Raw genomic sequence first — 72,089 nt, forward strand, 5'->3', positions numbered from 1 at the left:
TAAACATCTTTTTTTTGTGACTATGTTGAAACGTCGGTAATAAACGCAGAACCGTAGGGTTCCATCTTTCTTTGCTACTAGAACAACAGGCGACGCCCACGGGCTCGTCGACGGCTGTATCGCGTCGTCCTGGAGCATTTCTTGAACTTGGCGGCGAATGGCATCACGCTCCTTTGAAGAGATCCGGTACGGCGGCTGACATAACGGCCGCTGGTTGGCGTCGACTATAATTCGGTGCTTAGTGAGCGGTGTCTGCCTAACCTTAGAGGTCGAGGCGAAGCAGTCACAGAAAGACTGGATAACGCTTTCGAGGCAGCGTTTCTGATTAGACGAGAGGTTCGGGTTCACGTAAGTTTTTATGGGAGTGGTCGGTGCCTCCACTGATGCCGAGGCTTCGGACAAAGCGTGTTGTCCCGCGAATTCGCCGAGTTCTTCGAAATACGCAATAACTGTTCTGCCAGGCAAACACTGAGGTTCACAGCCAAAATTGGTTACCAAGAGCTCAGTTCGGCCACTGTTCAGCTCGACAATTCCGCGAGCAACACAGACTTGCCGACCAAGGAGCAGCGACATGTTGGTTTCAGCGATGCCACGAGTACCAGTGATGTCGCAATCTACGGTAACAAACATGATAGCTCTTGACGGGATAAATACATCGTCGTCGTCAAAGACGCATAACTTAGTCCCGCGTGGCTCAGGATCACCGTCAACAGGGGGTTGAGTGGAAAATGACACGACCAGCTCCTGAAGGTTGATGACAGCACAGTATTCCCGAAGGAAATCCAAACCAAGTATCAGGTCTTTGGAGCACTCCGGTAGCACGGCAAAGCAACCAGGGAAAGTAGCACCGCGGATCTGGATTCGTGACGTGCAGACGCCAATTGGCGTCACCACATGACCGCCGGCGGTGCGGGTCTGTGGTCCAGACCAAGGGGTCAGCACCTTTCTGAGGGCCGTAGCTCGCCGACTGCTCATTACAGAAAAGTCAGCGCCGGTGTCCACAAGTGCGGTCACATCGCGATTATCAGCGATTACTGGGATTTCGGCAGACACCAGTCGGTCGCAGCACGTCGCTGTCGTTGAGGTCGTCGGGTCAGGATCGTAGCCACGAATCGTCGGGTGGAGGCTCTTGACTTGATCGAATAGCGGCGCCCTACCCCCGGAGGACGCCGTCTTCAGTTTTCTCGATGTGGGGACGCGCCTCTGAACTGGCTAGAAAAAGACGGGCGGCTTGGCGAAGAAAACTGCCTTGGGGATGGCGAACGGGACAGGCGTCGCCGCGAGGTCGTTGGCTGCACGTTATCGGACAGATACTGCTCGATGTTCCGCGGCCGTTCTCCGTAGCGTGGTCGAGGTGCGTCAGGTGAAAACCCCCTTAAGCCCACTCTGCGGTAGGGGCAGTGGCGGAGGATGTGGCCGGGCTCCCCACAGTGGTAGCAGAGCCGCCTATTGTTTGGCGTACGCCAAACGCGCGCTTTGCTCATGGTGGACAAGGGCTCTTGTGGTACGACGGGTGCAGCTGCAGTTGGGTACCGCAGTGAAGGCACAGGAGTGACGAGAGAAAATGCTTGACTCACTGGCCCAGGACGACTTTGTAGTGCTTGACTGTACGTCATCACATAAGGCGCTGGCTGCGGAGCTGGCGGCGACTGAACAGCTCGCCGGACTTCATCTTGGACCACGTCCGGTATGGCAGCGACGCTTGCCTGTGGAGCTTCGAAGCGAAGTTTCTGGAGTTCTTCGCGCACCAGGCTCCTCAAAAGCTCTCGAATCTCCTCAGTGGGTAACGACGTGGGCGTGCAGTGGTGAGCGGCTGCTACACTAGCCTGACGGCCGTAGTGCGCGCTCCGTTCATGCAGAGAACGCTCCATGCTTGTTGCCTCCTTGGAAAAGTCGGCCACCGTTCTTGGCGGGTCACGTACCAGTCCGGCAATCAATTGCTCTTTGACGCCGCGCATTAGGTGGCGTACCTTCTTGTCCTCGGGCATAGCAGGGTCTGTGCGATTGAAGAGTCGCATCATGTCCTCGATGAACATGGCGATGCTCTCGTTCGGCTGCTGCGACCTCGATTGCAAGGCGATTTCAGCCTTCTCCTTTCGTTCGCTGGTGTTGAACGTGGCTAAGAGCTCTCGGCGAAAGATCTCCCAGTTAGTGAAGGAAGCTTCGTGGTTCTCATACCATGTCTTGGCCGAGTCCTGTAGTGCGAAGTACACGTTCTGCAATTTGCGCTCGCCGTCCCACTCGTTGAAGCCCGCCACACGGTCAAAGCTGGCCAACCAGTCTTCGACGTCCTCAAAGATCTCACCGTGGAATGATGGGGGCGACCGAGGTGTGTGAAGGACAAACGGCGGGGCATTCCCGGAATGCTGACTTGTCTGGCTAGCCGTAGCGGATGTCATGGCCCTTGCTGGTCTTGCTAGTTGGCCGAACTCTGGTTGTAGGCCTCGCAGGCGGCGGCTCGCCTTGTGGACTATTGTTGTAGCCACGCGTTGAGAACTGACGTCAAGAGTGTCCTCGAGGTCAGCGTACATGGATCGTTACCCGGCTCCTCCACCAAAATGTCACCGATAAACGGTCAAAGCACTCAAAGCCAGGTTTAATTAGACGTGCTACGCGTCCAAGACAGCAGGGAGCTCGTGCGAGGAAGACGAAAACCTCTAGCCCCTCGAGAGCGCAAGGCATTGCAAGTCCCATCTAAAACAGTTCGGCCGCGACATGGCGGCACTGGATTGATTGGGACTGTGGCAATATCGTGCTACAAGTCTCAGTGCGAGATGTGCTGTTTTCTAGTTGCTGCCACAGATGACGCTATGATCTCATGGTGGTAGCAGACCCCACAAAATCTCGAAACGTGATGAGTAAGAGCTAACGTTCTTAAAAACGCGTTTGAATGACATCGTAGTCGAAATCAAGACGAAGAAACGGTCTTGTACAGGGCACGTAATGCGAAGGCGAGATAACCGCTGGCCCTTAAGGGTAACGGAGTGAATTCCAAGGAAAGGAAGGAGTAGGAGGGGGTGGCTGAAAGTTAGGTAGGCGGATGAGATGAAGAAGTTTGCGAGGACATGGTAGCCGCCGCTTGCACGCTTGCACAAGGCAGGATTGGTTTGGTTTACAGGTTTATAGGGGTTTAACCTCCCAAAGCGACTCAGGCTATGAGGAAGGCCGTAGTGAAGGGCGCCGGAAATTTCGACCACCTGGGGTTCTTTAACGTGCACTGACATCGCACAGTACACGGTCCTCTAGAGTTCCGCCACCATCGAAATTCGACCGCCGCTGTCGGGATCGAACCGGCGTCTTTCGGGCCAGAAGCCGCGAACCATAACCACTCAGCCACCGCGGCGGCTGCACAAGACAAGATGAACTCCAGCGATATGGAAGAGGCCTTTTTTGAACAGTGGGTGTAGTCAGGCTTATGATGAATGTCGTGCCCTCTTCGCTCTGTTTAACACATTGCCATTATGAATTTCAGTTTCTTTTAAGTATTTTCTTTAGAATAATGGAAGATTTTGGAGCCACTGTTATCTATCCTGTTCATCGCGATTTCTGGCCGAAGTCACTACCGACGCGTTCATGCCAACGTCTGCCACGTTGACTCTTTTCCTTGGAATCTCTTCCATTTCCTTGCAAGAAATGGCGCGCTACTGCCTCAAGGCCATTACATGGGAAGCTCGGGTAAGCATCCGCGTGTCTTCTCTATAATTCAAACGAGCATCCATCCCACGCCGTGCTCCATCTCCCGTTTTTCTCTCGCGTGCTTGGTTGTCTACCGAATGCCACTCGCACTCTGGAACACGTTCGGCGGGCCGTAATGTGCTTTCTAACGCCCTGTTTGCTCCGCTCCGCTTTTCCGTCCTCTTCTACTCCCCCTGCTACGTCTGAATAATTTCTAAAACCTGTGGCGAAGCAGAAGATCAACATGCGGAAGTAAAAATAAACTGGGCCGCGCTGCAGGTGCTGCAGGAAGATCTCGTACACGAGAAATGATCCGCTGCGCATTAGCTTGGATTGCGCGGAGTTTTAACGCTGTTGCTTGCTGATACTTCTGTGAGGCCGAAGACACGTGTCTGTTGTGCGACTTCTTTTTGTGCGACTTCTCAAAACATGCAGGAATGTCGCAACTCTAACTAGATGGGGACCTAGTGTGCAGTCTGTCTTGCCGTAAGGTAACGATGGTGAGTACATATTATACGTGTTGGCACTCTGCCTACTTTCTTGCAGTTTTGTTAGGTTGAATTTATGTGTGAACTTTGTACTGTACATTCCTCATAAGTACCTCACACTTCGGCCCTCTCAGGCGATGTTCAAATACCCTCGAATTGGACAGGCGCTGTTCAGCCCTGCCAAACCTTAGCCACCCCTTCAGGGCTATTACTGCACGACATATTCAACACATAAGACACCCCCCCCCCCTCCCACCCCCACCCCCCCGGCTGTAAGACCAAGCGGGCGGGGGGCGCTGCTTAGACATAGGCCGCTCTGTCTTGTTTTCTGGAGCTGTCTTCGCCCAATCAGACAAACACGAGCTGGAGCTCAGGGTCCGGGCTTCGTAGCAGGGTCTCCCAGGTTTCTTTGCTATCTATATTATATGCCCTTCCGGGAGAACGTGGGCATTCCCATATTATGTGGCCGACAGACTCTCTCCACCCGCAGCTTATACCCTATCTGATCTAAAGTCCGGTTAAATATGGTTTATTAGGACCGGCTTAAGAATTTGTAAATTTGGAGCCGTCTCCACGCAACTGCCTGTATATTACTTAATGAGCGATCTGGCGGGGGCCCCAGTATTCTCTGCAATCGATAATGCACTGCAATCTCCCCATATTTTGTGACGCGTTCGCCGCTCCCTTGGTCGAGGAGCCCCGTGCCAGCGCGATGGTACAGACCTCGAGCCAACTCATGGGCCAACTCGTTTCTAGAAACGCCAGAACGCGCGGGTGTCCATAATAAAGTAGTTGTCCTGTCTCTTTTCTTTTGTCAAAGGACCTTCGCTGCCATAGGCGAGACGCGTCCATTGCTATAATTTTGGATGGAAGTTTTTCTGTCGTTTATAATATATTTCACGTCCGTCCCGACGCAGGCCGGTGCTAGAGCTCCCTCTTCCGCCGTCTTCGAAGAGCTGGAACCTAGGATGGCGGCTGTAATGGCGTTTTTGCGGAAATTGAAGATTATTTTTTTAAGCAAAGGAAATGGCGCAGTAATTGTGTCACATATGTCGGTGGACACCGGAACCGCGCCGTAAGGGAAGGTGTAAAGGAGGAAGTGAAAGAAGAAAGGAAGAAAGAGGTGCCGTAGTGGAGGGCTCCAGGATAATTTCAACCACCTGAGGAGCTTTAACGTGCACTGACATCGCACACCATCACGGGCGCCTTTTGCGCTTCACCTCCATGAAACACGGCGGCCGCGGTGCTCCTGCTCAGTAGACAAGCGCCTCAGCCACTGAGCCACCGCAGCGGGTACGTATCTGCGGCTGTCTACTACCGCGGCCACCGTGTATCCTCCGCGGTCATCCGCCGCATCTACGTACGCCGCCTCTCCCTCAGGTTTTGCCTCGAAACGGGTCTGAAGTGCCTGTGCTTTCCTGTTGGTTATGTTCCGGGTGCATGCTCTTTGGTAGGGGTGGAATGTTTAGGCAGTTCCTCATCCCCTCCTCTAGCTGTATCTTGGGGACGGGGCCTCCACCTAGTTGAGGCCTATGTTGATCAAGATTGCCTTGCCTGGCGTGTCATGCGCAGCCTCACAATCTTAGAGGTGAGCACCACTTACGCTAGTCCCCCCCCCCCCCCCTTCCGCCGTGTTGTGCATCCCTAGTACTATGAGTCGTTCCGTAAGTGTGCGCGCTGGGAGTGCCAAAGCTCTTTTGACGCTTCTTCTAATTAAGCCGTTTAGCTTGTCCTTTTCTCCCGCCTTGAGGGGAAGGTACGGCGTGGAATAGCTGACCCTACTGAAAATGAAGCCTTGAACTATCTTTAGTAGATTCTTCTTTTTTAACCCTTGACCCTCGCTTGTCACGCGTCTGATGATGCTCATAGTCTGCATCGCGTTTCGCTCAAGTTTATTAGGCGTCCCTCCGTTATACCCGTGCGCTACGTTAGTTTTAATTTTGGAGGGCGCTTCGCACCTGAGATTTTTTGGGTTGTAAATGAATAGTACCGACTTTTGCTGTCACTCGCAGCTTTGTGTGCGCGCGTCATGAACAGCACTCTGCCGGAAGCAAAATGGATCAAAACAATTAAACAATCAGCTGTATAGGCACGTTTATTATACAGGCAAGGGTGATCCGAAGTCGCATGATAAAGCAGTCGCACACGCATATTCAAGTTGTTTTACTTAAAAAAAAATTGGTGGGGACGCTTGAGCTCCGCCTTAAGGGTACGACGCGAAAGCGTTTATGGGTTAATACACATATATGCATAATTTGTCATTGTCTACTTGACATTCATAGATCCCTGGTAGTCCTCACACCGCTCCTGGCGCAGTGGTGCAGCGGTTAAGCGATGCGCCACTGCCCTGGGGATGGCAGGTACTGTCACTGGTGGGGCTCATGAGACTCAGGTTGCGCTTCCCGAGAAACCTCTCGCGACTAAGCATTAATTTAACTGCCACCTTCCATGGTAAGCATTTCGTTCACAATCCGGTGGGCATGTTGTGATGACGCAACAAAGTTACGTGAGCTAGGTCGTCCGCCTGCCTTCTAGCTTGTTACTCTGGGGATGTTCCGTGTGTTTTTGCCTCATGACCAACAACGCCGATGACGACACTAGATTTTGTGCAACATTAGCACTATAATTCTATTACGGTAGAACTGTCTATAAAATTATTGCAGTTTTCAATGGCAACATGTGGCCTTCAAAGAATAGCTGCAATAAAAAAAAGAGGACCAAGCTTACTTCGGGGTTGATTTTGAGTCCGCTTAAACAGAATTATCCAAGTATTAGGAATATGTTGAATTAATTTGTGGCAGTAACATACGGTAATATAAAAACCTTGTCTACAACTTTTGGCAGCATTCACTTGTCGTCTGTTTCCAACAGATCAATAAAGTGGGCGTGCAATGCATGAATAACAAATTTCAAGAAAAGAGGAGTGCCGCAATTTAGTTGCTCAGACGTACAGTGTGTGCAGAAGAGAAGATATTTCCAATCCCATCTGGTCCCAAAATATGTGCATGAAAAATAAATTTCCTTCTTGTTTAAAATATTGCGCCTCTTGAAAAGAGACGAACAGCAGCGAGTCGACAAGATCTCTTTGACCTCAGAACTCGGAAAGAGCGCATTCAGTGTACATATGTAAATGAACTAGTTTACGTTACGCAGACTCCATTCCAAATCCCACTAGTCTCAAGTTTACGGGCAGCCTTTCTAAGCCTGAAATAATGCTTTGTGAATGTTGCTTCAAACGCTTGCAAAGTCGCTGTGATTAGGGTGAGATATGACGGTAGCTGCGAAATCTGGACATGTTATAATATTTATTTAACGAGTCAAAAAAATATATCTCGCAGACAGATGTGGTAACCATTTATGCTATGATTAAATATATGATTCGTTAAGATAACAAGAAAAAATTGGCTCGCCCAAAATGGTAATATATCTTTCTATAAACGCGGCTACATTTACATGAAAACGATCTGGTTTCTTTCTATATCTGCCACTTTTCCTTTTGCTTTTCAGAAACGTAGCAGCCGGGAGTACTTAAATTGATTTTTTTCTAGCCATCTAGTGTCCCTACACTTCCGAATTTCTTATAAAAATGGCACCCCTAGAAAAGAAAAATAGGCCCTTAAAAACTGTAGCTTGATAGAGGACTGAAGAACGTGTAAGGTTTGAAATGGCAGAGAAGCTTCCGCATATTTTTTTTTAAATTCCGACTTCCTTAACACCAGCAGATGTGAAGAGTATAGAGAAGTGCGTTGGCTTATCCGTCCTTGCCGCAGATGCCATTATATTCTCTTTTTTTCTTCTGTGGCAAAATAATAGCTGCATAAGGGTACTCCTCCAGCCCATTCGGTGTGAACTTCGGCGTAGTATGTCATTAGCAAAAATCTTCTCAAACATGACATAATGCCAGCTACTCAGGTGTACTGTGAACATGAGGTACAGGTCGAAGGAATTTCACAGGGAATTTTTAGTAGCCTTTAGTAAGCCGTTTCCTCAATCGCTTAAAGTATGAGTGAAAACGAGAGTCTTCTTCACAGATAATTTTCCTGCAGAAGTATGGTTCCTTTGACACCGTATAAAGTTCTGAAAAATCAGAAATATGCTTGCATTTTGGGTTCAAACTCAATGTTCCCTTTTCTGCTACTGGTTCACATGAGCCGGAGATACGGTAGGATTAGCTTCGTGTGATTCTACTGTATACTACTCCTCCGCAGTGACGCGTAAAGAGTTAAGATCGATAATTTTAGGGCAGAGTTCTATTCAGTAGCAGCGGTGCGTCTCACTCCCAAAACAACCCATGACAATGAAGCTACCACCTTCAACGTGTGTCGATCAAGTCAGCGCCCTGAAGTTAATTTTTTTTAAAGGCGGAAAACCTTCTTCCTAAGTTTCACCTTATGAACGGTGTCCTCCTGAGGGCCATTTGGTGTCCTACCCTCACGAAAAAATCAATGAGGACCCGCGTTGTTATCTAGGCGGCACAAAATATCTGTCTGTAAATCACTACACACACGATATGAGGACGCAGCGGAGACGATGCGAGTCCTGTCTAGTGCATGCACACTCATTTCCAAGCGGAAGTTCTTTTACCAGGTTTTCCTCGCAGGATATAAGTGACAAAGGCTGATTGTAAGCCAGGTCTGTCATTCACCTGATAAGCTTCTACACCAGCACAACGGTTGTTAATTTCAATGACGACTGGGCGTTGCCAGTTTTTTCCACTTGAATTAAGTATATAAGAAGCCCGTGATCAAGGTCACACTGACATCGGAGTCCACTCAGGGCTGTCTGCAATTTTACAAGCGTGAATAAGGCATCCACGACAAAAAGGAGAGAAAGCAGGAGGAGGATACAGCCTTGTTTCAGAGTTTACCGTTTGCAAAGGTATACAGAAATTCCTCAGTCAAGCACTCAAAAGGCTTCTCCTTGCGGGAAGCAAGAGCATCAAATAGCTTCAATGGACGATATTCTTCATGAAGGCTTCAAAGCACTGGCGAGATTCTTGCCATCAAAGAGAGCACAGTCAAGCTAGCACAAAAGGAAGCCCATTGCGACCTGCGCAACTCTGCGGCATGTAAGGGCATAATTCAATCTGTTAATTGTCGTGTTTCTTTTTGCTCATGAATTGCCGCTCTGCCTTCCTTCATATTGCGCAAAAATATTCCTGGGAATAATACCTGTCGCCGGGAAAGGGTTTGCTCACTTGGTCATTAACGTTGCCGCCATTCTGCTTCAAAGTATTTTACTTCGAATGGCTGGTGGTTTAGCGTTGCTAAGCACTCAATATTTGCGAAAACACAAGGTTTTGCAGCTGAACACCGCCGCTATGTACCTGTAAGAGCGATTCAGGTGTTCACTGACCAAGGGAGGCAGTTATGCGCGTCTTCAACTTCTTCATCGTTAATGCCAATTTACCCAATGTACGCCGACGATCTATGCTACTGTGCCTCGTTTCTGGAGCAATATTGTCAGCGCCAATGCCTGTCAACACCAACGCGTTTCTTCCGAAACGTTGTCGACGCCAAAGCATGCAGCGCACACCTCTCTGCCAATAATACCGCCACATAGCTCAAAGCGCGAAATTCGTTTGATATTTGATAGGTGTATAAGGTGATAAAATGCGATGTGCAATATATAGCAAGAGACTGTGTTGCAGTTTAACAGAAGGCATGTTCGGATGCGGCGATAGCCTCAGGCGAACACACCTTGTCTTCTTGCTGCAGGTCTTCGTGGTTGGTTTTGATGTAGAGGCTCTTCCACAGTCTTTTACAAGGAGTCACACGTACAGTCCAAAAAGTAGTGATGTGGAAACACTGCACTCAATGGAGAGCTATAGGCTCATTACGTTGTAAAATGTGGATTATACAATTTTTGTTAAAATGTTGTCAAATCGCCGACAATTCTCAATGTCGGTTCTCATTAGCCCTCACCAAACATGTGGTTTGAGAGGCCGCTCAATTCAAACTAATGTACACATTGCGCCTACAATTCTCGAGACTTGCTAGTGATCTTATGATCAGCTTGAGTTGCTTCAGATCGATATTGCGAAGGCGTTTGAGAGTGTTTGCCATTCATTCCTGTTTTCCCTTCTAGATCGAGGAAATGTTGTGTCTACTGTACTTAAAGGGGTGCAACTTTGCAACAACAAATGTTCGACTCGCTTAATTGTCAAAAGTCACTTGTCAAGGCCTGTGCCAATCCGCTCTTCGGCGATACAAGGCTTTCCGTTGCCCCCTCTGGTTTTTGCCCTTTGTCTGCAGCCGCTTTGTTTGAGTGTTCTGTGAAACAGTAATATTCATGGCTTCTCTGTTTTGGGTAATGAAGTCGAAGTGCTTGCATATGCTGACGATCTTGCTTTTTTTCTGCATGGACAAGCACAGCATTGACAAAGTTGTATAGTCAATAGGTTAATTTGGCATCGCCTCTGGCGCTCAGATTAATCGCTCCAAAAGTTCTGGCCTGGGGCTTCGAATATGGGGCTTAACACCGCTCCGTTATGCCGGAAAAAAATGGTCGTGTGTACCGCCTAAATATCTTGGTGTTCTGTTTTATGCACTTAAGTCAAGTGCACATTATTGGAGGGAGTGGTTTCCACTCGTCGATCGTTATGCCCATGGAGTGTTTTGTCCCACCTCGACTTTCAATTTTCGGTCGTGCTGAGGCCTGCAACACCTTCCTCGCAACAAAAAATTATTACTTACTCCAGGTCTTGCACTGCGCTAGACGTTACATCCAGCGTTTTCATAGCATATTCGCGGCTTTTATTTGGGCATTCAATTTTGAGCCGATGAGACATGATAATCTTTGCAGGCCTCTTTGTCCGGGAGGATTGGGCTTAGTTAACCTGTAAGGACATGAGACAGTTAGTTGCCCGTTTTTTTTTCTTCATTGTTCCGTTCCGATCATTAAAGCAATATTGCAGACTAATTTCATTACCCTATTTTCAAATTTAGTGGCTTCTTCAAATTTTACCGAGTGTCCCTCTTTGCTGGGCTTTATGTAAGAAGTTTGTGGTTCTGTGGGTTTCCTGATGGTACGAATTTTCAACCAGTACTTATTTTCTGTTTCGCGTAAGACTGTGTACAGGGATTTGATAACGGTGTTCTTTCCACGCCATGGTATCGTTCTGTGTACTTTGGCCTGAAGGGTCATGATGGGTTAACACGAGTGTGCAGGATGCTGATTCATCCCTGCTCCAAAGCATTTTTTTTTATAAATTAAACACTGAAGCGCCTGTTAATACCTGGCTCCAAAGGAAAAAAAAAACATTTTTGTGCCTTCTGTTTACTGCCATCTGTTTAGTGTACCTGAAACATTTTAATATTGTTTTACTAACCGCAAGGATGCAATTTCGTGTTGGGATGTGTTGCATAGGATGATAAAGAAAGACTGTTTTAAATTCCTAGAGTGTTCATTACCTTGCGGCTACTCATTCTGACTGTGAACCGTATGACATGTTTTTCCTCATTGGAATTCGTACCCTTTGGAAAACGCGCATACGGGACCTGCAACGCCGAACGTGTTGTTTCAGCCTAAAGCCATTTCCGTCGAATGATGCTCCAACTCAGGGACATTTATAATGACAGGGACTTTCTACCGGACTGATTTCAGCTGCTGATCTTTGCTGCCCTTTCAACTGTGTTTTCTGTCTGCAGTGCCGTCACCAGCTGCATGCTTTGTAAATAATCTCCACATTCATAACCTTGTGTCGTAAATACTATTCCGAAAAAAATGTAGCGATAGCCTAGGGTTTTCGTGCAGTGGCCAGCGAAGCTTATCTGCTCGCGCTGCCGCGGGTTCGAATCCCAGTCACGAATAGTTAATTTATCTTTTGTTGCTTTTCTTAACACTTGGCACAAACCCACAAACACCACAAGCATGCAAACATCGCTAGATCTTGCTCGAGGTTTACCTACCAGAAAAGTGTTTTGGCACTATTATCTCCAGTGCATTCCAAAAGCTCCCTATACTGTTCCCATTAGGTAACGTGACTGATTACTGGACTACTCAGACAGATACTGGCAACAAACAAAAAGGCTGAAAAGCAGCCGCAGTACGTGCAGTCAGCGGCCGCGGTAGACTCAACCAGGGCGTCGGTGGAACGTAGCGACAGATCTGTGGTGGTGGCTCAGGCAGGAGGCCAAAATAATGTACCGCTTCCTCGGTACAAACCACAGGTCAAAATCGTCCACGGTGCCTGCACTAGTAGCCATTTCAAGTCGAACTCAGAACAGTCCAAATAATGCTTGTACACTCGGTACACTATGTTTGATATTCAAGCACGTAATGATTCATTCTGGTTTCATAGTGTAATATGTGACAATCTGAGCCATGTACAAGGACAGGCTATACGTATTCATGCTTCGTCTACTTCTGTTTTTGACTTGATTTTGCAACCCGCTCTCTTGAAATACAATCTGTTCTATTGTGCGATTGATTGTGTGCCTAACATAGAATTTGTGTATTTTTATCCTCTTGTCGCTGATGAATGCACGGTCAAAAGCCACTTTGTATCAGATTTCTCGCCTGCCAGAGACGAGGATGTATTAGATTACTTAAACCTTTGCTTTTGCAGCTTTGATGAAACTGATGCTAATGAGCTCTGCTCTAAATTTCAAAGGATGTTCGTAGTGTACTGAACATTTTTAATCAACTCGAAGTAAAAAAAAAAGCTTGTAAATCAAATCCCTCTTCACACCTCGAAACCTTGACATCTAACGCCTGAAAAAGAAGCGTAGGAGCTTAAGGCGCACATGCCTTTCGCAGAATCATTCAAATGAAGCCGGCCTCATTGAGCTAAGCTGTATAATATACTAAGCGCCATTACTTATAAAGGATTTTCCCAAGTTTTATCAACAATACTGAGAAGAAATCTGGTAATTTTTACCAAAAACAAACAATGCTCACCGGTATTGATGCCCGAATGCACGTTGCTGACCAGTAAAAGTGTTATTGTTGAATAAATTACCTTTTACTTTATTAGTGTATTTAACATTGCAAAGTACAGTATTACAACTAGTGTTTTAGTAAATTGTAAAAAAAATGGGGGTACCAGCGGATACAAAGACGCATAGAAAAGAGATGTCAGACACAGACGGGTGCTTTTTTGGTGTATCTTGAATTTCAGAAATTCAAGACGCACCAACTGCCAAAACCTATCGCGTTTATGTTCCGTGTCTGAGCATGATATTCTATCACAACCTGGTCTATCTGTGATGTTCTTGGATTTTAAAACCACAGCGGACCTTGGCCGTTGCGTAATACCGAATATTTACAATGCGTTGTGGAAATTTTCTCATTTCTTGGGCATCATTTTTGTTAATCTTTTTTGTCTGGAAGTATACCACGCGACTGGAGGCTGACCCATGTTGTACCTCTTCACAGGAAAAGATTTACTACACTACTTTATAATTATCGCCTCATGTCGTTATCATCACCGTGCTCCAAAGTTCTTAAACATATTACAGCTAATTCATTAAACCATTTTTAAGCAACTGCATATTATCGGCTTTCCAGCAATGATTAATGGAGAAGTTTTTTTACGGTCACTCAACACACATCCATCATTCACAAGTTTGCTCATGTTCTTGACAATTCAGTATAGGTCGATGCCATTTTTTCTTGATTTTAGCAAAACTTTAAAATTATTTCCCCACTGCAAACTTGTCCACAGACTTCATGCAATTGGTCTTCTCATTTTTTTAGTACTATCTCAGAGTTTGCGCCTTTATATAACCACTTTCAGTACGTAAGCAAGGAAGGCCGTTGCTCTAACAAACTTTCAGTCTCTGAGAGGGTATGATTGGGCCGTTATTGTTCCATAAATGACATTAGCTGCAAGCCATCATCACTCGTCCTGTTGAATATTTTTTTGTTTGCTGACGATTGTGTTTTGTGCAATGAAATTTTTTGTCCAGGCGACAAGTTCTTGCTTAATTCTAAACTGCGTAGTATCATTGAATGGTGTTACGAATCCGGAATCCAACTTAGTGATAACAATGCCGTATTTACGCGAATAACTTAGATAAGACAGGTTTGTCGTTTTGAAGAAATATTTCATCATGCTTTTTCGCGCAGTGAATTCATTTATCCTCCACGTCACATTTCGCATATGGATCACACTCGCAGATTGCTATTCCATCTTGCAAAACTGCCACTTTTTTGAGTCATTAACACCAGTAGATTTACCGAGTGAAATCGCTTTATCGTAGCCACAGCCGGTATTTAGGGTGACCAGTTTATCAAAAACGCTCCAACTAAAACTGCATTCAAGAAACCGTTGTAACTAAATTATATTACTGTTTGCTTCGTTATGTTTACGCATTCACTTTTTTTTGTAACTACTTCTCTCTCTAATGCTATTCCACCCTTGAGGTGCTCATAATATATAAAAACAAATAGCTGCCCTTTCTCGTACAGCTTCCCAAACCGATACCTTTTGGAAGTTAAAGACTGCATGTACTTCAGAGCGACACTAACGAGCAAATATACTCCCAACGTGTTCTCTACTTCTACCTGTAACCTGCTTCCTGAGAAAAACACAGGCAAGTAAATGCCAACGTTCGAGATTTTGCGTAGACATCCATGTTCGACATACACTTTAGAAAGCGCGCCCTTTCTGCGGAAGATTCAACATAAACTTTTCAGCCCATATTTTCTAAATAGCAAGCACGAACCCATCCAAAAACTTGATACTTCAATATGGCTTACAATCTCTGCAACCTGAGTGAAAAACTTGATCTCCAAAATTTCTCTTTTTTGCGTAAAAATAATAGTTTTTCCTGGGCTCATGACATGTATCTAACACAGCTAGCGTCCTGGTAAGCTAAAAAATTAACATCATACTTACAGATAACAAACAGCTTAAACTTTCTATGCCTGTATGATTCCCTATGCTAAGCAGCGTCTTTCACCATTCATTACTAACGCTGATGCTGATAACAGGCCTTTCATTGACTTCCTTTTTCCTTCACGTTTTGCTTTGCACTTTTTCTTATCCATCATGTATTTCCTCCATGATGGACCGGCAGTATATTGCAAAAAACACAAATAAATAAATACTCAGTCTCTCACGCACACCTATCCCCCTAGCCTTCAGAGCACTGCTTAGTTTCAAAGATTCCAACACGGCAAATCTCTCGGACTGAATTGTTCGTCCAACTATCCCTTACCCGCAGCATTTTGTGAAAAACTGAAACGCCGCATTTATATTCTGGAACACACACGACCATTGAGCAGTCTCCGCTCGAAGGTAGGGCCGTGAAATTCAGTTAAAACCTTCACGACATTTTGGTGTGGAGAAAGCTTCTAAATAAAGAAGTAAGAAGAAAGGGCCCCACATGAAAGGGTTGGACGGAACATCCCACAGGCGGCGGCTTCCTCAGGCAAGCTGTGCGGAGTTTGCGGCCGGCAGTTACCTAATTGCATTTTCGCTCAGCGCCGGTCCTCGTCCTCTCTGGAGATCCAGGAGAGGGAAGATGAAAGGAACTCACTCTACGCCTTTCAAAGGCAGTCCTTTCAGGATGCGCGGTGGACCCCTAAGCCTTTCGAGAAAATCACGAGAGCCCGCTCACGCGCGACTGCAAAGCCCCGATTCGGGTGCAGAGAAATAAAATCGCACGAAAGATAAAACTGAGGCCTAGGCCTGAGAAGTCTTTCCTCCAACTTGTCTCTTGTTTGTTTCGCATGCGTGATGCTTTCTTTGAACCGTTCCACTTTCACGGAGGAAAATGAGTGTACTTTCCTCAGTCCGCAGTTTAGTGATTTCGCGCTGGACCACGTACTTTTCTTCATCGCCGGCGGCTTAGTGTTTAAAGGGAGGCTGGTTTGTGAGTTCATGCGTGCGTGCGTACGTGCGTGCGTGCGTGCGTGCGTGCGTGCGTTTGTACGTGCAAGAGCTGTCATATTTACTTGCACGACGCCGAACAACGTAGCGCAAGAACCCAGGAAGATTGGTTGCCGTGTAGACGTAAACTTTGTCTCGCTGGCAAAAGCCACGTGCCCGCATAAACAGAAAAAAATAGGAGGACGACAAGTGCAGAGGCTTCAAAGAACGCAGATTTTTTTTTAAATTCAGAAGAGTTGTTTTTTACTTCCCTCTTCTATCCAGTGCAAAAAATAACTTTGTGAAACCTGAAAGATACCTGAACGATCGCGACAAAGGACATGATAATGGATTGAGTAGAGGCATTACAGGAAATTTTGGGTTTTATTGCAACAACTGCGGTTACTCACCTGAACTCCCCATCTGCTCCGTAGAGGGCAGGCATCCTCTCCAGATTGTGGGAGAAAGTGTACAGACAGCAGAAATATATAAACTTCAGGAATAATTCCTTCGATTCCTTGCCGTTTACTAGGCATAGGCAAAATTTTATTATTTGGCGGCATATGGCAACACATTTATGGTTGTGGGTTTTTGTTTTGGCGTAAAGGAATTTTTTGTGCTTGATAAGTAATGATATTTTCAAATAAATGTTAAGTTAAAATCAGTCCTCGTGCTGCCTCTATTGTAGGCTCGTCCCTAGAGCGTCCAAGCCGTAAGAAAGTCATGGATAATAGAATAGCTCAAAAACGTATCCTTGTAGACATTCTTGGCGCTTTCTTTGCCATTTTTCTTCACACAAAAAATGTTTGGGGTGAAAGGACATAACCAAAATAACTTTCTCCTGACGAGGCGCCGACCCTCACATAGGGCTCGAAAAGCTGAAATAATGGGGCACTTGGACGTACAAAAAATACTAGCCGTGCGGAAATACAAATATGTAATCGTACATGAGGAAATGTATATTGCCATAGTGCCATTTCCCAATTACTATAGTACCATTTCCCAATTGCTATAGGTATGTCACTTTAGAAATTTAATGAAAATCAGGTGCTGTCCAGCAATAATAAAGGGGTACACAAACAAAATTCTGTACGCGAACAAACAATATGATTTGTTTCATAGGCGTATGGAGGTGCCTCCTAGCAATTTTTAGTGGCAGGCCTTGAGTGGAACATTAATTATAATTTTGAATGTTGTGCGAGGAGCACCTTGGCCTTTCCACCCGGATCGAGTAATGTCATGGTGCATTTTCCCACGTTATTGTGGCATTACCGAACCCAGTGGTTGTTCTCAGGAACCATCAATGCCTGCCTGTGACGCTCGACGACATTAGTGGCGTGGTTGTCCAGGATGGCCGATCCACCGTGACGCCACGGTGTACTTCAGGACTCGTGCCGACCAACACAAAAATTCCGGTCCAGAATCGCTAGTATTTAATTATTATCGATGCGCACTGGTGTTTTAGGCTCTTTTATATAATCACCAGGCCAGTGGCCGGAATTCAAGGCAAAAAAATAAAACGGACATCCAGCGCTTTGCGCACGTAGCCCTTAAATGAAACTCGCAGGTATAACTAATGACCTTCGTCAGATTCAGAAACAATGCTTGAACAGTAATGGTCACCGGAAATGTATCGACTGCTCTTGAACCGGAGCCAGGAGTTGCGTAATGATGCTAGAAAGAGGTGAATTGCATGTCCGCGGTTCTAATCATGCAGATCGATGCGCCTAACGAGCCCGACCTCCAAGTGGAACTTCCGTAGACCGCACTCAGCGACCACCGCTCGCAAGCGCAACAAAGCCAGCGAGCTAGGAAAGGGCGAGCGAAACACAGTGTCTCGATGCAAACTATGCGTTCGGAGGGCCGAGCGCATCAAGTGCAGCCAGGCAGCAGCGGCCAGCCATGCTCGCTGGAAATGAAGGAGAGCCCAGCTTGGCTCGTTTCGAGGGCGCGCGCACAAAACCTGGTGCCGGAAATGGAGGTCCGCAATCAAGGCGTGCGGCCGGGCGGAAGAAGTGAGTTGCTAATGTGATCCGCTCGGAGCAACGTTCCCCTCGATGGAGATGCGGGCACGCCCACCGAGCTGGCTCGTGGAAAAAGTTTCAGGCAGCTTTGAAGAAAGGGGAAATGGGAAGATAGGGGAAAAACACGCTCGGGCCTGTGCGAGACAGATTGGGGATTCAAGGTGTTCACTCTGGTAACCACACTGGGTTCTTCACTAGAGCTAGACAGTGGCGAATACAAAGAATAAACACAAATGTATTGTGAGCAGAGGAAAAGCTAAGTAAATGTTTCAGTATCAATGAACGCCTAAATCACCTCATTAGGGAAGGAACAAAAGAGGACATGAGGGCTTGGTCTGTGGAGGAGGGCTGAAGATTAATCTCGACCACAGGAGGCTTTTTAACGAGCACTGCCATTGCACACCGCTTCACACTTTTACTGCTCCTCTCAGAAAATATAAAACCAACACAAAAGAAAGAGAGAGAGAGAGCACAGAGCAGCAAGGTTTTGCTAGGCTTAACGCGAATTCAAGATATGTGAAAAGGAGCTAAATTCTCCTCCGCGGAAATATTTCCGTATCTGACGAGATTCAAGCCAGTGATCTCCTGAGCATCCACCGAGCGCCAGTACCATCGCGGAAGGTTCTCAAAGGCAGAGAGCAACTGTACTAAGTTTATAGGTGTGTCGCAGCCCTCTCCCTATATTGCTCGCCTTCTTTTTTTTTAAGTGTTCAAAATGTTCTCCACCACGCGGCATGCAACTTAGCCGGCACACCACGCGATAAACGAGTTTAGATGGACACGAGGTGGAATGTGACTTCCTCACTTGGTCAAACCTATTGAAACAACTCAGACTGCAAAACTTTGGGGCGCTGCTGAAACATGCAGAAGTTAAATCTGTGCGTGTTTTGAGGGAGATACCCAAGTCGCATTCTTGTATTGTTATGTGTGCTATTGTTCTTCTACAAAATAGAGATGCCTTGCAAAAAAAAAAGTTGCACAACAGGACTATAAGAGAAGAAGAGAGGTGCGCATGTGCTTTTTCGGTACGAAGTGGTTCAAAGTTGTCCTTGGAATACTCTTTTCGATGATTTTCCTGGGAAGGAAATGAGGAGGATAGCAGGCGAAGATCCTCGTCAAAAGTAACGAGGAGGCGGCTGTCAGACGGCTGTCAGAAGAAAAAATTTGCCTATAAAGCTTGCCTACTTTGAACTGCTCATGTGCTATCTATTTATCAATGAAAAAAAAAATTGGTTTAGGGGCCAAAGTTGAAGCCGCGGCTTTTTTTTCATGTCTCCTGATGACTGGCTCCTTCCAACTGAAAAATTTTCCGCTAACCTCAGCAAGAACTTAAATATTAAGCTCTACCTTGGCAGCAAAGAGAGGGAGGAAGAGAAGCTCTTTAATAAAAGAAAAGAGAATTTAGCCGGCATTTAAAAATCGCTGGCATGGTACTCTGCGCGGGGAAGGGAATTTGCATATAAGGGCAGAATAGCGTGATGCGTAAAAAGTAAAATAAAACAAATAAAAAGGAAAGAAGGAAAAATGCAGCCTCTAAACGCGTACTAAGGTGTCTCGACAAGTAATGAGGTTACATATGAAATGATGAAGTGCGTAGTCCGACCAATAGAATAAGAAAGTTCACTCCATGAAGAATGTACGATGATGACATGTAAGGTGAAACTATAGCTTGTCAAGATGTCCATTGTCCTTTAAATATGCAAATACAAAGTTCATTGCATGTCTCTGTTGCCTTGCGCAGGCTAATGAGCCTAAAACATCGTCGATTGTTAGAGACATTGGGGAGAGCTTCTCCATGCAATGTTCATAGGGCGCACGCTCGTCAGCATACGCAGGGCACTCAAGCAGGATGTTCCAGGGTTTCGTTCGAGCCTGAGTTGTCAGAAAGCGGACTGTTCATTTGATCGAAACGGTATCGGAAGCACTTGGTAAATGATGCGTTCAGGCGAAGTCGATGATCGCGCTTGAGTGGCTCGCTGTAGTCGCACAGTCGTACGAGCACATACACTCAGTGCCGTACTTTAAGCAAAATAAGCCGTCTCATGGCGCTTCTCTAAAAAATACATCGTGTCCAGCTACGTCTACGCCCACAAGTCGTCGGAGCTCAATGAAAAGCATTTAAAACAATTTCTTCATTCATTACTCTGGAGCCAAATGGTGTCCATCAGGGCTTTAAGAAACGAGCACACACCATTGTAGGAATGTGTGAAATGTGTATCTTTTCATCCAACATAAAACATTAGCGTGTTAAGCAAGCAGTAAGGGGATATGTAAGTATATGAAGGGAATACGCTGGCTGTATTGATGTTTAAATGTGTCTACTCCTTAATCGCAAATGTTTTATATGTTTTTTCGGGATTCTAGTGCATGTTTTTTTTTATGTAAGCCGAACCCTATATGTTATGATGTCGAGCACAGATGGCCAGAACCATCTGGGCTCTTTTTTTTCTCTCTATCGTTATTAAAATAATTCCTCTATTCAACCTGTCGAGCTAAGCTCTGTCAGGTGGAGGATAATGATTGATTCAGATACCGGTCCTGTTTATAGCATTAGCGCTAGGCACTCTAGCATAGTTAGTATATTACGTGTTTCGCTTTTCCCCGCTACTGAACCAAATTTTTCTTTGAAAAAAAGAAAATAAACAGTCATACTCACGTGTCCTCCGAAGTTCGCTCCAGATTTTCTTTCTACCCCCCCAACGAACCCGTCACCTGATGCATGTCAAGCTTTGCCACCGACCTGAAGTTTAGATTTATGAAATTCCCTAATATCGCATGCAGCTAACAACGAGCTAATTTGCGCGCAGCCGGGTCCGTGATCTCAACTCAAGAACTTCGTAATCCCGGAAAGGAGAGTACTGGGGCGAAAAATCCGGATACCATTGCCGGCGTACGAATGAGATTTCAACATCAAGGGCACTTAACGCAGTTTAGTCCCTACCTAAACAAGACCGAACTCAAAGTTTAGGTCTGTTCAACGGCGCACGCGCAATGTGACGGTGGGAATACTCGAACTAATTAAGAAACTGCCCCCGAGTGCGATCGATAGACCTTGTTGGCCAGCCGGCGCGTTCGCAAACAAATCTGCGTATACAGCTGAAGCGAGTCAGGTAATTTACGGACCCTCAGGGAAAATGCCTTGCGGGGAGAAAACTCAGTTATTATTCGTTGCTGGACCAAATCCGTGTCGTTAATATACTTCCGGAGTCCTACCTTTCGCAATGCACGGGCTCGCGAGTCTGGAAAATAGGCTTGCAAGGGCCCAGCGGGAAATGTGGCGGCTGGTATTTTAAAGTAAAATGTGCGCTGAAATAAAAAAATAACTTCGTTCCTAGCATACATGGCTGTGTGCTTTGGTCAAAAGGACTGCGGCAGCCCGATTAGGCTTTTCCCCAATACTAAACGGATACTTTCACACGTGACGAATGTCTTGCCACAGCAGCCTGCCCCAGTGTTCCGTATGTGTCCCCGTGACTCCGCTAACGTTGGGATGCTCTGCTATACTCATAAAAAAAAACCTTGTCAAATGGTAGCAATTTCAGCAGTTACAAAGTGACCACTTTTCACTACTTTTTACTGCATATTTACTACACTGCTGAAAATACTTGGTAAAAGTCGCCCTTTCCTACCTTTTAGTACCTATGGTGGCCAATTACTAACTGCTTAATAACCTTTTTGAACCCTAAAAACAAGTCTTGGAATATAACTGGACCCGCCGCGGTGGCTCTGTGGTTAGGGCGCTCGGCTACTGATCTGGAGTTCCTGGGTTCGTTCCGCGGCGGCTGCGATTTTATGGAGGCAAAACGCTAAGGCGCCCGTGTTCTGTGCGATGTCAGTGCACGTTAAAGATCCCCAGGTAGTCGAAATTATTCCGGAGCCCTCCACTACGGCACCTCTTTCTTCCTTTCTCCTTTCACTCCCTCCTTTATCCCTTCCCTTACGGCGCGGTTCAGGTATCCAACGATATATGAGAGAGGTAATGCGCCATTTCCTTTCCGCAAAAACCAATTATTAATATTAATATTATTAAGATAATTGGCTGAGCCTGTGTCTGAATAAAGTGGTTTTGTAATTGAAAATTCCAGAAGCGTCGTGCGTTTACGGGCACTAATTTATATAATCGCGGTTTATAACTGAAGCTGTTATCTAGCTCAACAGGTCAGAGCCATTAGTCTGTAACTGAGAGTAAGATTTACGGAGTATATAAGCTGGAGAGAGAATTACTCCTGCTAAGCCTGTGGACCGGCCCGTGCACTCTCCTTATCATTCCTGCTTCATTTGCAACAACTACTCTTGCATCCGCAGTGAGGGCGTGGCTAAGCACATTTAACGCGACAGCGTTAATTGGCTCGTGTCGCAGAAAAGTCGGTGTCGTCCACGTCTGGCCGTGAGTGAAAACTGGCGCATCTCGGTGGACACCTGAACCACGCCGTAAGGGAAGGAATTTTCGTTCCCTTACGGCGCGGTACGGGTGTCCAGCGAGAATTGTGAGACAAGCGTAATTTCATTTCATTTCCTTGAAACCAATTTTCATTTCAATTTCCTTCCCTTACGGCCCAGTTCGGGTGCCCACCGACATATCTGAGAAAGGCGTCGTTTCCTTTCCTTAATTTTTTTTTTCATTTTCCTTGCCTACCCCGCGGTTCAGGTGTCCACAAAGATATGTTTCCTTTCCTTAAATTGTCCGGGCAAGGGGTCGCACCGAAGAATCATGCCGTTCCGTGGATTCCTTGGCAATGCTGCAACACGCTTTCGCGTCCTGCTTTTAAATGTGAAGCTTGAGCGCCCTCCAAGTTCTGTTTGATTTGCTGTTTTCTTGCTTCCTGAACCTTTGTGTGTGCCTGCAGGTAAGCCGAAAATCCTACTGGCCCCCATTACGACCCGACGCGGTGGCTCAGGGGTTAGCGCGCTCGGCTACCCGGGCTCGAACCCGACCGCGGCGGCTGCGCTTTTATGGAGGCGAAACACTAAGGCGCCCTTGTGCTGTGCGATGTCAGTGCATGCTAAAGATCCCCAGGTGGTCGAAATTATTCCGGAGCCCTCCACTACGGCACCTCTGTCTTCCTTTCTTCTTTCACTTCCTCCTTTTACTCTTCACTTACGGCGCGGTTCCGGTGTCATACGATATATGAGGCAGATACTGCGCCATTTCCTTTCCCCCAAAACCAATTAATAATAATAATAATAATAATAATAATAATAATAATAATAATAATAATAATAATAATAATAATAATAATAATAATAAATTATTATTATTATTATTATTATTATTATTATTATTATTATTATTATTATTATTATTATTATTATTATTATTATTATTATTATTATTATTATTATTAAACCATTACGAGAAGCGTCGGCGGCGTATGTTGCTATGAGCATTCGCAGATGCTACAGAAAATCCCAGCAATCGCAAGAAAAATACGATGACGTAAAAAAAAAGCGGTCGTAAACGCCCGCCGCTAACATAATGCAGCAGTTTCCGATTAAGCATACTTGATTCGTCTTATATATCCTCCTCTGGCTAACCTAATGTTCGGCCAATATTCCTGACTTGGTACCAAATGTCTGAGCAACCGTTCGTCGCACAGCGTTCCGGATGTGTCATATCATTTCTCTTTGCATATAGATTACATGTTCTAATTAAATTAAAGGCAAGCTTGCGACAGAGCTTCGAATCGACGAGAAATGCCCACTCATTTGTATGCTTTCCCAGACCACCACTTCCTTCAAGGTGCGGTTGAGGTGTTCTTGCAAGATATGAGGAAGTTAATGCGCCCTTTCCTTTACACAAAAACAACTTTTCTTATTAAAATAAGACTTATTAAAACTTCTTTCTTATGAAAAGCTCGACTACTGATCCGGAGTTCCCGGGTTCGAACCCGACCGCGGCGGCTGCGTTTTTATGGAGGCACAACGCTAAGGCGCCCGTGTGCTGTGCGATGTCAGTGCACGTTAAAGATCTACAGCTGGTCGAAATTATTCCGGAGCCCTCCACTACGGCACCTCTTCCTTCCTCTCTTCTTTCACTCCCTCCTTTATCCCTTCCGTTACGGTGCGGTTCAGGTGTCCAACATTATGAGACAGATATTGCGCCGTTTCCTTTCCATATAGTTATATAATTGGTTTTTTGGAAATGGAATGAAATGGCACAGTATCTGTCTTATATATCGTTGGACACCTCGACCGTGCCGTAAGGGAAGGGGGAAAGGAGGGAGTGAGAGAAGAAAGGAAGAAATTGGTGCCGTAGTGGAGGGCTCCGGAATAATTTCGACCACCTGGGGATTTTTAACGTGCACTGACATCGCACAGTACACGGGCGCCTTAGCGTTTTGCCTCCATAAAAACACAGCCTCCGTGGTCGGGTTCGAACACAGGAACTCCAGATCCACAAAAACTAATTATTATTATTATTATTATTATTATTATTATTATTATTATTATTATTATTATTATTAGCAGGAGCGCATTTCGCAGAGCCGGGCGTGGTCCGCTACTGTGCATGCGCCGTTACAATGGCAACCGGTTGCGCCGGAACCAAAGGTGTTCACCGCACGCCTTCACCGTCGCCGTAGCCGCTGCTCCTTACTGCGCATGCACCGCGTTGCGGCGTTTTGGGCGATGCGCTCGCTCCTCAGCCGCAAACCACGGAAGGAGAGCGGTCGTGCTCGTCACGGCAGCAGTATAGGCTGCGAGAATTTGTCTTCCGATCCAGAAGTCGTCACATGGTAAAAGGCCGGCCGGCAGAAAGACAATGAAGCGACGAAAGCCAAACGAGCGTCGCAAACGGCCCTAAAGCGAGAAAAACTAGTCGCCAAGCTGATCTGGAGTTCCCGGGTTCGAACCCGACAGCGGCGGCTGCGTTTTTATGGAGGAAAAACGCTAAGGCGCCCGTGTGCTGTGCGATGTCAATGCACGTTAAAGATCCCCAGGTGGTGGAAATTATTCCTGAGCCCTCCACTACGGCACCTCTCTCTTCCTTTCTTCTTTCACTCCCTCCTTTACCCTTCCCTTACGGCGCGGTTCAGGTGTCCAACGATATATGAGACAGATACTGCACCATTTCCTTTCCCCCAAAACCAATTATTATTATTATTAAGCGGTCACTTGATTGATGGAAGACTCCATCAAGCGAGTTTGGCTCGCCTTTCCCGCCGTTGTCGGTCACGTGGTTAAGGCCAAGCTTAGCCGCCGACTAGGTGTGAGACGCTATGCCTTTTGCTACGTATATCCTTGTCCAGCTGAGCTATGCCAACGCTGAACTTTTTGTAGATGTAATGGCCGAAAAATTGAGGTGGTGGGGGAGACAATGATGTTTACTTAATATCGCGGCGTAACGTTTCTTGGTGTCGTAAAGGTAGGGTGCCCGGCTCGCCAACCCTAAGGGTAGAGGCTGGATTTTGCTATCATAACAACGACAAACACCGGGTTTTCCACCGAGCAGGATCCTTATTACTGCCGACTAGTTAAGTCTCAGTCGAAGTATGATTTACGACCACTACTCTCCGGTAACTCTCACTGGAGTCGGGTAGCTGCTCCTACTGAACATATAGCTGTTTTTTAATTCTTTCAAAGTACAAAAATTTAACAAGCCTCGCCAATACACTGAACCATGAACCAGATAACATGTGTCAAAACAGTTACTGCCAGTTTTTTATTAAATATTACTAGCTCTTTCTTTGTCACTTGCAGTTTTCTTTACTTGCTTCTTGAGGTGGTAACTTTCACTACGTCTCTTTTTACTAAGTGAATTTACTAAAAAGGTGGTGGTGCGTGGGACAATTATCTAGTTAATAGTTACTCCGACCTCTTTCTTCAGAGCGTGTATACTGTAATTACCATTCGCTAAAAGGGATTTTCATAATAGCGCGCTATAAAGCTCAAAGTAGAAGACGTATTTGACTCGTGCGCTTCCCGGAAGGAAATAACCAGGCGCAACGAGACGCGCAGTCAATTCTCATTCCTCAAAACATTGTGCAGTGGCATCCTGATGAAAACTCATGTTTCTGTTCATGATTCATGTTCATTCCCGCATTCGAGTTTAAAAACCTTGCACCCAGATCTCAAGCTTCGGCTTCCATCCGGCCTACCATGACGTGAAGCGACTTTGTTGTGTCGCCTGTGGCTTGCTATAGCTTTCACCAAGCACTACTCCTTCGTAACAGGTATAGCTGACAGCCCTGCATGTGTCATGTGCGGGTGTGATGAGACAATAGCCCACATTCTTGGTGAATGCCCTGCCTACTGCGCCGAACGACAGTCTCTCTGCCGTGCACTGGAGCATCTCGACCTGCGCCCACTGACGGAAACGAAGATTCTCGGCCACTGGCCGCGGGCGTCGTCGGCGGTGAAGGCCTCCAAGGCATTGCTCCGCATTTTGAAGACTTCTGGTCTGCACGAAAGGCTGTGACTTTACATAGTGACTTTAATTTCCTGCAACTGTCTTTTCTCCTTCATCTTTTTCTCCCCTCACCCCTTTCCCCCCGTGCAGGGTAGCAAAGCGGCTATTCGTCTGGTTAACCTCCCTGCCTTTCCTCCTCCTCCTCCTCCTCCTCCTCCTCCTCCTCCTCCTCCTCCTCCTCCTCCTCCTCCTCCTCCTCCTCCTCATGTTTCTGGGCTGTTATAGACGCGGTATGTTTAAACCATTGGAAGGTATATGTCCAATATGCAGTCATCACTCTTCTTCCCCAAACACCGCCGCACAATGCAAACTAATCAATTGTATCTAAGGGAGAATGGCCCTATGTTCTCTTGCAGTCAACATTTGATATTGCACCGCGTTTCCTTGTACTAGTCTTCGTTCTCTACGACCTTATTACATATAAACAGCTCTAAGGCTGCCTTGCTTTCTGAGATGTTCACCGCACTTAACCAAGACGAAGCGTAAGAAGACAATTATCATTGCCTCACTCTAACTTCAAGGCAGGAAGGTCGGGTGAGTGCATTCAGATAACATATGTGCCCTTGTTGTTCATTACCTAAGTAAGAAAGAATGAGGATAATTAAATTATTCTCGTCTATAACTTTTAGCTTAGAGCAGATCAGTAATATCAGGGCTAGATTATGTTTTGTACATGCGGGTTCGCTTACGTAGCACTACTTTCGTGCGCATTTCGATGGAGGCGAAACGCACACACCCCAGTGCTTTGCAAAGTTAAGGCTCGCTAAGAGATCCCAGGTTGCCGAAATTATTTTCCAGGTCTTCTGTATTGTGTTTCTCATAACCGAGGTGTAGCTTCAGGGTATTGAGCTTTACTAGTTCATACAGCGTACTATGATATCCGCAAGAGCTCTCTCCCTGAATAAGCAAAGCTAATAACTAGGCCTTTAAAGTGTGAGAAAAGCTACAGATACGAACACTTGCTTTTAAACCGTGCGATCATTGTTTTTGGTTAAGCTTAGCGACGTAATTTCAGGCGTTATCATCTCGATTCGAAAGCTATCCGCTTCCCAACAATATATTCGCTCTGACGTGCGTGTAGGGGCCTTCATTGATTCGTAAGCCATTAGGGATGCTTTCGACTTGTGTAGAATTCGTCGGCTTCTAATTACGCTCCTGAAATGAGCAGAATCTCTGAAGCTATACCTTTTTTTACTGCAGAAGACCCTTCCTTTTTTTTCTTATTCCTGCAGTTTTGGTGTCAACCATAAAATACCTCAGAACTAGCTAAAATTATGAATCCAGAATTCGCTTCCTTTTCTGTTGTTATCTGCCACCTCTTACGGTCTTTTTGCGGCACTTCTCCGTCGAAACTTCCTCTCTGCTGCTAGGTCGCAGCCTGCGGAGCTTTGAAAATAAAAGCAAAAAAACTCGACACGAAATACAGCCAGAAAACATTATATAAACAACATTATAAAAGAGAAGGAATTCAGGCGGTAGCATTTCATGGATGGTTACAAGTTTTGTTAGTTTTTGGCAAACGAAGGCTTAAGCCCAAAGAAAAAGAAATGGGGGCCTGTTTGTAGTGAAGTGCAGACTTCGTTAGACATTCAAAAAAAAATTCAGCCACTTTCCTTGTAGCAACGTTCTTTCGGCCAGGTATCACCAAGTTTTCCCCCAGCCAGCACCGGGAGCTCTGCTCCTACGCAAGCTTTGACAGTGCGCAGCTACTATGCCTCTTTTTCTCCCCTGCTAATGAAGCTCACATACGACTTGAAAGATGGTGCCGGAAACTCTATAAGCAAGTAAAGCATAAAATGTCATCAGTTTGTGTAGTGGCAGAAGCTGTATAAGCAAGTAAAGCATAAAATATCATCAGTTTTTGGCTAATGAGACCTAACAACAGCCACGTCGGCACCAAACGTACCGCGTGTCATAGCAATGAGATTATTATACTCGTGAAACAAAATTAATTACGGTTCTGAAAACTCCCGGCGCCTCTCATACCAGTCGGCGCATGTTATGGAGTGGTTTGAAGCGCATTTACTACCTTTAAAAATCAGGAAACAGCTGCGTTGCACGAAGACTAAAATCACAGCCAGCTGCGAGCTTTACTTTAATTATGGACAGATGCACGAACACACGCACGCTCCAACCCTATTTATGCATCCTGGACTGAAGTAGTGTATGCCTAATTTCGGCGGAAAATGTTAGCAAGCATTTTCACATTTCTGGTGGCTGCTGCTTTCCCTGGTGAGTATTGGAAAGGGTGTCATAAAACTTGTAGCACTGTGCTATGCAGATGTAGAGTATTTCTGAAGATTTGGTGTGTGGACAAAAATTTATTTCATGCATATTCCCGGAGAAAAGAATTATTTTTGTGTTGCCGCGCTGGTCAGTCTGCTGGCATTCGTTCCAGCGGACGTAGCACGCACGTGTGCTCGTTAGCTCTGCTTTTCATTGGCCTGCTTTACCGGACAGCGCAGAAGTATTTTTTTTTCCTGCGAACACGCATCCTGCACCCTTTCATCCCTGACTGCAAAGTCGAGCACACGTCTCCACGGAAATAAAATTTATTTCATTTTACGGTCAGTGAGGTTTAGTCTGATCAACGCTCAGAACCTGCCTCGAGAACCTGCCATGGTGCAAGGCTACGACTGGTGCCCTACGGAAAGCACCAAAGTTATTCGACCCGCAAATCTGGTATTCCCATACTTTCGAACTTTTGCATTGCTTCATGTGCTTCCCATAAGACAAGTAGTAATAACCTGTAAATTGGCTACAGCCCCGCCTGCTACAATGCGCTCCTATCATTGTTACTGTTAGTCTTCCTGTACTGCCGAATCCAAGCCATTTGTACAAAGCGCGAAACACGAGAACACAAGCAAAGAAAACGCAGCACTGAGTGACAACCGACTCTCTTGGCAGGACAGCCCGTATACATGCCACGCTAGCCGCAAGCAAACAGTTAAGCACACATGCATCATGTGCGTACATTCTTATCGTAATTTTGTGTGAAAACTCTGGCATGTGTTACCGTGTTGCTTCAAGTGACGCTTGCTTTTTAAACAACAACAGTAAAGGTGGTGCGCAAAACAATCATCCTGCAGTCCGTTTCTGTCAAGAAATTCTATTATTATTCGTCTGAGCTTATAGTGCCTCCTGCAAGTAACAATGCATTTTTTAAACATTGGCGCGCATGTGCAACTGCGGTAATATATGTCTATATGTCCCGAGGTAGCACGTGTGACTTCATTACGTTCCTTTATATCTGTCGCTGAAACACCTGTTTGAATAGCCGAAGTAATTATTGCCGAATGGCAGAGATAACTATATTCTCCTTCTGCCAAGCATCTGCAGGGCATTCCGTAGCATATGTGCTGCGCAGACTCACTCTCGCCTTGTGAGTGAGCGACCAAACCATCGCTTAGGCGCATCCAACTACATTACAACTGTGCAAAATGTGAAGGATATATCGCGAAAACTTTTAAAGCAGAGCGCGCAGAGGAAAACGAGCCTGAATTCCTGCCGCCTGCGGCGCATGAGTAGTGACGAAGCCGGACTGAGGGTCAGCTATTTCCGCCGCGTTAAGCAATTACCGAAAGTTGACAGGTCGACAGAGCCGCCTGTCAACGCGCTGCTGCACGGACCGTCAATTCCAATGAGTGGCCACCCATTGCATCTGCGGCGTAGAGGGGAGGAGGGGGGGGGGGGACTACCCACACTTAATTAAGCAACTTTTGTCGGGCTGATAGCGAGCAGCCCACCCGAGCGAAAAAGTTTCACTGCCCAACGCGCGTAAAAAGTTGACCCCTGAAGGACAGGCGTCTAGAATCGAAAGATTAATTAAACGTCAAGTGGTTTGCCTGGTGGCATACAAGATCACGAAACTGGTATTGCCTGGTTAGTACCAATGAGCGAACACAGCATATTCATAGCTTTCGGAGCGCAAACTTAACGCTATCACGTTAAGAGTTTCTTATGGCAGAAAAGCTGGCGGCGTCATCAACGGCGGCGTCGTTGGCCGTGACCGGAAAATCTGCGAAAGATCCCCAGAGAAGCGACCTAGGTGACAGGCCACCTAGGTAACGTGATCATGTGACGTCATCCTAATCACCGGACGTTGAGAAAACGCCCCACCGTGGCAGGTGGACGTTAACGCTTGGTCGCTAGGGGTTTCTCGGGAAGAAAGGTTGCACTGGAAGAGCCACCCGGGTATCACAATCGCCACCAGTGGCAGCACCAGCCATCGCAGGGTAGTGGCGCATCTCTTAATCGCTGCACTATTGCGCTAGGAGTGTTACGAGGACTCCCAAGAATATACGACTGCAATGTAAAGAATGACCAAATCTGCATTTATGGGTATTACCTCATTAACACTATCACATCATAGCCTTCAATGTCCCCTCTAGTTTTAAAGTATCATTCCTGAGTTTCTTTGATGTTCTGGGGTTCGACGTTTATGGATGACTAAAAGCTTTCATTTACAGCAAGAGCAGGATGCTAAGCAACAATAAAAATGGCTTGCCTTTAAGGCTCAACACTGGAGCTTCTGCAGGTGTCTTAAATTGTTTCCGATGTGGTTAACAACCGCCGCAAAAGAGGCGCCACAATAAAGTTGCATTTTTATACCGACGCAACGGAAGATTAAGCAACATGCTTTGGACAAATTAGGCAGCGTGGGAAGCTAAATTCGACCTAAATCAAAATGCTGGGTACCTTTTTGCTGTGGTCAGATGAACGCTTACAAACCCTCTGAACGTCGAGATATACGCCGTTTTTGTTTTGTTATTTTTTCACCACAAGAGAGCTGCACGTTACGCGTAGGTACAAAATGAGTATGGGTAGACGCCACTCGTTTTCAAAACGAGTCTGGTTTGTTATGAAAATTTTTTCGCACGTATGTGACACATCGAAATTTGTTAAGGTAAAATAAATTAAAAATAATGAGGAAACAAATAATTGATTTGTTTTTCACATTTTGCCCATCTAGTTATTTCAAAGAAAAACATGTCTTTATATCTGCTGCCTATATTTCTTTTTGCTTTCGTAAAGATCTCTTTGTCGCGGGATTTTCAGTTCGACGTTTATTTTTCTCACGTTACAGCTTACTGCACTAAAGCAGAAAAAAAATATGGAAGCGGTAAGATATATATGTTTTGCATCATATCTCTCATATCTACATTTACTACTTCTTACGAACCCTGCGAATGTTATCAAAAACGCTTATATATTATTTCGTCGCTGGACTGAACACATAAATGAAGAATTAGCTGTTCAAGTGGGCAATCGACCGGTTATTACGTCGTGTTCATTTCTGAATTTCACTTATATCCCGCCTTAGTATTTGCCAGCGTGACCAAACAGCTAAAGGCCCCTTTTTTAATTTATCTTCGTGCATACTCACTACGCAAAACACTATAACACTGCATAGTTCGCATTCGCAATCTCAAACGCACGTACTAGAGCTTTGTGCCCATATTTGTGAAAGCTGTTCCATCCATTCTTTAAAATTAAGTTTAATCATCTCTACAGCAGATCGTCTGTAATAAACATAAGGGGCGCGCCTCTAATCTCACAAGTACATTTCTTATCTCTAACCTCTTTTGTCGTCAACGTTATTCTTCTTTCTTTATAATTGTCTAAGCTTGAGATAACCATTAGTCAGCATTAGGAAACAAAAATATAATTGCACACAAGCGATTCAAGTCACTTGAACAGAACCCGAATATTCGCTCTATTTTTATAAGCGCCTAAAGATGTCATCTCTGATTAGGCAGCGATAAAAAGATATCTTTAAAGGAAACTGAACAAACTGAGGCAGGCAGTGTTTCTAGCATAGCCTACTGTTTTCAGCGCATCGAGCTTAAGCTTGTCTTTCTGTCGGCTTCTTCAGTGTGCAGCCTTAATAGTGTGCAAGCCGCCACGGTGGCTCAGTGGTTATGGTGCTCGTCTGATGACTCGAAAGAAGCGGGTTCGATCCCTGCCGCGGCGGTCGAAGTTTGATGGAGGCGAAATTCAAGAGGCCCGTGTACTGTGCAATGTCAGGGCATGTTAAAGAATCCCAGGTGGTCTAAATTTCTGGAGCCCCTCATTAGGGCGTCCCTCATAGCCTGAGCCGCTTTGGGACGTTAAAGCCTTATGAACCAATGTTAACAGTGTGCACAGTCGTTCATGTGGTGAGTGCATCTTTCTTTGTTCTCGATATAAAGCACAGCTAACTTAGAATTGTGCATCCTTGAAGCCGATGGAATAGCCGGAATAGCCATCTGCGACCTTGAAATTTACACGAATAGCAGGTGACAAAGTGGAGAGAGGGAAGTCGCCCTCTTCTAGTGAGAGGAGGGAGGCACCTGGAAGGTGGCTGCCACGGGAATAACCGTGTCAGCTACCGAAGGCATCTGCCAATTGCCACGGTTGGCAGGTGGCAATGTGTAGAGAGTGATATCCTTCTCTCGTCTTATGGGGGAAGCAGAGAGAGCAAGAAAAGACCTGTCACTTGCCAAAGTCGGTACACGGAAGAGCCCCCTTCGACCTGCCACCTTACACGATTGGCAGGTGTCAAAAGGAAAGCGGCAAATCCTTCTCTCTGCTCGTAAGAGAGAGGAGGCAGAACCTCAGAAGCTGGCTGGCACGGGAACAACGCGGAGGGCAGGGGCACAGGAAAGGAACCAGCTTACATCAAGGCTCTCATGCTGTCGCAATGTCGTAGCTAAAGTCAACCAGATATTCTCTTTTCTTACGGCCTCAGATGCGTGAATATTTACCTGCTGCATTTAATTGTTATACCTACTGTTCTGTGCGAATGTGTTTCTTTTCTACACCACTTACAATAGCTCATTATTGATGACTTCTTCAGTATCATTTTCTGCCTCACCAGTGCTTGTGTAATGACTTATGTTGAATTCCCGTCTCGCCATGTTTGATGTACCATTGTTCTCACTAATATGTTCCTCCGTACCATCTGCACCGAGGTGTAATGCGGCTGTTAGGCCTCCTCAAGAGAAATCTTCGTCTTCTTCAGCCTCTCCGCGCGAACACCATGTATTGTCGTCTCAAAATAAATAAATAAGTATATAAATTAATATCCTCGCGGAAAAAGACGACGAAGTGCATCCTTGTGGAACTCTTTCAGTCAGGCTCCAGATTTTTTTATGATTTTGCCTGTATACTGCGAGGACGCTGACCCCCTCATACGGCGATTGGATCTGGACCCTCCTGGGCATCCGAAGAGCCTGGCGGCCTCCTCCCAAAGCTCCTCCCAAAGGAAGCGGTGCAGCCGTCCGAGTGACCCCGACAGCGATGCCACCATCCAGTACTTCAGCGAGGCCAGCACTGAGTACGGCTTTGAGACTTACCTCAGCCGGAAGATCAAGAGAAGACTTCTAACAGCCGGATCGTCATCCAGTGAGTCCACTGTAAAAACAAGTGGCAACACACGGGCACACACCATCCTCGTCCTTCCTGCGCAGCCAACCGACCACATGAGGCGGCTTAACAGGCAAGTCGTCTCTGTAGAACTGGAGGCACTCGTGCCTAACGAAATCGAAGACGTTCGAGTGAATGCGCGGAAGAAATTGTGGCCGTTGATGCCCACCATGCGGCTGCGCTGGAACCACTGCAGGCCATAACTCAGCTTGGTTGTTTATCAGTACGTACTGTTATCCCACTCGGCGGGAATGAGTCCTCATCCGGCGTAATCTGTGATGTCGACTAGGCTATCACGCGAGATGATTTGCCCATTCTTGTGAGGCCGGCAAACTAAGGCACCGCAATTCTACGAGTATCACGTCTGGGCAATTCCCGTTGTTTAAAGATTCTCTTCCAAGGCGACAGCCTTCCATCACACTCGAAGGTGGGCCATTCCTGTCATGATGTGCGGCCATTTATTCCGAAACCCCTGCAATGCCACAAATTTTTGAAACTGGGTCTTGTGAGCGGGGTCTGCGACCACCCGAGAGTGTGTTCTCGTTGTGCCGGAGCTCACAGTGCTGAGTCCTGTAATGCACAAGTGTTTAAGTGTTCCAACTGCAACGGGCCTCATGACGCCTCATCTAAGGATTGTCCGCGCATAAACTACAAGAATGCCGTTCTAAAGCAAATTGTTCGAGATAATTCTACACACCATGAAGCGATCGCGACTGTTCGGAAAAGGCGTTCTTGCCGCAAGAACACAAGAAAGTCTATGACAAAAAGCAACCACACCGACGCGCCCACGGCACCTGCTTCTCAACCTCCTCCCGTGCCATCGCGTCCAAGTGAGTCCAGCCAGCGAAATATCGCCAAGGATGATCAGACCTTTTCGTGTGCAGATGCTTGGCCAACCTTTCCGCCGTTACGTCCTCCTTAGCCTCCTCAACGCAAGCTCCAATCGCCGAGCTCAACTGTCGTTAGAGAAGGGCTCTCAGCTCAAGATCGCCAAGCCGTCGTGATTCTTAGGACGGTGGTCAACGCCATTCGCCCTCTGATACAGGCCCTGCAATCGTCAATCGCTCGAAGCGTCTTACTGGTTCTAGACTTCCTTGCTCCAGTACTACAAGATCTTTAAAACTGAATGGCTGACCAGCTTCCCACGTTTGTGAGGAAGTCAGGGGCGCTGCGGTCTTCCAGTAGAACACAAGAGGCCTAAAGTAACGAATCGCAAGTTTTCGGCAATATGTTTTTAAAAACCATTTCCTGATAGTAGTCATCTGCGAACCTAACTTATCCCAAGCAATCAGGCTTTCCAGCTACGAGCCCTTCTTTGCTCCGACATGCTGGGAGCGCAGCAAAGTTCTGGTCTACATCCGCACCGACATAACGTACGTTTGCTGCCCAATTCAACACCACAATGACAATCAGTACGTGTGTTTCATAGTCCAAAAAGGATCCATAGAGTTCACACTGATTGTGGCGTATGTCTACCCGTCCTCTCAATTGGACAGCGAGAGGGTAAAGACAATTATGGAGGCAACCCAGGCTCCTTGGAATATTAGCGGCGATTTCAATACCCACCACCAACTGTGGGGAAGTCCTATAATCAACGCCAGAGGGAGGAATCTGGCCTTATTTGTTTCAGAAAATGAACTTTACATAATGAATTACGGCAGCCCGACGTACCTGCTAGGCAGTTCATACAGCCGTTGACTGTACCTGACGCTACTTTCGCGGTTTCTGCGCCGGCGTGTCCAGTGATTTTGTGATGTAGAGACCCACGGGAGTGACCACATATCTACCTATCTCAAGATTCCAGGTCTTGGAGCGTCCGGCTCAGCTAAACACGCGCGCATCGACAGGACGGCATTTAAAACACGAATGGAAGAGGCGCGCAAAGATGCCCTAACTTCCAGTTTCGAGGACATTACAGCAACAGCAATGAAGGCTGCCAGAGGCTACCTCACGTCAACTAGAATGCGCACCGAATTTGATATAGAATTAGACCACCTACATGCTAATCGTCGGCGTGCAGAAAAACGTTACAGACGGACCAAATGCTTAAGGGAACTCAGAAAGGCGGGTCGCTTGTAGTGGAAAATCCAGCGACGAATGGACACGCAGGCAGAGCAGCGCTTGAAGTCCTTCTGTCAATCTCTGGTTCCTCGAAAGCCCACTTCCTTCATATGGCGGAAAGTACAGGGGCTTCGAATGCTTCCACACTAAATACAGCCTTTCTCTGCGTTGGCTCTACATCAAAACCATCACCAGATTGAAGTTGCAACTGACTCCTGCTGGACAATCGCGGGTGCAGTGACTACCTTGGGTTCCCAACGTGTTCCTCTTGCATCACGGGATTCAGCGATGGATGCTATCTTTACTCGTGAGGAACTTAATGCCGCCCTTGCAGAAAGTAAGGGTTCGTCTTCACCGTGACCAGACAGCATTACATATACTGCACTGTGCCATTTTGGCCACTATGTGCGTAGAAAGCTACTCATCCTTTACAACCACTCGTGGTAAGACGGAGTTGTTCCTCCCAAATGGAAAACCAGTCGCATGATAGCATTACTAAAACCACGAAAACCCCCGCTCGACCTTTGATCATGCAGGCCAATAGCTATGGCCAGTTGTGTGGGAAAACTCGTGAAAAGAATGCTTTTGGCGCGTCTTGAGTGGTACCTTGAGCACAATAACGTGCATCCTAATGCCATGGCGGGTTTCTGACGAGGTCGCTACTCTATAGACAACGTCATTGATCTTGTGTCCACAGTTCAGCAACAAACGCCAGGATCGCATGTGCGCTGCACATTTTCTTGATGTCAAAGCTGCATGCAATAACGTGACCCATCAGGCCATCTTTGATGCGCTAGAGGCTATTGGAATCGGTGAACGGATGTATAGGTCGATCCAAAGCTATCTGATCAAAAGGACATTTTTTATTATGTGTGAAGATGGCTCCACACCCGTGCATTACACCTACCGTGGCTGCCCCAGAGTGGAGTGCTCAGCCCTACTTTGTTTAATCTGACACTACTACCGTCCATATCTTTAATACCAGCCTTATCTCTATGTATACCGACGACATCTGTATCTGGGTCTTTTTTGTGACGGGTATCCAGGTGCGAGCAAGAATTCAGAGGGCACCAACTATAACTTCCTCCTATCTCTTAGCGCAAGGTCTGAGCGTGTCAGCCGAGAAGTGCGCTATAGTGGCATTTACGCCCAAAAGTATGACTCGTTATCCACTAACTATTGACGGCCATGCCATTGCCTATCGTGCTTCTCATCGTTTTTTAGGAATTATCATAGGCCGGAATTAATCATGCAGCCCGCATTGCAGTTTTGAAAAAAAAAGCTAATCTCTAGCACACACCTGCTCAGATTTCATGAATCATGGGGAACATCATGGGGCTCGTCGACTCTGTCAATGCTGCAACTGTACAGACAATCTTTTGGGGATTTTTTGCGGTATAGCACACCCGTGCTTTCAGGCACATGCAAGACGAATTTGCGTGCCCTCCAGACTATACAAGGTCAGGCACTTCACACATGCCTGGGTCTCCCTCACAGCGCATCAACAGTAGCTACCGTTTTTATCGCCAAGGACTACCCACTTTCAAAATATATAACCCTGGACACCGCGCGGGTCCACATACGTCATCAAAAAGGATTCCACAGCACCACCTTTTGTAAGTGGCAGTTCAAAGACCACACGGAGCGTTTTCTAAGGTTACAGGAGCCCACCAGTCGTCCATCCCATCCCTGTTCACCCCGGCAGCACGGCCTTCCTCTGCGCTGTGGTGTCTGCGGGAGCCATCTGTACGCCTTACAATTCCGGGCATAACAAAAAAATCTAACTTATCGACATCGGCCATTAAACAGTGGACACTCTAACTTCTCCACTCCGCATATAGTGACCGCACTCATGTGTATACAGATAGTTCGGTCTCAGGTACAAGTTCAACCTACGCCGTGGTCAATCCTGCGAGACAGTCCAGTATTAACCAGCAAACTTAGCATCGGACAACCTCTACAGGGTCAGAATTGGCCGCTCTTCGAGCGGCTGTGCAGTGCATTGGTGCACAAGCACCCCACAAATGGGCTGTGTTCTGCGACTAAAAAGCAGCCCTACGATGTCTTATTTCTGCTTTATGCCATGGCGATCACGGTGAACTCGAAGCTGGATTAAGACATCATCAACACCAGGCACAAGAACAGGGTCACGACATCGTCTTCCAGTGGATACCGGGACACTCTGGCATTGTTGAAAACGACGCAGCTGACGCTGCAGCTCGAGCGGCTCACGGAAGTGCCTACATTGTCCAGATACCGTTGACAAGAGCCGACGCAGCAAGACATCTACGAATGATTGGCCGAAGAGAGCTTTTAGCGTCATGGTCCTGTACTAGCAACTCCACATGCCGCCAGCACCACCTCGACCCGTTACTCCGACTCAGTCCTCCGTCCGGCCTCTCCCGCTGCGATGCTATGCTGTTGTGTCGCCTGTGGCTGGGAGTGGCGTTTACAAATGCCTACGGCTACTTACTCGCAATGGCAGACTCTCCTGCTTGTGAGACCTGTGGGTGCAACAAAACAATAGAACACCTTCTTTGTAACTGCCCTCGATTTCAGCTTGAGCATGCCCTCCTGGCCGCAACACTCCGCCGCTTAGATCCTCGGCCCCGTACTGAAGCCAAGATTCTGGGCCCTTGGTGTAAGCCTTCATCACAGAGGACAGCTTTTAAGGCGCTTTTCATGCTCTTAAAGGACTCAGGACTGAGTGCATGGTTGTGAACATCTATCGATGTGTGCACTGTGTACCCTGCAAGTAATGGCCAATGGACATGTGTAAAAGTGATCTCCCTTTGCTGTCTCTTCTATCTTTTCTCTCTATCCCTCTTTTCCCCTTCCCACGTGTAGGGTACCATCCTGGGCGTTGCCTAGTTAGCCTTCCTGCCTTTCCGTTCGTCTCTTTCTCTCTGTCTCTCGCAATATAGATATCCTCGCAACCATATGAATAAATTTTCATTTTTTTATGAACATGATTTCCGGGCTTCGTTTAGTGGCCGCACTGAGGGCTTTTGGAAAAGAATAAAAGTAAAACCACCTATATGTTGGGTAGTACGTGTTAAAGGGATCGATGAGGTCTAAACCAATGTGCTTCTCCCCATTGATGGTTCTCATCGCATACAGTGAGATTTTGGAGCTGAACATACAAACAAAACCGTTTTTGAAGAAGCGGCTGCCCGTCGAGGATTTCAAATGCTTAGTCGCAAGTGTTAACAAAAAACCAAGGAGGAATGGAGCGCCTATAAGGAGAACCGACAAAGTTAGTTACCTGCTCACCGCCCAAGAAACTGGTGTTCTGTACGGGTGAACTGGCTCGTGTAAATGAGCAGCGTGTCAGGCGTCACAAGGCTCCGCTAAGAACGAAGCACTATTGAAGCCCGCTGATGGATTTAATGCTTTAGACCCTGCGAGAGTGGTGTGTTGTTGCTTGTGTTCAATGACTGAAGTGTGCTATTATACTTTTCCTAAATCGTTCAACGTAGCAGGGTGTATGCTCCTCAATGTACTTGTGACATTCCAAGTGAGTGAAGCGGACTAAACTACGTCTACAAATATCGTAGTTAAGCCTTGCATTCCGCGTCTATGAAGAACTCTTTTAGAAAGAGTATAAGCCGACAGCCCTTGAGTTGTAAAACTTTCCGGGTAGGGCGCAAAAAAAATGTGTTGTTTGTTTGTAGTTTAGCTCGCCTGAGAAAAATGAAATTAGAGCAGGCAACAAAAAGTAAGTAAATAAGCGAAGAGTAATCTTTTTTTTTTCAGGCCACGCCATGGCCCTGTTTTATCTCTGTCGCTTCCCGAGCGCCTTCAATAATAAATCAAATGCCGGACAATGACCGAAAACATATGGGCCACAGCCCCTCTCAGGCTGTCAACTTCGAGCCCAGACCTGGCCCGACGTAGAAGCGCATTTTAGGCCCGGTTGGGGTCAGTGCATTGGTCTAGTGCATAACGCTCACGGAACTTCCTGGGCTTACCGCTAAGGATTTTCCTAATTTTTCCTATATGTAAGGGTCCGGTATCTGCAGTGATATATAGATTTCTGCCGTCGTCAACTCACCGTTTCATTATGTAAGATGGCTTAGTCGCATTTTAAAACCTCAGTATTCACATGCTCTCGTGCTATCCTATTTCTTGTATTCTCAATCGCTCCTATCATTCTAAGCGCACACATTGTAGCGCGTAGCATGGAACACCTTAGATCGGGCAATTGTAACACTGGTAGTTCGAAAACATTTTGCAGTGTTTGGAGGGGGGACGTAAGATGGCTTAATTCGCTGAAAAACCTATAATCATGAGGTCATGCGCCGGAGAGGGAAATTAAAGTTCAATTCTCCTTCTCTTTGTGTCAGTTTATACTTGCAGTTGAACAGCAATCATTATGAAATACTCTAAAATATATTTAAGCCGCCGCGTTGGTTCAGTGGTTATGGCGCTCGATTGCTGACCCGAAAGGCACGGTTTCGATCCTGGCCGCGGCGGTCGAATTTCGATGGAGGTGAAATTCTAGAGGCCCGTGTTAGTGCACGATGTCAGTGCGATGTCAGTGCCCGTTAAAAAACACCAGTTGGTGGAAATTTCCGGAGCCCTTCACTACGGCGTCGCTCAAAGCCTGAGTCGCTTTGCGACGTATCTAAAATATATTTAAGTAAATAGTGCCAAGCTGTATATGGCCATTTATTTCCTTCATGATTTCAGCCTTTTACCATGATATCATTAAAACTGGCGCATAATGCTTTATGTCCGAAGAGAACATTTTACTAGGCGAATTTATCGATTAGTGCTATCACTGAACGAATGATTTCTTTATTCATTCCAGTGTTCGAGCTTAAGATAGATCGAAAGAGCAACCTCAACTGTGTTCGCCCCGTTTGCCAAGGCTTGTGCATACTGAAAGGCTGCTCAATCGGCAAATGCAAGTACCACCTCGTTGAGAGTCTCAGCAATAAGGTTTGCATCTGCAAAGGTGACGTCGGCAAGTGCAAGGAAACGAATCCAGGCTTTGGGGAGTACCAGAAAAAAAATCGCACCAAAAAAGGACGCTAAGAGAGAAGCACAAGCCATCTCACGGATTGATCAGCGAGGCTTTGGGACGATGGCCCAGAATGGTAAAATAAAACAGATCATCCGTTAACCCTGTTTTCATTCACGAAACGTTGATTCTTTATTCACATTCACGGCGACTAATGTTTCTTGAAACGTGAAGGCTTTGCCAGAATTGTCGCGTTCTGCATAAGTCGCGCGTCGCCCAGATACTTTTTTCGCCCTTCCCTTTTGATTATGGTTATCTCGGCCTGTTTTCGCCGGAGCAGCAATTTATTTTTTACACCCTAAAGGTGGCACTCATTCAGAGGTAGCCGTAAATACGCCAGTAAAATACCATGCTGTTAAAATATTAATTCTCCAGCAGATAGGTGCGAGTGAATAGCAGTTTTTCAAAACCTAATCGAATACCAATCGAATGGTGATGGGATAGAATGGACTATGAATCGAAATTAGTTCTAATATTAGCTACCTCTGTGAATATTCGTTCAAACGAGCAATCGGGCGAAACATTGAAGTGCCAGTGGTGGCACTAGTCTACGGTGCCTTAAGTTTAAAATTACCGAAGTTGAAAATAAAGCTGCTAAACGACGCAACATTAATCTCCCCACAAAGGTCACACCCCAAAATCACTACCTGAACTTTAAGACCCTAAAGTTATTGACATCGAAAATTATCCGTTGCTTGGTTTCGTCGAAGGTCCTTTTTCCAAGCATTGCACTGTAGAAAATCCGAGCACCAGGCCGGAGGAAGCTTTGTATACATTACAATTAGAAAACCGTTTGGTACCCGGCTGCTCTAGAGCAACACTGCCGGAAATGAGACTGGTGGCACCTTAGCATGAGCCATGGCCTCCAAGATCGAGCATCAAGGCAGGCTTTAACTGCATTTGCACGAGTCTTGCCGCGTCGTCCAGCCTTAGGGGCTATGTACAATCATTATGAACGCCACCACACAAATGGACCGCGTCGGTGCGCTCAGCCCTTCATCTCCATCATACTTTTTGTGGAAGGGTAGTGCGCGGCGTTGGTGTGGGCAGTTTTTGGAACATTCATCAAGGAAAAATACGACTGGCCTTATCCAAACCTCCTGCCATTATTCGGAAAGTATTCGAAATGCATTCTGTGGTGACAGGATTCCAGCGTTTCACACCAGGTAAAAAGATTGCTTTCGGCAGGGTACCCACTACAACTTATCACGTCAGTAGCTGAGTCTGCCCTAAAGAAGAGCAAGTCAGAACCAGCTACACGAGACGGCCAGGGATCGGACAACAACCGCAAACGTGTCGCTGTGATTCCATATCTACATGGAATTAAACACTCCCTGAAAAAAAGTGGGGAAAAAAGCAGGTGTCGACGTTGTGTTTTCCGCGCCTGATCGTCTAGCCGGTTTGTGCCGATCGGTTAATGAGTTCAAAGGAAAAGTGGCGAAGTGCACAACTAAGAACCAGTCACGCTTCGTCCCTTGTGATAAGGGGGTTGTTTATAACATCCCCCTGCCCTGTGGAGGGCAGTACGTTGGACAGACGGGACGTTGCATAAATAAAAGGCTGAGCGAACACAGCTATAAGGTGTCAAAAGTAGTTTCAGGTCATCTCGGCATTCATTGCCGGGATTGTGAATGGGCAAAAAAAGAGAAAAAACAGTGCGTACCGCTATATCATGAAACCAAGGTCATTGCCAAAAATCGGGAAAAAACTGCGAGGGAAATTATCGAGGCATACAACATATTCAAGCAGGGAAATGCATGTATAAGTACCCCTTCGCTAACACTTCTGCAAAAAGAGCTGTCACTCCTGGGGGTTGATAATCTCTGCTGATTTCTAGCGTGCTTATGTTGCTGTTGTCACATTTATGTTTTGTTTTTGGGGTTTTTTTTTACACTTTGTAAACCTTTCCCTCATTGCCGACATCTATGTATTTATACTTGTGTGATCAGCAATAAACCCTCAGTTGTTAGTCAGCGCCGTGTCGTTCGCTTTCTTGTCTTTTGTGCTCGTCTTTGTTCGCGCTGTTTATTCAAGACGCTTAACCAACTAGCCCGCCAAAACGTGTTGGCGCATCAGATATTCATGCATCCAAATAGACTTGTTTGTGATGTACCCTTAGTGTATCCTGCTTACGTTTGTAGGCGATACGAGCTCATAGGTACTAGGTGTTGGTCCTGATGAAAGTATAACGCCATGGAAAGTCCATAAGCATAAGTGCCTACTAGAATGGAAAATGCGCGTAACTTTGCACGCATGAGCGTTAAACCTCACTTATCTTTTTCATCAAGTGAAAAGACAGGTAACTTCAGTTTTAATTACGTGATTTTAACGGTCAGTTGTTAAAAGCATATCCTTCACTTCACAAGAGGGTTCTTGCACAGCTCCTGTCTTCACTTGTCGATCACGTGCGCTACGTGGCACTCGCGGTAATACAGGACGTGCTATGTGCTCCGCTATAGAAGAGAGTGGCGCTGGTGAACAATTTCAAGGCTCTATTACAGTGGACATAACTACCCTCGAAAGCAGAAGACTGGACAGCCGTCGCCAGAGCTCAGGTGTTGGAGTACCGCACGCGAAATTCGGAGGTCGTAGGTTCCTATGCCACTGGCGGCATGCGGTTGTTTTTATTTAATTTTACATTGATGAAAACCACAAATTAAAAAAGATCCCCTATGCTCCGTGGTTTCGCTGACTGTTATTTCACATCATGTATCCTTCACTAAATAAGTTTATAGGAAAAGCATGATAAATGTTTACAGTGTAAACACCGACTAGGAGAGCCTTTCCTTGCTTCAGTGAACAACTTAGTTCCCTGCCAGATTCCACATAGTCTATGGGATCTTTCATCCTGTAATGACCAGGCAATGAAAATGTTACACAGATAATTGTAAACTTTCTGCACTTCAGCGAAATTAGCCTCTGCATTGCAGAATTATTAATAACTGCCAGTCCAGCACGGATATATACAACATCGATATTTAATATAACTGTCTGTCTCCAACAGAAAAAATGGCAGATTGACAATTCTGCCCAAAATTATAGAAAATTCGCGTTCTATATCGAGCTCCAATTTAGCCGTTCATTCGAAATATCTAACGACGCAGCACTCCCCTGTAAATGCCGCTTCTCGTAACGGCTCTGTTCGATCACCTTTCACGTGCAGAGACGGCAACCGCGCTAATAGGTGAACGTCGGATGTGCTGGAAGGTGGCCGTCGGTCTTTTGTGCTCAGTTTCCAAGTCACCTCGCTGTCATGTGGTGAAGCCAACCAAACTAACAAAAGCTTATCGGCTGCCAATGCATGGTGTGCTTCGCGCGCTCCGCTGCGGCAGGCGTTGCGAAAACCAACTGTACCTTAATTCAAATGAGATCGACTTAGAGATAACTAGTGGCAGGATAAGACATGTTAGGCAATAGATAGCTTCAAAGCACCGTCCACTGTGGGTTCTATGTGAAGCAGGTTAGGTTAAGTTCAAAACAGCAAGATATATGCCCACACCAAAACTCGCCGCGTACAGTGCATATATCGTCACATTTAAAATAATTCTGTCAGATCCTTAAAAAGCAGTTCGCCGATTACTGTTTTAAGTTGCTTGGCAGTATATGTTTTTCGTTTTGCCGCAGGTTATTCTACGGCAGTTTCTCTGGATCTCTGGCAGCTGATACTTTGCGTTTCGTTTTAAAAACAGGCTATTTTATTTTTTCCTGAATCATTTTGAAACCAGTGCAGAGTTCATACATTTTCTGCTGTTATTTCGGAGATCCCCTTCTTCGGGGATGTCACCCTCTTCGCCCTGTCAAATGAACTGATTTGTGGTTATTCTTTATGTTTTAATTCAATTGTTTTATAGCAACGGTGACCTCTACATATACACCCTTATTGATGTATGCGAAATCTTGGAGTCTTACTGTTATAATGGGTATTTGTCTGTTATATAATGTTTGTATTATGTCCAAACTGTGGCTCTTTGAACGTAGGGTGTCTAGAGCCTAGTCAGGTGACCACGTATGTTACCTTTAGCCCTCTTCACTGAGACAATTCTGTGCTGTCTCAATTTCAATAAATTCAAACTCAAACCGTGTTGAGTAATGTATCTTGCGAAAGCAGGTTCCTAGAACTCATGCGAGGAGTTGATGTTTTCCAAACGCAAACGATAACTACTGCATAATACACACCGTGCATTCGTGTTTTCCACACCGTGTTTCACTTGCGAGGCGTACTCCTCAGAAACTCGGCCGTAGAAAATTTTTCCAGTATTTTGGATAACAAAATTTGAAGCGCGGCAGCCATAGAAAAATTTTTAGACGGGCTACATTTTAAGCTTGTGCTGTCACCAAGTAAGGAAGGGTAAAGCCGCATCGTTTGCCGATTCTACAGTAGTTTCCAAAAATTCGAAGTCGGAAGAAATATGATTTACGGTGCCGATCGAAAAAGGTTACTGGACACGTGCATTTTAACACCTCGTAAAACACTTCTAGGCCCCTATAATACTACTGGCAATCGGTGAGCCCAAGTTTGAACCTCTGCTTCAAAAATGTCACAACTTGTGATGTGCAGGACGTCGGCCAGCACTGAGTCAAAAGTCGGAAATGTGGCAGAATATATGTGAACCATGTTCATGCGCCCAAAGCCTTATTACCTAAATGTTTAAAGAAGTCAACGAGAATACACACTCCTAGTCTGAAGAGGGCACACACATACCAGGATATAATCCCCAGATATCTTAGGGCATTTGTAAAACTCATTTTATTGTGAGTTTCTTTATAATTCAATTTCTTACATGTTATTTGAAAGTCTTCTTATTGTGAACAAGTCGATGCGTCACTTTTTAGAGCGAGAAGCTCTATTCCTCCCATGCTGAGCCTGGAGGTCAACTGGCTCTTAGATGCTAAGGTCCGCAGGCGGAGGCGGAAAAATCCGTCTTCTATCCTTATTGTAGTTAGTTCTGTCACATATCACATAACACACACATGATCACATATTATGGTGATGTGAGCTCAAGCCTCCACCTCGTATGCTCCTGTCAGCCCCCTCCGAAGAGAGTTGAAATCAACTGCTGCTGGAGCAGGAGAAGACAATACAGGAAGCGCTTATTAACGGAGCCTTGGAGGCCACCCCTGTATGGTGGTCACACTGAGGTACAGTAACCCACCTTCTACAAATCCTTGGCAATAAAGTTCTCTCTCTCTCTCTCGGTCTCCTGCATAGACACCATAGCTGCGCGCTTGGCGGTCACGTGCGCCGCTGCGCTGGCTGCTGCTCGACTTCTCCTCCTCGCCAGTTGTAACCTGTGATGTGTCACGTGATTCGCTTTGGCACTTACTGCACCAACAGCCGCTCTGGACGCTCGCTGTTGCACTTGTGGCACGAGATGCATTACGTGATTTCCTTTCGCTGAAGTCTTGAAACAACAAAGTTGAACCAAAGCTACACCGCGTCGAACCATGCTTAACAGAGCTTTCGTTCAGTATATCCTGGTTCAGCGAAGTTGAGCCATACTACTTTTTCAAAGTGCTGCTTTTGATGCGTTACACTGATATCACAAATAACTTCAGCGTATAACGTAGGCCATTTAATTCATTTAAAACTCTTTTCTATGGCAAAAAAATCCAGCAGGGGCGGTGTAAAATGCAGTAAAAATGGCCCAGAAGAACATATACAATTCTTGAAACTTAATGCATAGTGCGCGATATCATCATTAGCATTTTTTCAAGCATCATAGAACTATCGAAGACGGTTTGTTTTACTCTCACAAATATATCTGCGTGCAATCTAGCCTCATGTGGCGTAAACTGAATGTACAGGCTTGAGCGCCATTTAGTTTGGTCGTGTTCATGGTTTGTTTGTGAAGTTCTGGGGGCGTTTACTAATCACAACGCAACTTTACAGCAGACAGTTTTCATTTTTGGAGGCGATGCATTCTCTAGGCCATTACTATAAAGTCGAAACAGCGCCGAGCAGCTAAGCCTATCAACCTATCGCATTCTTTTTTGCAGCTACTCGTTCGTGGTTTTTCTCTCTTGTGTTGCGAGTGATGTCAAGGCGCTATTCTTTTTAATGTTACAGAACGATGTCCAACTTGTTGGCAGCGAAGGGAACTAAAAGCGCTTGTCTCGAATCGCCCTATCTCTTGTCCTCAGACCATCCATGTCAAAAAAGATGAATGAATCAATGAATCAATGTGGTTTAAGGTAATGTTGAGGTCGGCGTAACTAATGCACGAATACTTTCTACCAGAAATTACGACGAAAGATTACTGATGTGAGCATAAAAATCTCTGCCTAAAGAAGACATTTACTTTTAATACCTCCTCAGAAAATACTGGAAGAACCTGTGTTCGACAACATAGAAGAAAAAGAAAGAGCCGTTTCATCAACGTGTCTCTCTTTTTCCTCATCTCTCCCGCTCCCTCTATCTCCTGAGCACTACATAAGCTCCCTTCAGGTAGGGCGTAAAATTTGCTGACTCGCACCTCTAGACTCGAGCATGTCTATTTGCTCAGGACTCCGCGCGCCTGTAGCAGCACCTCGAGAGCAAACAAGAGAGCAGGTTTGCTCTGTGCCCCGACGCAATTAGCGGAGAGGGACCGAAGGGCTTAGCGAATGGAAAGGTCCGCAGTGGTTGGGAAACTGGGTCTCTGTCAGGCATCAGGACACAGGCATGTGTACAGCAAGGTACAGAAGTCTACGGCGCGTGAGTACCACGTGTAAATTGAATTATATGCTTGCCCCCTCACACACCCCAAAATTTAGTGGTCGGGTATGCTGCTGTAGCATGGTAATTGAACATGCATTGTGGATCCAGCGATCTATGCGACGAGATGAGCTCATAAAACGCGCCAAGGCCGGAAAAAATGATTTTTTTCCGCCTAGTTTTTGTATTAGCAAAAGTTTTGCGGCTCACTGCATATCCTGGCAAGTTATTGCGTATTATTATGGGGATCAAAACCAACAAAGAAAGGCAGAGTTCCAAAAATTGCAAAAAAGTCCCCAAAATGTAACCCTTGGATAACACGAGAGACATTACGCTCACAACGAAAGCTAAAAAGAATGAAAAAAAGGTTAAAAGCAGGAAACTATTCCCAAACGATCATTGATGAACAAACAGAAAAACTCAAACAGCTGATTGCCCATGACAAGGAAAAGTACTTTTCTACTCAGCTACCTACCTTCATTAAAACATGCCCTGAGAAATTCTGGAGGCAGATAACTCCAGCTTCACGATCTCATGATACTTTCAAAGTAAATGGAATATGTGAGCGTGATGATGCTTTGGTGTCCACGGCTTTCAATGACTACTTCAAATCGGTGTTTACGCAGGATGACAGCTCTCTTCCCTGCTATTCCGTGAATTTGCCTTCAATTCCTGATGTTGTGATTTCCGAGGCAGGTGTTCTCAATTTATTATTGAAGCTTGATGTAAAAAAATCTCCCGGACCAGATGACATTCCCAACGCATTCCTGAAGCGTTATGCAGAATGGTGTGCCAAGTACTTATGCATCTTATTTAACAAATCACTAAATGAAGGATCCTTACCGGATGACTGGAGAACGGCAAGAATCAAACCAATTCACAAAACTGGAGACAAAGCATCTATTCAGAATTACCGTCCGATATCGTTAACATTTACAGCATGCAAGGTCTTGGAACACATCATTCATAAACATATAGCAGATTTTCTTGAACAAAACAATTTTCTAACTAATGCACAGCATGGCTTCAGACGAGGATTTTCCACTGCCACTCAGCTAGTACAAACTATACATGATTTTGCGCAGGCAATAAATGAAGGAAAGCAGACTGACGCTATATTTATGGACTTTAAAAAAGCATTTGATAAAGTTTCGCATAACAAACTTCTTCACAAATTAAGTAATGTACTAAAAAATGACAAATTACTTGCATGGATTACAGCCTACTTAAGAAACCGTCGTCAGTTTGTAGTAGTAAATAATTCCCCTTCCCCTCCAGTTCCTGTTGATTCCGGCGTTCCCCAAGGATCTGTTCTTGGGCCACTCCTCTTCTTGATTTTTATTAATGACATTGTCGATAACATCTCAGTTTCTGTTAGATTATATGCTGACGATTGTGTGTTATATGAAAAGATTACTACTACTGAGGACCAAGTACGGTTAAATAACGATTTCACTAAGATAATAACATGGTGTGACCAATGGCAAATGTGCGTTAATTATGATAAAACAGTGTTCATGCGTATAACCCAGAAAAAGAAGCCTCTTTTGTTTAACTATACTGCTAAAAACAAAGTTCTCTCTCAAGTGAATACTTACAAATACCTAGGTCTGCGGATCTGCAATAACCTCTCCTGGACAGAGCACATTGACAACGTTACAGCTAATGCCCTACGCAAACTATTTTTCCTCCGACGTGCTCTGAAGCTCGGCCCCCCCAGTGTACGTTCACTTTCGTATAACACTATTATTCGCCCTATGTTAGAATATGCCGTCATAATCTGGGATCCTTTCACTAAATCTAACATTGCTAAATTAGACAGAGTCCGAAAGAAAGCAGCACGGTATATTTACAATTCATATAACCGCACATCTATCACTGCACTTCTTAATCAAAGTGGTTTGCTTCCAGTCTCTCATAGAAATCGCATCTGTCGTCTAAAATTTTTATTTCAGTTAATCAAAGGTCAGTACAATATTGACACATCCAATATTATATCGTTCTCCTCAGGGTACAACACAAGACAACGCCATGATTTTACAGTAACACCATTAAACGCACGAAATAACACCTTTAAGTACTCTTTTTTCCCCAGAACGATTACAGACTGGAATAATCTAACTAATGATGCAGTAACCCAAACTTCACTGAAAAGGTTTGAAAGCCACCTTTAACTTTTTTTATAATGTCGTACCGCTACATTTCTTTGTTTCATTGTTTCTTGATCTTAAATTGTTGATCAATTGTTCTTGATTGTTTGCTTGTTCCTGAGGTCGTTTTTGTTGTTTCCAGAATTTATGTATTGTGTGCCCACCCCTGCGAAGGTCTTGTAAAAGATCACAGGATCAATAAATAAAATAAATAAGAGTTAAAAAGCGCCATGGTCGTACTTTGTTTAAGTAAATGCGTAGTTAATATAAAGGGATATTTTTTCTCACCGTGGTTGTGCAAACAAGAAGGTCCATGTTACGTGCAGGACCGTTTAATATGCAAAAGCATACAGCACTTCGCATAGATCAGAAGAGAACATGTTTTTCTTTCGTTTTTCAAGAAGCACTTCAAAATAAAGCAGGCGATGAGTAGACTAGCTCAAGCAAAACATTCATTCCACATATGTAAAAATTAGTTATTTTTTGCGGCCATTTATCTCCATTAATCCATGTCATTCAGATGTATGCATCCCCCAGTCCTTGTTTTAGACCTTGTTTTTAAGCCTACCTAAGTTTCAAAACAGCAAAAATCGGCTGTGCTTTGTGCACGGCACTTATTGTTTTTATCACCAGGCTATTCAAATTCGCCGTAGAAACAAGCATCCTAATTCTATAAAAAAAATTCAGTACTGTCCCTTTTGCTCTAAAGGAACCAAGAGGACCTTAGACCGAGCTCGCAATGCGGGCCTTGCTCATGCGTCAAGAGATGAGACATTGTAAAAAAAGTGACCCCCGATTTAATTGCTCGATTTAATTTTGTTCTAACTTAGCGCAAAACACTCGGTATCTCTCCTTTTTGACGTCGTAGGATTGACGCAAAATGATCTGTCATATCCCACAAGAAACACAGAATACTGGAAAATCACAAAATGCCGCACCAATTATGGTACACATATGCTCCAGAATACTTTACCGAGGCTTCTAAATGTTTACAATAGACAAGGCACTGATCTTGTGAAATTAACCCTGTCTGAGTTTAAACAGCTATTTACAAACTGATTGTCGTCATGGATGTTTCTATTCTTGTTTTTTGTGCATACATGTATGTACTTCATAGATCCTCTCTGTATAATCTGCATTATCTGTATAATCTCTGTGTATGTAATCTCTCTGTATATTCTCTGTATAATCTTTCTATGTTTGAGAATGCTCACATACAAGCAGCATAAGGCTCTAATCTTTTTTGTTGATGTGTTTATGCTTTCCGCTGCCACTGTATCTGGGGGGCTAGGGTCCCCTCAAGCCGTCGTAGAACGGCTTTTACCTTGGCCTCCTGTACACTCCGGTGTATGAATAAAATATGAATGAATAATGAATGAATGAATGAACTTGCTGCACTAAATGCGACGTAGATGTGCTAGCACAATATGTATGCTCGCTTCTCAATCGCTACTTATGGCGGTTTTACGAACAATGCGACTGGCAAGAGCGTAACGCGGTTTCTGCCTTTCCACTTGGTTGCAGGCGCCGCGAAACCGGTTTTCCTTCTTTACAAATGCTCCACTAGGATTCATCAGGACACGTAACGGCTTTTACTCAAGTGATCGACGTAGTACTGGCACACGAAAAGGACAGGAGGATTTTCCTCTCTCCACTTTGCCACCAGCAACCCGTTGCCTTTCGCCCTCTCGGCATCTTCTCTATCTCTCACTTTCATTTCCCTCTATGAAGGTAGAAACAGTATTTCCATCTCTCCACTTTGCCACCTCCTTATCATGGCAGGTGGCAGCTGGCAGGTTAAGCCTTTACCAAGAGACACAGCGGTTTCTTTCGCAACTGAGCCACCTAGTGATAGCGGACTCCACCTGCCAATCGTGGCAGGTTAAGGCTTTAGGAAAGAACATAACGTTTTTTTTTTCTACTGACTCACATAGTGCTAGCACACTCCACCTGCTAATCGGGGCAGGTCGCCGCTGTCAATTGAAGGCTTTATGTGCAGACAGGACGGCATTTCCGCTCGTCGGGCATCTAGGGCTAGCGCACTATAAATAAAATAAACAAACGGGGTCAGTGTTCGATGCGTATTTATGTCAGAGGGATTACCTACCTCAGATCAGCCGTGCTAAATACTCGCTAAAATTTGCAAAGCTAGCCTTAGTCTACACATCTCTGCGCGGCAAACTGGCGTTTGATATGGCGTGGCATTATTTTTCTACGCAAGCTATTGTTCTCAGAATGACGAGTCGCGGCTCTGTGAAGAAGTTGTGCGCATAAGTGCTGTATTTTGTACATTACTGTGCCAAGTCTCGTCTGCCGCCTGTGACATAAGAAGAACTAATGCGACGTCCAGCAAGCACCGCAGTGCTACGGCAAAGGGGCGAAACAGTTTTCTAGTCGTGACGAAGCTACTTGCTAGTCGGCACCACAATGCAACGTGCTGTTGCCGTCTTCACGCATGGCGATGAAGTTTTTTTATGATGATGCTTATCTACTAAAAAAGTCTACATGCACCTTGTCGTTAAAAGCACAAATCATTATTTCAGGTGAGAATTCGAAATGGTGCCCCCTGTATGAAATGCCAGCACATTTATTTCGATCTTTTTTAGGCAAGGTCGCATGAGGCGAAGCTTTACGTGTTTCTTTTATTCGCCGCATCTAAAGAGGTGAACGCTGCTCAAAACGCAACTGGTCTCGACGCTCTAAAATCATGTACCATGCAGGAGCCTTTCTACGACAGAACAAATCTACGACCAAATCAATCCCACCAAGAGGTCAACAATTCAGGCTCATATCTGTTCTTTCTGCTGTTTTGAAGAGCTTCTTAGTAGCCAGTTTTGTTTTGTGTGAGCCGATGTACTCTTTATTCCCTGCTATTTCGTGTTGAACTCAGTCGCAAACGTAGACGGCACCTACCGAGGATATCTGACATTCCAGTGACGGAATGGAGTGAAAAATGTATGTCTATTGCTTTGGTTTTTCTTTCTTATCAGTGACATCCGCTATTCAGTACAATAGATTTCACATTTTGGTGTTTTTGTGCAATGTTGGAAACTACACAAAAAGTGCGCTTCTTAATTTTTCTCTTCCTCTTAGCTTATGATATTCTTCATAGGTCAGAAGCGGGACCTCAGTACTAAGCTTTCAGAAGCGCTGTCGGCGGAGCTCAGAGTCTCGCCGGTAAAAAAAAAAAGACACCAGTAACATAACACTTTCCTAATATCTCGAATCATAAGGTGCTCTTCAATCGTATACTTCAACAGAAATCTGGAGAAAGTCAGAATTTAAACGTAATGAAAGTGCGGCCACACATCAACCATGCGCAGAGATAATCGCATTCAAAAAGCATCACGAATGACAAATAACAATAGACAAGCATCAGCGAATCCGCACGCAATCTCTCCATAAATGCAATTTTATGGTGCCTGCTGAAAGACACAGGTGTTACACGCTCTTACTGCGACAGCTACGGCCAGAAATCCTAAGCATGTCTTAGCTTTTCACACCTGATACCGGTCAGAGTTTTGATCTATTTTCGGAAGCGCTCTTCATTCCTCTTCAAGTTTCACCTGGCCCAGTAAGCGGGTCGATCGCGGCTCCATCGATTACAATTTCAATCGGCTGTCCTGAGGATTTGCCAGATTCCAGCATCATTTCTTGTTTTCTTTCGCTGGCCTAAACCTTCGACCTCCGTCTTTTTTTTTCTTGTTTTTTCCTCTCATTTTTCATTTTAGATCTATCGCCAAAAGTTTGATCCTTTTCTGAAATGCGACTTTTCTATTTAGATTTGACTTCCTTTTTAACCCCTCTGGGGATGAATCGCTCTCTTTGAAGAGAATGGCTCTTCCGTTCGTATGTGCACTTGCGCAGCACTTCTCGCAATCCCGCAGTTGTCGCCGGCACATCTTCATTTCCTGCTTCTCGTCAGAGTCGTCTTTTGTTCAAATCAGTGCACTCTCCTTTATCTTCGCTTCTCTTCTTTTCTCGCCAAATATTTTTCTCCGCGTTCTCAATCTTCGCAAATGTTTCTTTCACGCAGTATCTAAGGCGCGAACTAACCCAAGCCCCACACTTGGGTTCCCGCCCGGACCATTCCAGGCGTTTTATCGGCGATTCCTTTTTTGACTGGGCAGCACATGTTTTTCGCCAAGGCTGGCAATCGTCTGAATGGCTTCGAGACAGCGTTACGCAGTTATAGATTGGCTGCGTAACGGCGTCTTGTCCACTCCTTTACTTTTATCTTCACACCGGCGTTTGTCTTTCTCAAAGTTTCATTTAATGTTTTATTCATAGTATTTGCGCCGCAGAAACCTTGAACATTAAGCAACTGAAGCCTGCTACTTCTCAACTCGACTTTCGTCTGGGATTGATGCGCAACGGTTCTCATATATCACTTCAAAAACGGCTGGCACTTTGAAGCCGATCTGTCACCGCGAGCATCGCTGATATGGACACAGATGCGTCGAAGAGCAGAATGAAAACGCTTCCTTTTTAAAGGAAGTGCCAACAGTTGCATAGTAGGAATTCGATGTTACAGAAAAAAAAGGAAACATTTATGACAATTTGTTTACGAAAAACTACGTGGAAGATAATACTTCAAGGCTCGTACGTAAAGTAAGCGGCCCAATCTAAGTGGGAATATTGGAACAGAATTATTTTGATTCGTGTAAATTGAACAATTGAAGTTTTACGTCTTCCGCACAGAGCATAGGTCTACGCCTAATTCGAGCAAGAGAAAGTTATTTGGCTTTCAGGCGACGCTCACAATCACATCTTGGACAGTCTGTGTCGTCTCGTTCTTGTCCATTTTTCCGTCTCTCTATGGGCACAAAGAAGGGCACTAAAACCCTGTATTAAAAAGACAAATCTTCAGTGTACGGCTTCTCGAGGAAGTTGCCCAACAATTATGCAGGAACTGCAAAACGACTTAGTCTAAAGGGTAGTTAAAATTTAATTTTTTATGCAATTTTCTTTATTACATTTTTAGCTATATATATATATATATATATATATATATATATATATATATATATATATATATATATATATATATATATATATATATCCTTAGCTCCTTCGAGACATTAATTTTCTCTTTAAACCCGTTTCAGTTTTTCCAGCAACAGTTAAGCTTTTCATTAGGCAAAAGTTTTAAATAGTGAACATCTGTTAGCTTTCTGAAGAACTTGCTTAACGATCACTTATGGTGTGAGTTAATTTTTAACGCCTTAAACAGAGATTTTACAATGCAACTATACAGATCCAGCTGCTCTTCAGTTGACAGAATTTATAGCTTTTCCTAATTTGTTGCCCCATGACATCTTTTGTTAGCCTTAATTCTAACAAAGAAACAAGTCTTTATGAAGCCTCTGCTCCAAAGCGCAGTTCTTGCTAAATTCTAAGCTCCAGTGAACAGTGCCCATGCTCCTCTTTTATTAAGAATCAAAAGAGAAAATCAAGAAGGTTTCGTAGGAACCGCGGCACGAGTACCTTCTGAGAGAAAATGCGCCCAATATTTCGCGCACTGGTTCATTCAGAATTTTTATGATAATGAGGATGAATTTCAATGCCTGTATGTAAGCTTTGGCTAAAGACCGGGGGGGGGGGGGGGGCGGGGGCCGGAGAAAATCCCTCTAAGCAAGAGGGAGTCATAGGCTCCTTTTCCAAGCATTTCATTCTAGGAAAGCGAGCACCAGGCGAGGAGAACGCTTGTGTAAATTGGAGCCCAGCGGGTACCACGCGGCAGTAGGGATCGCACCCCGCACTTTGCCCGTACAAGGCGGACGCTCAAATTAATAGGACACAGCCACTGTGCCTTCTGGAGTCTTTGTAGCGAAAGCTACATTGGCCACGAACTCGCAGTCTCGCCGTGCTCGCATTCCCACCGTGGTCGCAACGCACCACGGGGCAAACCACGTGACTGGTCACGTGACCAACCGCGTGACGAACCACGTGACAACAAATAGCCAGACAACCACACTAACCTGGACTTGCAATCAAGATTATCCCAGGCTAACCAAGCTATGCCTTAGCTTTCGCTACGTATATCCTGGCACAGCCGAGCTAAGTCACTGCCATTTTTTTTTATGAGTACGATGTAGCATCACTCATTTCAGCCGCCGCGGTGGCTGAGTGGTTAAGGCGCTCGGCCGCTGGCCCGAAAGACGCGGGTTCAATCCCGGCCGCGGCGGTCGAATTTCGATGGAGGCGAAATTCTAGAGGCCCGTGTACTGTGCGATGTCAGTGCACTTTAAAGAACCCCAGTTGGTCGAAATTTCCGGAGCCCTTCATTATGCCGTCTCTCATAGCCTGAGTCGTTTTGGGAAGTTTAACACCCATAAACCAAACCATCACTCATTTGCTCTACATCTGTATACAACGCTTCCCGTTTAACGCATTTTAACGATTGCGTCCAGTTAGACACTTATTAACAAACCTATATTTAGAGTCCCTCAGACGAAAAGAACGCTTCACCTCGGCTCTGATATTGCAAAGTGTCTTGCCTAAAACTTTAATGGACGGAATATTGCATCTACAAATTTAAACACTTTTCCTTGAATTATAATAAAGGCAAAAATTAGGAATATCTCTTTTTCAGTAAAGAACTTTCTCTTTCTGTCATTCTCTCTTTGCGAAAAACTGAAATTACAGTAAAAAAATGTGACAGGATCAATGCCTCTATTTCACGGTGCTTTGGGGAACTGACACTCTCGCGCCTCTGTCTGATACGTTAGGAGAAATTAGTAAAAACCTAAACTCTGCATCGATATCCTTAACATGACCTCTGTAGGGTAGCAGCCACGTGGTTTTGACAGGCACGCTGCGGTTACGGTAGAAGGTTATGGCTGCACAAAAGATCGAGGCTTGTATCGCGTTTAACTGCATGTCAGGATGTTTAGTTGCTCGATTTTTCTCTCTCTGCGATGCTGAAAACAGCCGTTTCTGACAGTGTTTTATGGATTACCCCCGAGAAGCTTTCCGGCGCTGCAGCATTCAACGGCACACCTATAGTCATACCTGCAGGAAACGAACACACTTGCGGCGGTGAGCTGAAAGCTGCTGAACTCGCGAGCAGATAAGAGTAGGAAAAAAATTCAGTGGACACTTAAGCTCCGCCCTAAGGGTATGACGCGATAGCGTTAATTGGTCAGAATTCAGCGGGCTTGGATCCTTTTTGCACAACACTTTGCGACACGGGCACTCACTGCTCTTGAATTTATTAAATTCTATTTCATTTACATTTAATTTATTTTATAATTTACCCCAAGGCACTCAAGGCCTCTCTTTAATCGAATCAAACGAACGTTCCTCAGGGCTCAAGGAGTAGCGTACCCCGTTCACAAACCAAGAGCAGAGGTTCGTGTTCCGGATATACCATTTTACCTACCAGCACAACTGCTTTTCTTTCTTCAGGGGTACTCCTTAATGGTGGTGGAACGACGTCATGACCCCATGCAGTGCGGTGACGTCATCACCTTTATACTGTGTGATCAATGTGCGGTGTTTGAATTCCCCGCCGCGCCAGGTCATGTGGCTCTGACGCCACGGCGCTCTCAGCCAATCCCGATTTTCTCGAGACGCAAACACCAACAACTGCAGCGGTTTCTGCCCTTAACGGTACACTTAACGCAATTGTGTTAATATGAGTGGGACTGTTCAATTAATCGTTACGTAAAGTGCACCGTGAAGGCCTTACAGAAAGGCAGATTGACCCACGCAATTGAAATGCTCCAAAGAACGCCTGCATTCTTAGTAGTAGTTCATGTTCCAAAGTTTTTTTTTCCTGGGCGCGTTTATGCGTCCGTGCGTGCAGAGCCAAATTTGCAAAGGCAACTTTGTGTGGCAGGTCAGATATTTGTCAGATTTAATTTTCTTCGCACAGTGAATCACTAATTTGCATGGAGTTGCTCGGGGGTTTTAAAAGTTCCCAGGAACACATAATTTCTTGATGTGCTGGCAGTGCTATATCGTTAGTAGATGTCGATTCCTTCATCGGAAGTGACCTTATATTCAGCCTTGTGGAGTCCATTGCGGTCTTCTGACGTCACTTCTCTCCGGCCAGGGCGTATTTTGCGACCGACGATAGATTTCGGCACCATAGGGCTCCTAATGCTATCGCCTTAAAAACTTTGCAGTTGCGCCTGCCAGCTTTATACTCAAGCGCCCAAACCCGCTTTTGAAATGCGGAAACTCCATGCTGTGATGCTGAATACTACAAGTGTCCTCAACAGTCCTGAAGTCATAGCCTGCTTACGGCGTCTCGTGTACGGGATTTGACTTTTCTTCTTGAGCGATGGTCTCTGGCAGAAATTTACGGACTTGATCCCGGCCGCTGTGGCCTCCGGAACGTGAGACAGGCTGCTAATCATGGGGACCTTTCCATGTAGTAGCGGGTGTTTGGACTGCAATAGATCTTGTGCCAGCTCTCACCTTTGTAATGGCAACGTTTTGAATGTGAGGCGGCATATTCGACACGAACGATCCAGTAAACTCATTCCAGCGCTCACGATTAAACTCATCATAGCGACAAGGTCGCATACAAATTCACTCCAGAGCAGAAATATCTCGCGTTGCAACGGAAAAAAGAAAGGACTCTCTGCTTCTGAACCTTCCTCAGCGAGCCTGCAATTCCGTCTATTTGTAACAGCTTAGTTTTCTTGATCACTCTTGCAGCTCCTGAATAAATGTATATGCTTTCCTTTCCTCTACGCCGAACCTACCGTAAGTAGCCAACTTATCTCTATATCCCGGTAACCTCTATAATCTTATCCTTTTTTTCCCTGGCGCAGCGTTTTACTCTGTCGCTGCTTTCACGGCAGCGGCTTCGAGTGCAGAAGCAGCAAGAAGAGATAAGCTGCTTGTGCCCGGTCATCCGTCTTCACTAGCTATCGTGGGAAGTAATCGCACTATTAGCATGAACACACGACACAACGACAGCAAAATGGTTGGTTATTGAGCTGGAATATAAATAAATGGGCGCGCTTTCTACAGAATTACTTCCCGATACTAGGTCGTAGAAAAAATCTGCGGGATCTGTTTCTATTTTGCTAACAGGATACAAAATCGTCAAGTTCGTACATTACTTTTTTGCTTTGTGTTTTCGATGTGCGGATTGTTTCTTATCTTGTGATTGTACAGTCCCGGCCAAAATGACGAAGTACGCTTCGGCGATTGAACTCTTGCCACACCTTACCTACCGCATACTAGGAGGTACTTCTTGCCCATCTTAGCACTCATAACTGGTGATTTTGTTTATGAATTGAAGACAGGCTCATATCTCCTCTACAGAACACGTGAGAAAAATTTCAAACGCCGAAGCATGCTCTGTAATATTTTGGCCGCACCTGTACTGTGCTGTGCTCCGAGCCTGTACTGTCGTTTACAATGCGGTCCCTAAATTTTGTTTTTCTTAACTTTAATTGGGCCCTCTATATTAGCGTCTATTAGGTACCATTTGCTTCTGTAGTACAATCGCATCCTGCATGCCTGACGTACGTGCTGTTATGAGCTAGTGTTCGTACAAAAGAAGCGTTTACACAAATACACGGTGTAAGGAAACAATGCATGAAAGAAGGCAAATAATTTCACAAGGACGCAGGAAATAAAATTAAAAACATGCCTAGCGGCTTCTCCGTGTCTTTTCTGGTGGTCGCAGCTTGTAAGGTCTCCGTAAACATGAGTTGACTAATTTATACTAGTGCTCGCTCGGCTACTTCATAGGCTGTTCCGCTGAGTCATGACCTGTTTTGCTATCAAGGACAGTTACACGGCGCTGAAACGGCTTCGCCCAAAGGCGTAATGACTAAGTCGAAGTTATTGTGAAACATCGCACGTTTGAGCTGGCGGCAAACTATCAACAATGTATAGCTTATAGCATAAGTCCTATTGTTTAAGCTTTAATTTTCTTTTAATTTCTTTTTCGAAGTTATAATTGGCTGCTAGAACCTGCGATGTCACGATTGATAACAGGAAAGGAATACTCATCGACGGCTCCGTTATTAAAGACGAGGCGTGTCCACGGAAAAACCATCAAACAATACCTACGGGCACTGATCAGTGTAACTAAAGACTTTTTGATCAAAACAAATACAATTACGCATATTCCTGCGCAAAATGCGTCCGGTAATCAAGCCGAACTCAGAGCCTATAGTCATACTCATGGTGTAAATTGGCTGTAATTTTGTGCACTGACAAACAATGCGGAAATATCTAGGTGGGATGCTCCCAAGACTACACCGCGTGCTGACCGGAAAGAGGCCGAAGCTTTTGTTCATATTTATTTTCCCGAAAAACAATTAAAATCATGTACTTGCCATTTATTTGATATTGGAGGCCAACACAAAGAAATGGTGTGGATTTCGGGGCTATTTTTGTTTACAAGCATCGCTTTCTCATACGACCGTTGAACTGGAAAAGACGAAACATGAACGGGGTGGCAGTGCTACTGAGGCGGCCGAAACTTCCCCTTTAGTTTCAGTTCCGAATATATATATATATATATATATATATATATATATATATATATATATATATATATATATATATATATATATATATATATATCGGTATCGGAAAAAGCGCAACTTTACTTTCTGCAGCCAATTCATCCAAGCGAGCAATCTCGATGCCATACACGGCTTGCGAGCTCGGTGTTCGTGCCTTCCGTCTTGTCGCATGGGTGCCAGCAATTGGCCCGATAAGCGAAGAGTCTGATGAAAGTTGATTGAGCCCGTCGCCGCTTTCATACGGATGCGCGGAGGAGGGAAGCTCAGATTCGGAATGGATCCGCCGGACGCTGTAGCTGCCTGCGTGATGTCTCTTCTCCGGGCTGTCACCGCACGTCAGACCTTTTTCCAATGTCAGCGTTCTGCGAATGCTAATCTTCGGCAGCTCACCATGTCCTTCCTTCTCCGGTCTTCCTGTTCACGCTTCGGAGCTTTTACCGTGCGGTGTACACTGCCCTCGGTTGAACTGTGATCACATTATGTGCGTATCTGTGGTTGGTTCTTCAGTAAAATATCTTGCAGGGCGAGTTGCTTCTGCACGCTTAAAAGATTCGAGCGCAACAAAAACAGACGCCTATGAACGTCGTCTCGTGTGTTTTGTGTTTTTTTTTTGCCGCTCATTTTGGGCAAAGTGATTTAAAGTATCCATTAGAGAGCAGAGCGAATCACGAAACTCAAAGTAAAAAGGGGTGGCACAGGGTTATTTGGACGGATGAGATTAGAAAATTGGCGGGACAAATTGGCCATATTTGGCTGAAGACAGGGTTAATTGAAGGAATATACGGATGCCTTGGTTCTGGAGTGGACGTAGTTTAAATGATGTTTAAGATGATGATGATGATGCAACGATTAAATATTTTTCTCGTTTATACCCATTTCACTAACACTAATAATAAAGTAACGTGCTCGCTCTCCACATTAACTGTTGGACTGCTGGGTATTGAACCCGTAAATCTGAACGAAAAAACGGTCGCTAGAGACGCGGTACATAAGGAAGAAGTGAAACACAAGTCCTCTTTCCACTTCTTTGAGCTCGTTTTTTTTTTGTTGTAGTTGTTGGGAATGTTGTCACCAACTTGCACATGCATTACCATACGCATTCGTGCATTTTGGAATGCGTTGGGAATAAAAACTTGGGATAATAGTTCTGGATTTCCAAATGTTTTTCTTTAGTATTATTGGCGCCTTATTGCCATAGGGATAATAGGCAGCTAATAAGTTTCTTGAAGACGTCGCTGTTTAATAGAAAATAGAAAGTGCTTATTTTTAAAGCGATAGTGACAGTACCACCCTGTGGAAAAAAGAAACTGCAGTGTCAGGGTCGGTGGCGTTGGCGACCGTTTCAAGCCTTGCAGCAGGAGAGGCTGGAGCAACCACCCGCCCCGGCAGCCTAGGTGGACAGTTTAAGACACGTGACCCTTTTGTCTCATCACAGCCTGCCCACCAGATTGAGAGCAAACTGAGCACTGTCGCACGTGGCAGTTAAATTAACGATTGGTCGCGAGAGGTTGATTGGTAAGAGCAACCTGGGTCGCTCAAGCTCCACCGGTGGCAGCACCCTACATCACAGTGCAGGGCCGCATCGCTACTGGATTATCAATGCGGTAGGAGTGGTAATACCGCTTCTAGCTATCGATGAATATAAACTAGAGAATCACCAATTCCGCATATATGAGAATTAACCCATTAGCTCTATCGGGTCATAAGCACACAAGCTTAAGGGTCCCCTTTAGTTTCTGAATGCAAAAAAAAAATGGTGCATGTACAAAACGCAGGCACATGCAATGAATCAATCGCGAAATGTTCCCCCCCACGCGATAGCACTAGGAGTGTTACTGACTGAAAACGCAGCCGGCCTCTCTATTCTCTGGCAGCTGTAAATGTCACACTGCTTTTATAAATAAATACATCGAGAAACGTAGTTTGTATATAGCTGTGATGAGCTCGTACTTTTTTTCATTTACACTTTCTGCAGCGTACGTGGCAGCTGATTACATAGTTAACTCCCGCATGAAACCTGTTTACGATACGACTCTCAGGTAATCAAAACACACATGTAAAGGTAACCCTAAAGGTGAGTTCTGGATGCGCGCTGAAAATAATCATGAACGCCTAGAATAAACTCAGCTTATTTATTTTTCACATTGCATTGATATCCGCAAAGGCAACAAAGTGCGTTCATGCAAATACTACTTATCTTCACTTTTTACTGTTGCTGTTGCATATGTTGTCCCGCACGGCATGTTTCAACCCCACGCTACGATGGCTGCTAGTATTCACGGTGTCTTCAGCGCCACAATGCACATTCACTACTTTGCCCAGAGGACGATTATTGCTAATGAATTTTTGAATTAAGAGTGAGCGATAAATCGCAACAAATTTTGCCTCTGCAACACGAAAATCTTTGCCTCATATCCTTGTATTATGCTTAATCCTTTTCAGTCGTCCTTTTTTGTCATTCCTTCTATTTTTCCCGTTTCATGTAGCGCACCGGAAAACCATTCCGTTTAACCTTTTCCTTACAGCGCCTATTCAAATCACTCAATTTGACCGATGGCTCAAAGTCCGATGGACCGATGGCATTTGGCGATGGCGATTCAGCGCGATCCAGGCTGCTTCTCGACAAATAACCCTAATCAGTACGTTGTAAATTAAGTGTACTTCATTTTCGGGTACAGTTTTTTCGTCAGCCTTATGACGGCATTTTCTGAAGCTATCAGCGGAACCTGACAGTGCGCAGCGATCATGGAAAGCTTGGCGTTCAATGGGGCGTCCTCGCGTTGCGCCAACTCTGTAGTCATTAAAGGTTGTCGGGATTCTGCAGCATCGACACTTTTTTTGTAGATACAAGCGACACCTTTGCGCTAAATGATGAAGTTCATTAGTCTGATTTAAAGGGGGCCCTGAAACACCTTCTGAGGAAAGTGCATTAACTCGCTGAGTTACTACATTGTGTTGTCATGAGCAACTGAGCCAAATAATACAGTTATACACGCAACAAAGAACCCACAATAGTGCGCAAACGTAGGCAATTCCTTCCCGGAGAGTTTTCACACTCGCGCCTCCTTCGTTTCACGCTTATGCGTGTGTCTGTCGAGAGACGGCTGTTAGATTTTTTATTACGTTACGCAAGTACCATTGGTGCAGCCAGTCAGCCGCCTCGCCCCGCCGGCTCAGGAAGCCTGCGGTGGGTCCTATTGGTTGGGGCCGGCAGAAAAGCGCTGACCTGTGAGCGTGCAAAGAGTTACGAGAGAAGAGAGAAAGGCACGGAAGCGCTGAAATTCAAAATTCTACTATAGATAAATGAGCTTCTAACAAACTCATACCGAAAAATTCTTGCTAGAGGATATTCGTGTAGCGTCATCCATTAACACCGCAGGTATACTGAAAATTTTCTGAGAACCCGTTTTTGAGCGAGTTTAAATGGGACAGAGATGACTGCTCTGCGTAGCCTAAAGTATCGACAGCTACCCGACAGCAGTTTTTGTTTTCACCGTTGCCGAGGAGATTCGCTGCTTTCCGAACCTCTCTGAAGGTACCCGTCTTGTTCTGAACAATTCCATACCGCCAACTCGCAGCGGATCGAGTTTTCTCCAAGATGGGTCTGGATCGTCCTTGGTCCTGCACTGCGGAGTATAGTCGAAAGGCCTGCACGATAGCAATTGATTTTTTCTTCTTCTGTACTTATAAGGAACTTTAAAATTAATAGTTGTGTCACTTTTCACTCTCGTTTCTAACTTAGTAACGCATAAATGCTATGTTCTAGATTTTTATTCTGCTCTTTTCTTAATGAGCGTATTTAATATTTGTGTAAATTTTTCTGAGAGTTTCTCAAATTTTGACAGTCAATTACTTTTTCTCTTTGCAAGCACTACTTATTCTGAATTTTTTTTGTCATTAAAAAGAGAACGCTTTTTTCTACAACTTGATGCCCTGCATCAAAGCAAAATGTTTAATTTACGGAGGAACAATGCTTTTACTCACGCCACTCTGACACAGCCTGTTTATGCGCAGTAAGAAAAAAAATGTTAACTTACCTTATTTTCTCGCATGTCCTCCCTCTCTGCCCCTCTCTCTCACAGTAAAGAACACAGCGTATTGCCGTGCACTAAAAATTGCGTAGTGGGATGCAGACATAAAGCTTGGTTTGTTCAGGCCAGGCGATTTGTTTTTGTTTTTCGTGGTGAGATCAATCGGCCTTAAACTCGGAACCTTGTTTAATCTTCTGATTGCCACAAAATCGATCACCCGTCACACTGTCTATAATCATGGAAGACAGTTGGGCTAGTTGGTGTGTCTATAATAGAGCGAACGGGTTCCAACTCCTTGTTTTCTACTAAAAAGCTTCTACAACCGCACGATGATAATTATACCCGTAAACAAAGTGCGTATAAATTATTTACATTACATTTTTGCCGGCACTCAGTTCCACCTTACTTTTTCGCTAAGCACCACAGGAAAGCAAAACATTGTAAAAGTGGCCGCACCATCAGCCGCTGGCTCCCGAAGGAAAATGAGGGGTTTAGCTAATGTCACGTGAATAGTTGATGCTATTAAACTCTCAAAACATCTGCATATATTCCAATTAAAATGATCTGCGCTCCTTCGAATATACTAAACTTCAGTGATGCGCACTAATCTTAAGACGTTGCCTCTAGAGATAACAGGAAAGCTATCTCTCATACTTAATGATTTATTTATTTATTTATTTTCTCTAAGGTCTCTTCCAGACATTGAGATTGATTTATCTGCCGCACTATTTTCTTTCTGCTCCTACGTTCATGGGAAGAAATAAACAGAGTTGCAGCAGAGCAGCACGCGTACCTAACGAGAAATAAAAAGGCGAAATGTTGCGTCTGCTACCCGGCTCATTTGTCTTGTCTTCCCTGTTCTTAATTGCGTAAAGGTAGGTCAGACCTTGGTAGGTAACAGTTTCGTACCATGAAAAGAAGAATTCGGTGGGACAACCGAAGGAATAGAAAGACCGACGTCCTTGCTCGCTCTACAAGGTTTAACAGGCTCACACAAAAGAAGAAGCAGAACTGTAATTGTGGTACAAACTGAAATAGTTTACAATTTACGAAAGGAAACGTATTAGAGACCGAAAGAGACGAGTGGATGAAAAACACGCCGCACGTTAAAGGTTCCGAAAGATGGCTCACTCGTCGTTGCCACCATTGCTTCCTGTTCGGTGTAATCGTGGTAGAGCATTCCGCCCGGTTTTGATATCACATTCGTGCCCTCCGATCGGCTGCCCCTGATTGATGGACACAAGATCTGCCCTTCACGTATCTTTCATAGCCTAGCTCCCTTTTACACCGAAGCTGTATGCCTCTACCGCCCAAGGAAATTTTCGTGTCGTCGGCGTCGTCAGCAAAAAACGCCAGGCTAAAAACTGAATGCTACTCCGAGTGGAAAAGTACCCATCACCGTAAAAATCGTATATCATACTGATCATAAAGCAATCGTAATGTCAAAAAATAAAAATAAAGAGCGCAAATAAAGAACAGAGCAAAAAGGGAATAAAGAAACGCAAATTAAAAAATGAAAAATAAATCACGAAAATAGAAAGATATTTATACATGTATAAAATTAAAGAACAAAATAAAAAATAAGAAATAAAAATAAAAATAAATAAAGGGTAAACCTCCTTTGGAAACAGGCATCCAGCTAATAGCTCAGTAATCGTTGTCATTAAGAAAAAACACAAAACAAGGATCAAAACCACATGATGGATGATAAGGCGCGTGGGAACAATACGAACACAGCTTACCTATGCAACTCAACCAACCGCCATTTATGGTTCATGCATTGATTTAACCTTATCAAAGAATATCTCAACACTACCAATTGAAAATCTCAGTCTATATCATGCTGATCATAAAGCAGTCGTGAATGTTGTTGTGAAGTAATAAAGGGTAATATAAGTACATTTCACTTTTCTCTCTTTCACCTTTTGTAGAGCCACGTGTGTTAACTTTCAAGTGACGTCGCAATGGTTAATTGGGTGTCGTTTTACGGACTCACTGTCCCACCACCTTCAAAGCGTGGATTGGAGGAGCGACGATTAATTTAACGCACTTTTTTTTGTCAGCAAGAAACATCCGCATAAATAATCAAAACTAGCACTTAAAAAATATTGGAGCGAAGCAATATCTGCGTGCGCAATAATAAAAAAATCTTGCAAGAAAACAAAAAGTGCAAGACTGTGAGAACGCTCAGAAGAGTATTATTAGCAGGCAAGCCCTGGTACTTTCTTTGATAAATGAACTGTTTTTTCTTGTCAACCGGTGTAATAGGCGCGGCAGTAAAGTACAAAAAAAATTACCTTTTAGGGCGTATATGAAAGTGTTCGCATATAAAATGCTGGCATAAGAGAAAGTGTAAATAGAGTTATATTTGCTAGAATTACAATTTAACGTATTACTTCCCAGCGGAAATGACGATGAGGGAGGCTAATAACGTAACCCAGATGCGGCCGGCCCCTTTTGTAAAGCTGTCCCGAGTAGATACATTAAGGCAGTCGTACGAAAAGCGAATGTGGTCCCCTATGCATAGGTTCCCTATTCTAAACCCTTCCATTTTTATGGCTTCTGAAAACACTCATGCGCGCAAAACACGCGAACGGATGCACATACGTTCCGGAACCAAATCGGCGCTTGCGTAAAACGCGGAGGCGCAGATTTTAAAAGCGACTTTTTGTGCTGATTTCTCATGAGATACACAATATGGCTGTAGGAGACCTATCGGCAAGGGTTTAAAATATGAGGTCCAGCTATTTGCGCCGCATTATGTGTCATCAGTAACCGAAGCCAGCTGAACATAAGTCGCATCCACATTTGTGTGCGCTGTGACTGAAAAGGATAGTGTTGCATAAGGTATTTGAGGCATGTGGAAGGGAATGGGAAGGGGCGAGTCGTTTTCCTTTATTTCGCAGTTTTAAGGCTTCCGCATAACTATTATACCAAGCAGTCTTGCATGACACCCCCCTTCTGACGAATATATCACTTCCAACTGAGCAGCTAAAAGATATGACCAACATTACTCCGGAGACTTAAAACACTCACCGATAGCGAAATCGGCTTTAGTTTGGTTGTATGCGCTGACCTTTAGAACTGCGCTACCGTGAGGCCATGTCTCACCTCTTGCCGCAAAAGTAGACCTTTTGAAAGAGCGGAAATTCACAAAAACTGGTTATCACAAACCATGATTTCTTCTGTGGTGAAAAGGTAAGCGAAGGTGTAGCTAAACTGTTGACTTTTTTCATACTCCCCAGGGAAATGGTTCTCGACTGAAGGACAACCACTCCTTTCAAGACAGCAGCTTCAAGGGTCTCTTGACATTCGCGACTGTTAAGAGACGTGCCTGCCTATATTGAACCGCCACGTGTCCGCGAATGTCTATACATATTTTTACTTTCCTCGAGCTTAGCAGGAAAGCAATCGAAAGAGCGCCAGTAGCTACCTTTTCGTGGGATAGCATTTAATTATTTTTCTGTTCTATTTCTGTCCACAGAAAATGTTTGCCTTTGCTCAAACTGACCCCCGGCAACAGTTGCTGGCATCTCCGTTCTTGGCATCACAGAGTGCCATTCTTTTCTTCTCACAGATTCCCAAAGAAAAGCGTAGCACTTGAAAAGGTGAAAGCCACAAGTATACAAGATACACACCCACAAAATAAGCGCTAAACCAGTATTTCACGTATATATTATTATCTTCTACGTTTTATTTTTGTCTTTTTTCTTTGGACATAAGTTTCACGGCACAGGACAAGCGGAGACGGGTTTTCTTCTCTCGTGATGGTACCGCACCTATAGAAAAGCTGATGCTCGAGCGAATTTGCTTGTCACGATGAAATTCAAGCGCTAAACCAAAAAATAGAGAAAACAGCTGACACTAGGAAGAAGTTTTCTATCTTTTTCACTGCTCTGTCGGCTAGCTGCTCTATTTATTTGTTGCTCATCCTGGGCTTCAAAGAAACAGGTGAGGCAGCTGGGACATACCAGCCTCAAAGCAGTAAATCGATAAAAATAGAAAAGAAAAATATGCTTGCTGCAAAAAGGAAGCAACCAGCTCCTTGTCGTGTGACACCCAGCAGTGAAGGGACCAGCACTCGCCGCAAGAAGAAAAACTTAAGAAAAACGAGGAGGCAATAGACCTTAACTTGAGAGGACGAAGGCGTGTTTTGTAACCACACACCATACATATTGAACTGAACCTTGTCCCCTCCGGCTGCAGTATTCAGCATTATTTTCTCCTGGTTATTTTTTGTTGTGGTCTTCAAAGATGACAAAAGTTTGAAAGTTCCCAAACTATTGTTAGTTTTATTTTATCTCCTCTTTTAGGGACATATGTTTCATTCTTTTCTGTCCGGTGTTACTATCTCGGCAGCATTAAGGAGGAAAAATGAGTGAACTAGTGAACTAGGCGTTACAAGACGCCTAAAACACGTGTGGGCATCGATATAATAAACCGTCTTTATAGGGCACAATAATACTCTATAATTTGCACCTTGGTGTGCCTTTCACACAGCTCGAACAAACACTTCGAGCAGGTATTACTAAACTGATGCGACGCCAGTAAGCGCCAGAGGGTTGGCCTGATTTTCAACTTGGCTTACCTGTTCTTTTGCTGGTAACTGTGCTTTGATACTGATAATGACAATTGACGTTTCCTTTCATTCCCTCCTCTTCTCATAAGTGTATAATAGTCATTAAAGGTGTTTACTCATTATGCTACATAGCGAGGGGCATATACATTATTATTGCAATGCATTCATTAATGATAAAAATAGTGTTCAGGATAAGTTAACAGAAAACGACACCTACAATTTATACTAATTATAAATTCTGAGAATGAAGCAAACAGAAACGTCAGACAATGAGTCTAATAATTTTATCGTCACTTTTATGAAACAGTTATGAAATGAAATGAAACACGCTAATATTATCCAGTAAACATAGCCCACTCTAGCTCTTGAATAGGCGCTGTCATGACCTGCTTTATAGGAGTTGACGTGTGTTTAGGATTTGGAGAAATTGCGATAACTCCTCCGGAAATCAAAGAGCTACGCACATTTGATGCGAAATGACAGCTGAGGTAAATAAATGAAGAATTTATAGTTTCAAGCTCCTGCGTACATGTCATACCTGCACGTAGTAAATAGGACCACGGGATGTGACACGGTTTCTAATAAGTCACTGAATTTATTCGTTTGGGATTGTAACTCTTCAGCGAATTTATTATGCTCTCAACTAATGAAAACCTCAAAGTATTTACAACGTGCTCAGATGAGGGCAGGGGAGTCTAGCGCGGTTCGTTTATGTGAGAAAAGGGGAGAGAACAGCAATTAGAAATTGAGTTTCTGCCTTTGTTCAACACCATCGTGCTTTGCGCATCACAAGTAGAAAAATATTGGAGAGCAAATCATTTCTTTACTAGGAGAAGAGCTCTAGGAATTGAAAGCGACTTATTGAGGTCACTACCCAAGATAATACCAAAAATATTCCGGCATCATTCACTGCGGTTGACTGAAAAGAGCAGTTATATACTAATGCGAACTCAACCACTAGGTGGCACATAGAACGCTATCTCGAAGTGAAATTTGGGCACGGAACAACAACACCAAGTCTGTGGCGCCACCTGCACGAAAGCTTCGGAAGCTGTTGCACCATTCTTTTACATGACACATACCCAAACAAATGCACAAAAATAATTCTTTATGCTCTCTCTTTTCAAGAATATGCAGGATTATTGGAAGAAGATATTTCGCTACAAAACAACAAAATCAAAACACAGAAGACTGGATAACACTTTTAGAATGTGTCACGTCTCAAACTTTCCGATACGTCGCTTGACCGCAGATTCTCACTGGCGATGTTTATTTGCTCTTTTCGGCCTGCCTTATTTGGGGCTTTTTTCTTTCAAAGCAATTTTTATTTGGCAGTGGCTGTCCTAGTTTTCTAGCCTTAGCTTTTGAGGCGTTTCTATTGATCCCTTCGAGCTTCATTATATTTTCTGTCCTTTCTTCTTTTATTGCCTTCTTGTAAGATATCGCGACCACTTCAGGTTTTAAAACGAAAAAAATAGCAATGACCACGCTGAAAGAAATGCAGCGAATTCTAATGCTTGCGCTTGTAATTGCAAGTTAAGTGAGATGCGTGCATACCGAGTGTTTGTGTTCGCAGTATTCTCTTTTTTACTGCGTCTGTTTTTCTAGTAGTGCGTTCATTCTTAACTACTGCATGAATATAATGTGTATTATACCTACTGGGCACGGCGGTGACTGTCTCTGTGCGGTTTCCCTTTCCTGCATCGCGATGTTGTCTGCTTTGTGGTCAGAGAACAACATGCTTAAATACATAATTCTTTTCACGCTGTTCTGACTGCGCTGCATCAGATTGATGTACGTGTTTCATGGCGTTGCCGAGCGTGTCAAGATTTCTTTGAAAGTGTAGTCCTTGCACGCAACGTTAACGCTCATTCTTAACTACTGCATGAATTTAATGTGTATTATACCTACTGGGCACGGCGGTGACTGTCTCTGTGTTGTTTCCCTATCGTGCATCGCGGTGTTGTCTGCTTTGTGGTCAGAGAACAACCTGCTTATGGTACACAAATTCTTTTCGCGCTGCTCTGACTGCTTTGCATCAGATTGATGCACGTGTTTCATGGCGTTGCCGAGCGGGTCAAGTTTTTTTTGAAAACGCAGTCTTTGCACGCAACGTCAACGTTGAATTGCTTGTGTTTCGTTACGTCTATCGACGTTGATGTTTTGCGGTTTAACGTCGCAATGCCAATCAGGCCATGAAGGACGCCGTAGTGGAGGGCTCCAGATTATTTCGACCTTCTGAGGTTCTTTAACGCGCACTGACATCGCACAGTACATGGACCTCTAGCAGTTCGCCTCCGTCGGAATGCGACCACTGTGGCGGGGATAGAAGCCGCATCTCTCGTGTCAGCAACCGAGCACCGTAACCACTGAGCCACGGCGGAAGCTGACGTCGACGTTGAAGTCGTCTGCGAGTGCGATTAGCGAAGTGGGATCAAGAGTCTGAGGGATAAAAATAAAATTGGGAATATTTTCCTGACAAACATCTGGCAGCGTTTCCTTGCCAGCGTGCGCCCGTACCAGAGAACGATGAAGGCTACACGAGAAGTGAGGCAAGAGCCGTGTGCGCACGGTGGCCATAGGACCGTCTCTTGTACTACGTGAAATCCGGGGACTCCGCTAATAATAGCTGGCGCTGCAACAAACGATCCTGGTTTAACGTGGCTGACTGGCAATAAAAAATAAAACAGATAAGCAACCTTTTAACGCGAGCCATTCCGCGAAAAACCGTCCCCCTGAGCGGCGTGCCAGCTGTTTTCGGGATTTGAGAGCGCGCTATTCAGTTAACAGACTTTTAGCAGGTGGCGGCTGCGTCGACAGTCCGGGAACAGCCAAAATGGCTGGCAGACCGGAATCTTCCCTCCCCCGAACATCTGAGCCGTTCGTACGGCGATGATGTTCAGTTTGACCGCGAAGCCGCTAGTCTTCGCCTCCCTTCGCTTGAAGTACGAGTGGATTTCATCGTTTCCGACGCTTCTTCCCACGCTAGCGAACACGCCGAATTCCGGCTGCTAATTGCGGTTGTTCCGAAAATTCTACGTGTGCCATAGCGATAGTGCTGCACGCAATCCCTCCCTCCCCCCATCCCAACAGCATTGTGGCTGTGGATACCGATCCCTGAAGGTCAGCGCAGTTGAGCTTCCTATAGCGGCTAGTCAATGTGAAAAAAATAATAATAATAAATCGTCATTAATGGCATCAGAACTATTAGAGCGAGAAGCATACAA

General features: G+C 45.0%; 1 long non-coding RNA gene across 1 annotated transcript; it reads left to right on the forward strand.

Annotated features, from left to right (window-relative positions):
- The first annotated feature begins 28,526 nt into the window (after nucleotides 1-28,526).
- LOC144123310 (uncharacterized) lies at nucleotides 28,527-41,015 on the forward strand. Its single transcript, XR_013313063.1, has 3 exons — nucleotides 28,527-28,644; nucleotides 31,499-31,534; nucleotides 40,694-41,015. It is a non-coding gene; the product is annotated as an uncharacterized LOC144123310 (long non-coding RNA).
- Nucleotides 41,016-72,089: the final 31,074 nt, after the last annotated feature.

Source organism: Amblyomma americanum, chromosome 3, assembly GCF_052857255.1.
Source record: "Amblyomma americanum isolate KBUSLIRL-KWMA chromosome 3, ASM5285725v1, whole genome shotgun sequence".
NCBI lineage: Eukaryota > Metazoa > Arthropoda > Arachnida > Ixodida > Ixodidae > Amblyomma > Amblyomma americanum.